This window comes from Lampetra fluviatilis, chromosome 52 (assembly GCF_964198595.1).
Source record: "Lampetra fluviatilis chromosome 52, kcLamFluv1.1, whole genome shotgun sequence".
NCBI lineage: Eukaryota > Metazoa > Chordata > Hyperoartia > Petromyzontiformes > Petromyzontidae > Lampetra > Lampetra fluviatilis.
The window spans coordinates 5,334,757-5,406,845 of record NC_136326.1 but is presented as its reverse complement, the minus strand read 5'-3'; the positions used below and the strand labels follow the sequence as shown (position 1 = coordinate 5,406,845).

The following is a 72,089-nucleotide window of genomic DNA, read 5'->3' as shown; positions in this document are numbered from 1 at the left end:
ACGCCGCGCCAGGTACTCGTTCGAGGCTGAGTCGACCTAGGGGAGGCTCAGGACCGGTTTAAATAATCGCCACTGGTGGTGGCCGTGAGCGGGAATCGAACTCGTGTCGCCGGGAACACGGACACACGCACACATCCACGCCTGGCTCACACACTCACGCGTGCTTGCGGGCCATCATCATCATTCTAGATTTGAAGCTTTCGTGACTGCAAGGATTCATACTCTTAGTTCTTTCGGTAAAGTCACGTAGGTAAAAAATGAAAGAAAAATGTATAAAAATAAAATAATAATACAATTTTTATTAAAAAATGAAATTACAATTAATAAAAAATAAAATAATAATTGTATTATTTTTTTTAATGAAATTAAAATTAAGAAAAATAAAATAATAATTTTATTATTATTTTATTTTCATGAATTTTAATTTCATTTTTTACCTACGTGACTTTACCGAAAGAACTAAGAGTATACATCATCATCATCATTAGAGTTGGTCTATCCACTGCTGGACGAATGTCTCAATGCGATGCTCCATCTACCCGTCACGCATCTTCTTCTTTGTTTGTAAGCCGTGTCCCGGGGTGGCTCACGGATGCACCTCGCCGCATTTGCAGCTCGTTCAGTCCTTGGTCTTCTTAGATCTACGGAGGAGATATCCACACAACATTAATACCCAATCGATGAGCTCCCATCAGGGAGAGCCTCTCAGCCCTTCTGCCAGCAGTGGTTCGTGCAAGCCACTGCAGGGCTGCACTTTAACCCAATGCTATTATTATTATTCTGCTTCTTCTAATAATAAAATGACATTAATGAAAATTCCGTTTTGCAAGATCCTGGAAATGTCATTCCGCCCCCCCGCCCCCAATATAAACAAAATATCCCAATAGCCGCTACGTCGAGAAATTGTTCCATCGTGTGTGTCTGGAGCCAATGTTATAGTTGTCTCAGGGCTGGTGGGAGGGGGGGGGGTGCATCGGGGGAGGTTCAAGATTTGGCGGAGTAGACGTGGCCCCTTAATGGCACGACACGTTCTTGTCGGGGTTAGTCCGTGTCACGCCGCCTGGCGCGCATCCAAGCCAAGCAAAGCCCCCAACTCATTCTCCAACCCCCCCCTCCACCGGCCCCACCACCACGGTGGCTAGGAGATGTTAACTACCTCGCCTGGTGTACAGGAGGTTCGTGGGTTCGATCTCGACGCTGACGCCTGCTGTGTATTTGGAGTTTGCGTGTTTCTCTCTCTCTCTCCCTGTGGTGGTCGCCAAAAGCTGCTTCTGCTGCTGCTGCTGCTGCGAAGATGACCGGAGTTCACGTGGTGGTGCTGGTGATGGTGGTGCTGGTGGTGCTGGTGGTGGTGGTGGTGCTGGTGGTGGTGGTGCTGGTGGTGGTGCTGGTGGTGGTGGTGGTGCTGGTGGTGGTGGTGCTGGTGGTGGTGCTGGTGGTGGTGCTGGTGGTGGTAGTGGTGGTGCTGGTGGTGGTGGTGGTGGTGCTGGTGGTGGTGGTGGTGGTGCTGGTGGTGGTGCTGGTGGTGGTGGTGGTGCTGGTGGTGGTGGTGCTGGTGGTGGTGCTCGTGGTGGTGGTGCTGATGGTGGTGCTGGTGCTGGTGGTGCTGGTGCTGGTGGTGGTGGTGCTGGTGGTGGTGCTGCTGCTGCTGCTGCGAGGATGACCGGAGTTCACGTGGTGGTAGTGCTGGTGGTGCTGGTGGTGCTGGTGGTGGTGCTGGTGGTGGTGATACTGGTGGTGGTGGTTTATGCTCTTCGACACCTGAAGCCTGTAGCAGTAGTAGCTCCATTCAGCCGCAGCCGCCCACCTGCAACACTCGGTCCATGCGAGCAACGTGATACCGCGGTCAGACCAAAGCGCAAACAAAAAAATCCTTTCGCAGGGGGCTTTTCCAAAACAGGTCACATGCGTGCCATGGCTACGGCGATCAACTCGCCGCCGTCGTTCAGCCAAAAAAGGGTCGACAGGGTGCGGCCCGGCAAACCGATCTCCCCGCGCGCCACTGACCGGCGGAAGGGGCCTCCAGCGAGCGGCGACCCCGAGAGGGACGGGGTTCACGCCGGCTCCCTTCGGAGCACCGTCTGGGAAAAGAGACGGCTGGCGGTGACCCACGCTTTAGCCCGCCACGCGAGAGCCGCCGATCGAGAAAGCGACCGCGGTGGGAAACCATGTTCTATGCCGGGTGCATTGACGGAGGTGGTGGATGGCGGTGTGGAGAGAGGCGATTGTGGTGGGGGGAGTTTAATAAACTCGCACCGTTGTTTCAACTTCCGCGCCGCGAGATCAACACGAACCGGTGGCCTGACACCGCTAACCCTGACACCACTAACCCTGGCACCACTAACCCTGACACCGCTAACCCTGACACCGCTAACCCTGACACCGCTAACCCTGACACCGCTAACCCTGACACCACTAACCCTGACACCACTAACCCTGACACCACTAACCCTGACACCACTAACCCTGACACCGCTAACCCTGACACCACTAACCCTGACACCGCTAACCCTGACACCGCTAACCCTGACACCGCTAACCCTGACACCACTAACCCTGACACCACTAACCCTGACACCACTAACCCTGACACCGCTAACCCTGACACCGCTAACCCTGACACCGCTAACCCTGACACCACTAACCCTGACACCACTAACCCTGACACCACTAACCCTGACACCACTAACTCTGACACCGCTAACCCTGACACCGCTAAACCTGACACCACTAACCCTGACACCACTAACCCTGACACCGCTAACCCTGACACCGCTAACCCTGACACCGCTAACCCTGACACCACTAACCCTGACACCACTAACCCTGACACCACTAACCCTGACACCACTAACTCTGACACCGCTAACCCTGACACCGCTAAACCTGACACCACTAACCCTGACACCACTAACCCTGACACCACTAACTCTGACACCGCTAACCCTGACACCGCTAACCCTGACACCACTAACCCTGACACCACTAACCCTGACACCGCTAAACCTGACACCACTAACTCTGACACCACTAACCCTGACACCACTAACCCTGACACCACTAACCCTGACACCACTAACTCTGACACCGCTAACCCTGACACCGCTAACCCTGACACCACTAACCCTGACACCACTAACCCTGACACCGCTAAACCTGACACCACTAACTCTGACACCGCTAACCCTGACACCGCTAACCCTGACACCACTAACCCTGACACCACTAACTCTGACACCGCTAACCCTGACACCACTAACTCTGACACCACTAACCCTGACACCACTAACCCTGACACCGCTAAACCTGACACCACTAACCCTGACACCGCTAACCCTGACACCGCTAAACCTGACACCACTAACCCTGACACCACTAACTCTGACACCGCTAACCCTGACACCGCTAAACCTGACACCACTAACCCTGACACCACTAACCCTGACACCACTAACCCTGACACCACTAACTCTGACACCGCTAACCCTGACACCGCTAAACCTGACACCACTAACCCTGACACCGCTAACCCTGACACCACTAACTCTGACACCGCTAACCCTGACACCGCTAACCCTGACACCACTAACTCTGACACCACTAACTCTGACACCGCTAAACCTGACACCACTAACCCTGACACCGCTAAACCTGACACCACTAACCCTGACACCGCTAAACCTGACACCACTAACCCTGACACCGCTAACCCTGACACCGCTAAACCTGACACCACTAACCCTGACACCGCTAAACCTGACACCACTAACCCTGACACCACTAACCCTGACACCACTAACTCTGACACCGCTAACCCTGACACCGCTAAACCTGACACCACTAACCCTGACACCACTAACCCTGACACCACTAACCCTGACACCACTAACTCTGACACCGCTAACCCTGACACCGCTAAACCTGACACCACTAACCCTGACACCGCTAACCCTGACACCACTAACTCTGACACCGCTAACCCTGACACCGCTAACCCTGACACCACTAACCCTGACACCGCTAACCCTGACACCACTAACTCTGACACCGCTAACCCTGACACCGCTAACCCTGACACCACTAACTCTGACACCGCTAACCCTGACACCACTAACCCTGACACCGCTAACCCTGACACCGCTAACCCTGACACCACTAACCCTGACACCGCTAACCCTGACACCGCTAACCCTGACACCACTAACTCTGACACCGCTAACCCTGACACCGCTAACCCTGACACCACTAACCCTGACACCGCTAACCCTGACACCGCCAACCCTGACACCGCTAACCCTGACACCACAAAACCGTCGACCGTGACACCGCTAACCGCGACGTCTCTTTGACCGCAACCGCACTCCGTGTTCGTGAAACCGTCACGTGGCCGCAATGCGTTCGCGAATTTCCAGTGCGGGCAACTCCTGACGCCAGTACGTACACCTCCATGAACACAGTACGTACACCTCCATGACCACAGTATATACACCTCCATGACCACAGTACGTACACCTCCATGACCACAGTACGTACACCTCCATGACCACAGTACGTACACCTCCATGTCCACAGTGTGTACACCTCCATGACCACAGTACGTACACCTCCATGACCACAGTGTGTACACCTCCATGTCCACAGTGTGTACACCTCCATGTCCACAGTGTGTACACCTCCATGACCACAGTACGTACACCTCCATGACCACAGTACGTACACCTCCATGTCCACAGTGTGTACACCTCCATGTCCACAGTGTGTACACCTCCATGACCACAGTACGTACACCTCCATGACCACAGTGTGTACACCTCCATGTCCACAGTGTGTACACCTCCATGTCCACAGTACGTACACCTCCATGACCACAGTACGTACACCTCCATGTCCACAGTACGTACACCTCCATGACCACAGTGTGTACACCTCCATGTCCACAGTACGTACACCTCCATGACCACAGTGTGTACACCTCCATGTCCACAGTACGTACACCTCCATGTCCACAGTACGTACACCTCCATGACCACAGTACGTACACCTCCATGTCCACAGTACGTACACCTCCATGACCACAGTGTGTACACCTCCATGTCCACAGTGTGTACACCTCCATGTCCACAGTGTGTACACCTCCATGACCACAGTACGTACACCTCCATGTCCACAGTACGTACACCTCCATGACCACAGTGTGTACACCTCCATGTCCACAGTACGTACACCTCCATGACCACAGTACGTACACCTCCATGACCACAGTGTGTACACCTCCATGACCACAGTATGTACACCTCCATGTCCACAGTACGTACACCTCCATGACCACAGTGTGTACACCTCCATGTCCACAGTACGTACACCTCCATGACCACAGTACGTACACCTCCATGACCACAGTGTGTACACCTCCATGTCCACAGTGTGTACACCTCCATGTCCACAGTACGTACACCTCCATGACCACAGTACGTACACCTCCATGTCCACAGTGTGTACACCTCCATGTCCACAGTACGTACACCTCCATGACCACAGTACGTACACCTCCATGTCCACAGTGTGTACACCTCCATGTCCACAGTACGTACACCTCCATGTCCACAGTACGTACACCTCCATGACCACAGTGTGTACACCTCCATGTTCACAGTGTGTACACCTCCATGTCCACAGTGTGTACACCTCCATGACCACAGTACGTACACCTCCATGACCACAGTACGTACACCTCCATGACCACAGTACGTACACCTCCATGACCACAGTACGTACACCTCGGTAACGCCAGTACGTACACCTCCGCGAGCAATGAGTCACCCCATAGTCGGCGTCAGCGGTGACGACGCCAGCACACAACAACATGTTATTGCGATCATTTTCTCATCACGTCCCGGGGACATTTCAGGTCATTACCGCATCAATCATCTCTCCCGCAGGCGAGAGGAGGCGAGAGGAGCAGACACCGGCAATTGACGTCCCCCCCCCCACGTCTCCACCCCCTCCTGCTACTTTTCAACTGACAGTCAAAATTGAGCAGAACTCACCGGGATAGTTCACATCCACTGCATTCCTCCGTCAACCCCGATGTGTCTGGGTTTTTTTTTCGTGCGTACACGTCGGTCGGGTTTTTTTCCTTTCTCTCTCTCTCTCTTCCCTTTTCTTTCTGGCGGTTGTGTGTGTGTGGGAGGTTTTTTTTTTTGCCAAACGGAGCTAGCGGACGGTATTAAATACCTTCTCGCTAAACTGTCTGGCGCGATCGGTTTCTTTTTTTCTCTTCTTGTGTCGCTCCCCGAGGCTACGAACGCCGTACTGGCAAATTCAAATTTCCACAGTAGACGTGAGTGACGGGGTTATAATGGAAAAAAAAAACATACTTTGATAAGTCCATCTTTTATTTTTTAAGAGAGATAACTCATGCTCGCTTCATTGGACGCCTTTAAAGTCGTTTTTTGCTTTTTTTATCGCATCAATATATCACTCGCTGTTGATGTTTGCCGTGGCCAGGAATAGAACTCAGATTGTTGCCAGGCTCTGAGGGCAGCGTACTAACATTTGGGGCCACTGTGCATTCATCCAACAAACGCGTAAGCCAACATGAATCAATTGTGGTGTATTATTATTATTATTATCTGTTTTCTTTTTCTACCCACGTGACTTTACCGAAAGAACCAAAGACTATGGATTCCTGCAGTCACGAAAGCTTCAAATCGAGAATGAATCAATGGGTGAATGAATTCATCACGTGCATAAGTCGCACGCGTATTTGCGCTTTCTCTGCCCATTCTTGCGCGTGTATTAGTAGAACACAACGTCGATATGGGTGACTAAATCATTACAATTCTCGTGTGTTCGAAATCTCTTTCAACAGGGACGCACTTGCACTGGTTTCGACTTGACTGAGTTTCACTCATTGTCACATTTCGACTGCTGCCGGAGGGTGCTGCTCTACGGCAGGATCTCGGCAAGGGGCCGTCCATAAATGACGTCACAAAAAGTCAGATCCCCCCTCAAATATGACGTCACAAAGCTCTGCCCCCCCCGCCCCCCAAAACCATATTTACATTTTGAAAATAAAACATGCTTCAAATCGCTTTAAACTATTGTCATTGTTGTGCGTATTTAATGTGGCGCTGCACTCTGATGTTGTAGGAGTGTTGTTATAACAATTAGTGTGGTTATGACAATTCTATATTTATTCAAAGTTGCGCATTTTGATGTGACGTCACATTTCTCAAACAACCCCCTCCCCTCGTCACACATCGTCACAAATGTCTGACCCCCCCCCACCCCCCAGGTGCGTGACGTCATTTATGGACGGCCCCCAACCAGAATGACAACAAAGGAGAAGATCAAATTTTTTTCGAATTTGGTCACTAAAAAAAACCTCTTAGATCAATTTAACTCGTAGTAACGCTTTCGCGACCAATAGCATCCGTAATACAGGTTTTTTTTGGCATTAGATTGCGTAAATATATAAATGTGTCGTTAAACCCGGCACCACCCGACACAGCCAATTAGTAAGGTTTGTCCCGTAAACAGAACGTGCCAATTCGTTACGAGTACAGCAACACCGTTGTGTTGGCGAGTAAATCCACATTTACAATTTGAGCACGACGTTTCGCCAGATTTGGCTGTCGCCTGATGATGCTAGTTGTAATTGTAGTGGCTTTGCTCTCCAACACACCGATGTTGCTGTACTAAGTCACCAAAATTACCGTTGTGCTTTTCGATTTTCAAGAGCCGCAGGTTCCCGACCCAGCTGGCTCTACGGCAAGAGCCGCGAGCTTGCCACTCCACGCGATAAATGTGTTTGGTAACAACCGCACAGCAGAAGCGAGTGGGTGTCTGCTGCCTCGGCAAAAAATTATCGCGGTGAAAATAAATAACAAAACCATTAACCTACCTTGGGTTTTTTTTTTTACGCCGAAGAATTTAGCTGAAGCAGTAAAATAAAAGCAACAAAAAAAAAATAACCGCACGGCACACAAAAACCGGGGGTAAATGTTCGGCACTTAAAGTGGTTCCCCCTTGGCCGAAAGATTTGCGGAACGTTTCGTTAATTTACGTGCAGCAGTCACAGCCCCCCAGTGTTAAAGTGCAGCAGTGACAGCACCCCAAGTGTTGATGTGCAGCAGTAACAGCCCCCCAGTGTTATAGTGCAGCAGTAACAGCCCCCCAGTCCCAGTGTCTATATGCAGCAGTAACAGCCCCCCAGTGTTGATGTGCAGCAGTAACAGCCCCCCAGTGTTGATGTGCAGCAGTGACAGCCCCCCAGTGTTGATGTGCAGCAGTCACAGCCTCCAGTGTTGATGTGCAGCAGTGACAGCCCCCCAGTGTTGATGTGCAGCAGTCACAGCCCCCAGTGTTGATGTGCAGCAGTCACAGCCCCCCAGTGTTGATGTGCAGCAGTCACAGCCCCCAGTGTTGCTGTGCAGCAGTCACAGCCCCCCAGTGTTGTTGTGCAGCAGTAACAGCCCCCCAGTGTTGATGTGCAGCAGTCACAGCTCCCCAGTGTTGATGTGCAGCAGTCACAGCCCCCAGTGTTGTTGTGCAGCAGTGACAGCCCCCCAGTGTTGATGTGCAGCAGTCACAGCCCCCAATGTTGATGTGCAGCAGTCACAGCCCCCCAGTGTTTATGTGCAGCAGTCACAGCCCCCAGTGTTGATGTGCAGCAGTGACAGCCCCCCAGTGTTGATGTGCAGCAGTCACAGCCCCCCAGTGTTGATGTGCAGCAGTCACAGCCCCCCAGTGTTGATGTGCAGCAGTCACAGCCCAGCTAGGGCAGTGGAGGTCCTTCTGGCAGCAGTAGCGTGAGCAGAGCAACTGCAGGGCTGCACCTTTCACCTTCCAGCGTGATGCAACCATCTCACATTCTACGGTAAAACACGCGAAAATGCAGTCACGGGCCCGTGTACGTGCGCACACACACACAGAAACACGCTGTGTTAATCACAAAAACACGGCTTAGAGATCCGTTTACAGTTTCCAGCGAATTTGCCTCGAGGTGGCCGTTTGAGTTCCTTTGTGCACGGAATCCCAGGCCATGCCCTCCGACTGAGAATGGGATCCTTCACACGTTTCACGTTCCTGACGCATCTCTCGCACTTTTATTTATATTCTATTTGTGAGAGCGTTCAAAGCTGCATCTCCTGGACATCTGTGAAAAGAGCTTCATAGATCATCGGATTGGGGCGCTATGGTGGCGAGGTGTTAACTACCTCGCCTGGTATGCAGGAGGTCGTGCGTTCGATCCCGACCCTGACGATGCCTGCTGTATATTTGGAATCTGCGTCTTTCTCTCATCATCATCACAGTGGCTAGGAGACGTTAACTACCTCGCCTGGTATGCAGGAGGTCGTGCGTTCGATCCCGACCCTGACGATACCTGCTGTATATTTGGAGTCTGCGTCTCTCTCTCTCATCATCATCATCACAGTGGCTAGGAGATGTTAACTACCTCGCCTGGTATGCAGGAGGTCGTGCGTTCGATCCCGACCCTGACGATGCCTGCTGTATATTTGGAGTCTGCGTCTCTCTCTCATCATCATCATCATCACAGTGGCTAGGAGATGTTAACTTCCTCGCCTGGTATGGAGGAGGTCGTGCGTTCGATCCCGACCCTGACACCTGCTGTATATTTGGAGTCTGCGTCTCTCTCTCTCATCATAATCACAGTGGCTAGGAGATGTTAACTTCCTCGCCTGGTATGGAGGAGGCCATGCTTTCGATCCCGACCCTGACACCTGTTGTATATTTGGGGTTTGCGTGTCTCTCTCCTCGTGGTCGCGTGGATATTTCCCCTGGTCCTCCGGGTTTTCCCTTCACATTTAGAATCAACATCACGCGTTTAAGAGTATGTGACTGCTATCAATTCCCACGTGATGATAAGCCGCTTCGCTGGGCTATCATTTGTGATAAGCAGGTTTCTTCTGAAAACGAGCTATACAGTATATCTCAGTGTGCCTTACCTGGTAAAATGAAAAATAGTTGAAAGTTTCGTTTAAGATTCCTCCAGTATAAAATATTCCGATTCTGATATATCGTGCCAGACGATCGCCAAATATGAATCTTCCCTGGATTCGAAGCTTTCGTGACCGCAGGAATTACTCTTTGGTTCTTTCGGTAAAGTCACGTGGAAAATAAAATCAAACAATAATAGAATACGACGTTTCGGTTGCAACACAAGAAACCATCATCAGGTAAGAATGAATGATATAACACAGACAGGGAAACAGCACAGGCAGACACACATGCAGAGAGAGACACACGCAAAGACACACCGAGCGAGACACACACCAAGATAAAACACAGACACGGAAACAACACAGGCAGACACACATGCAGAGTGTGTGTCTTTGTGTGTGTCTCTCTCTGCATGTTGTCTGCCTGTGTTGTTTCCGTGTCTGTGTTTTATCTTGGTGTGTGTCTCGCTCGGTGTGTCTTTGCGTGTGTCTCTCCCTTCTTACCTGATGATGGTTGCTTGTGTTGCAACCGAAACGTCGTATTCTATTATTGTTTGATTTTATTTTCCACGTGACATTACCGAAAGAACAAAAGAGATGAATTTTCCCTCTTTTAATAAATATACGATCAACAACAAACACAACACACTGGCGTGTACAATAAGTGTTTTTTTTTTAAACATATATACGAATAATTTGAATAAATACCATTGGACGAAAACACAAGGGTAAACAAGGTGTAGCAATAACAAGAAATGGTCATCATCATCACTATTACTATCACGATCCATGGGCAGAAAGCCTGGAGGTGTTCACCGCACATATCGTCATTTGCTTCCACTTACCTCTGCTACTGTTGCCAATACGCCCAAAGTAGTGGCCACATTGGTATTCTTTGTGAGTCTGTGAAGCCTCCCTCTCTTTCCCGTTCCTTCCATTTTTCCGAACAACATCGACAACAACACACTTTTAATTTCAAGAAACATTACTCAGATTTATTAATTTGTTGCTAAACACGTGTTTCTTTTTATTAGGGGGGGTGGGAGACAGCCTCAGAAAATAATCAGAATATTGGGGATTATTTCGCAGTGCCGCTGCTGTTACATTGCCAGTGGTGTACAAGCACAGTTCAGAAACTAAATCAGCATCTTTTATCTTCTTGGTTCTTTCGGTAAAGTCACGTAGAATGGAAATAATAAAATAATAATAATAAAACATATTATTTCCCTTCTACGTGACTTCACCGAAAGAACCAAGAAGATGAATCCCTGCAGTCACGAAAGCTTTACATCGAAATTCAGCATCTTTTCATTTATCCTGGAGGAATCCGATGACCTATAAAACTTTTTTTTCACAGGCCTCCAGTAGTGGGCACGGGTTAAGAACTTTACAACAACAAACACAGCACAACAACATGATAGGAGTGTAAAGTACAAGACAGGTAAACAAATCACCCACACACACACAAACAAATACAACAACTAAACCATCCCAACCCTACCAGGCAAAGCCCACTGACGTATTAATTTATTGTTCAGAAGCGACATGACGACAAATGATAGCTCAACACACTGAAGCGGTTGTGCTTTCACTAGGTGGCCGCACCTGAAGAAGGTGGCTTGTGTTGCGCCCGAAACGTCGTGATTTAATTTAGTTGTTTTTTTCATTTATTTTATTTTACCTACGTGACTTTACCGAAAAAACCAAAGAGGATGAATCCTTGCAGTCACGAAAACTTCAAATCTAGAATTACTCAACAAAGTAGGCCATCATTTGGACATTCATAGCAGCCAAATTGTGTAAATTGTCGAAATGCATGGGAATAGGTTTTCCCCTTTTTTCTGGCAACAAAACAGTTGCGTTAGGATGTTAAAACACCAAACTGAAACCTTTTACAAGGAATCATGTCTGCATTAACCACAATGCTTGTGGTCCGAATGCAAACAAAACACATCCTCTGATCATGCATTGTCTTTGAAACTGATTGATCCACACCAGTTTAAGTTTGGTGTTCTAACATCTTAACACTTGTTTTGTTGCCAGAAAAAAGTGGAAAACCTATTTTCATATTTTGGTACTGGCAAAGGAGGTCCCATGATGTCTAAACGCATGTTTCTAAATGTGGAGGGGAAAACAGGAGGCCCCGGAAAAAAAATCCACAACAATAACAAGTCAACACATTTGTGAATAATTTATCTGAGTTTGTTTTGCTTTGTTACACAGTTGGTCTCGTGTTATTGTTGTTGTTGCCAGCTGGCCGTGGCTGCTTTAAAAGCGAGATTAAGTGATGCTGGATGGCTGAAATGGCGAGGGGTGACTGGCATGGTGTGCGATAAGAGGGTGCCAGTTTGGTTGAAGAAAAAATTATATAGTGTAGTGTATAGTGTAGTGTATAGTGTAGTGTATAGTGTAGTGTATAGTGTAGTGTATAGTGTAGTGTATAGTGCAAGACGGTGGTGAGGCCGGTGCTGTTGTATGGGGCCGAGTGCTGGGTCACAAGAAAGAGGGGGGACCAAGCTACATTATGTCAGTCACAGAGATGAGGACGTTGCAGTGGATGTTGGGTTCAACAAGTAAGGATAATCTTCTTGGTTCTTTCGGTAAAGTCACGTAGAAGGGAAATAATAAAATAATAAAAATAAAACATAATAAAATAATTCTCACGACGTTTCGGCCACAACGCAAGCAGCCGTCCTCAGGTGAAGAACAGGTCTGTCGGAAAGACAGCGTCTGAATGAACACCACCAGGCTTGGCAGCGTATATTTAAGCTGAGTTGGAGGGGGAAGAGCGCCTTGACAAAGGAATTTGCATATCAAGAGGAATTTAGCATATTTATGGAAAATTCTGATATGGGATTAGTAAAAAAAAGAAGTAAGGATAACGTGATAAATGAAGAACTGAGAAGAAGAATCAAGGTTGTAGAAATCACAAAGAAGATGAGAGAGAGAAAAGGCTCTGGGGTGGTTCGGTCACGTGGTGAAACAGCAGGAGCATGATGTGGGTCAGACGGTGCAAGTGATGCAATTGAAAAGAAAGAGATCAAGAGGAAGGCAGAAGAAGAGGTGGGGGGGGGGCGATGTGGTGCGATCGGTGACCCGAGGAGCAGAAAGAGAGATGGCGCAGGACAGGGCAGGGTGGAGAAGAAGGTTGGCAAGGACAACGAAACAGCCCCACGTGAGTGGGACAAACGCGTGGAAGAAGAAGACGATTAAGTGACGCTGCATTATCACAGCAGCAGCAGCAGCTGCAGCGACAACAAAACAAAGACTAAACGTGAAAAAAATCGTCAATATTTGCAGAGAGAACGAGCAGAGCCACGGTCCTTGCGAGTAATTTGACTGCTTGTGGAAATGTCCACGTGATGATAAAAGCCACTTCGTCACCGCTGTCAATTGTGGCGCGGTCGCTTCTGAGAAATAGCTACGGTATAAAGCTCAGTGGGCCTTGCCTGGCAATATTAACATATTCCTCCTGCGGAGGGAGCTGGTAGGAACGTTGGGTTGCTCGGTCAATGGCCAGGGTCAACGGCGGCGTGGTGTATTCCGCAAATATGCCCGACTGTGAGGGTGGGCACAAGCCGGCGTGAGTAGGTTATAAGGGCACCACGGGGTGACCGGCCCCTCCCCACCCAGCCCCACCACTCCCACCCCCCACCCAGCCCCACCCTCCCCACCCAACCCCTCCCCGCCCTCCCCACCCAGCCACTCCCCACCCTCCCCACCCAGCCCCTGGAACCAGTGGGTTCCAACCAGTAAAACACTTCATAGTTTTAGTTCCTTCACGGGGATAGGTTTTGACGCGTGTCTCACACTTTCGTGGGAATGCACGTGTGTTGAACTTCTTTCACACCGTATGTAACCAACCGTGCTAATCGGAGGTGCGGGCGAAGGACAATGAACAAAACACAAAAAGCGGTTCTAAAGGAATGAATTTTCAATCTCGATGATTGCCAAGTGCATAGCTCCAGTAGATTGCTAAGATCGAAACGGAGAGCGTTCCAGACGGCCGCAGAAGTGCATTTGTGACCGGGTCGCTTCTGAAAAAAGAGCCGTATAGCTCAGTGGGCAATTAGCCGGTAAAATAAAACGGAGTCAAGTAGTTAGTTAGTAAGTTAGTTAAGGAACATTGCACCACTAACAAACGAGGCGTTCAACGGCCTTTGGCAAAGCACTCGCGAATCAATGGGGAGAAAATGCAACAATGCGACATTTTTGGCCGTGTCCCTTGTTCATAGCAGATACATAAATAAAAGCGGACACATTTCGATTTAAAGCTTTCGTGACTGCAGGGATTCATCTTCTTGGTTCTTTCGGTAAAGTCACGTAGAAGGGAAATAATAAAATAATAAAAATAAGACGCTGTCTCCCCGACACACCTGGTCTTCGCCTGAGGACGGCTGCTTGCGTTGTGGCCGAAACGTCGTGAGAATTATTTTATTAAGTTTTATTTTTATTATTTCATTATTTCCCTTCTACGTGACTTTACCGAATGAACCAAGAAGAAAAAAATTAACCCGTAAAAACTAAGTTTTTCACTATAAATCCTTTATATGCGTGGCAGCTAGAGTCCTCTAGTCCTCTGGCTTGAGATGGCTGCCACCTATGGGTCAGATGATTGCCTGGCACCATTAAGCAATTGGTAATTAAATCTATTTTTTTTTTCCTAAAAAGTGTAAAATTTTGGGAAAAAATTTTCACGAAAATTAATTGTCACGCACAACGAGTCTGTGTAGAAAATGTCAGCTCGATTGGATCACGGGAAGTTGGTTAAAAAACGACCGAAAGATTTGCACGGTCGTAAGCTCGCAAGCAAGCAAGCAAGTGAACTTAATATAAAAGATTTAAAAAGCGGACAAGTTGGAGGATTTGGGATAAATGTGGACCACAATTTCAGACAGTCTGACGTCTGACCCCTTATTTTAGAGCTAAGGATGTGTTCTGGTGCTGAGAGGCAACGGAGCAGTGTTTGTCTGGCCCCCTCTCTCAGATACGAGAGAAGGAGCTTACGAGCGTGGCAAGTGAGAAGTGATAGGCACACTTGAATCTCATAATACGCACATCTCATTTTCATAACACGCACACTTCATTCTGATAATACGCACTTTTCGTTCTCTTTAAAAAAAAAACACACTTAATTCTAATAATACGCACACTTAATTCTCATGATACGCATGCTTAAATCTCATAATAGGCACTCTTCATTCTATGAATACGCACACTTCATTATAATAATAAAAAACTTCATTATAATAAAAAAAAACACTTCTTTCACATAATATACACACTTCATTCTCACGGGGGAACAAAAACAAATCTCTCCGACTTTCTATTTTTCACCCTTCCCATTCACGGATGAAACTTGAGGAACTTAAAACGTGAAAATGGTAAAAGAAAAACACGCACTTTGTGGAAATAAAATAAATATATTTTTTAAAGACGATCTTTTTTGCTGACTGACATATTTTTTTTTGCCCGGTTGCAGAGTTGTCCCGTTGTGAATTCATGGAAATATAACCCAACAAAGAACAAAAGATTCCGCTGGGAAAGAGTAAAAAAAGAGAGACATTGCCCTTAATGCTGACTTATTATACGTTTTAAACTCAAGGAGAGCGTGTTGCAATGACGATACCTGAAAAATAAATATTAGCAAACCTAAAACTGTACTCAATGCATTTGCCTCCACAGCCATGTGAAGAAGATTCAGACGCTGTCTTTCCGACAGACCTGTTCTTCACCTGAGGACGGCTGCTTGCGTTGTGGCCGAAACGTCGTGAGAATTATTTAATTATGTTTTATTTGTATTATTTTATTTATAGATTATTTATTAGTTATTAATGATGCATTATTTCTTTCGTTCGTTTCTCAATCTGCGTGTCCTGGTGAGGGTCGTGGCAGCAGTGTGTTGAGTAGTGCCGGTCCAGCCCTCCCTTTCCCTGGTGACAGACTCCAGCTCTTCCTGGAGAATTCCCAGGCATTCCCAGGCCAGCCGAGTGACATCGTTCCACAAACAGCAGCGTGACCTGGGCCGGCCCCGAGGTCTTCCGCCCAGTGGGACGTTGCTGCTGCTGCCCGGAAGAGTTCCGAGGGGAGTCTACCGGGGGGGCATCCTTACTGGGTGCCCGAACCATCTTAACTTGACTCCTCTCAATCCGGAGGAGCAGCGGCTCGACTTTGAGGCTCTCCCTGATTACTGAGCTCTTCACCCGATCATGGAGAGTGAGACCAGAAACCATACGGATTAACGTCATTTCGGCACCCTTGTACCCGCGATCGCATCCTTACGTTCATGACCCAAAGCTCATGACCATAGGTAAGGATGGCAACGTAGATCGATCTGTAAACCGAGGGCTTTGTTGGAGAAATGCGATCCCGCTTCACTACCACGGAACGGTACAGCGCCCAATTCACTACAGACACCGCAACCGATCCGCCGGCCAATCTCCCGCTCCCACTTTCCATCGCTCGCAAACGGGACCCCCAGGTACTTAAACTCCTCCACTAAGGGAAGCTGTTCCCCTCCAGCCCTCACCTGGACAGAACACTCCACCGTCCGCCGGGGGTGAACCCATGACCTCAGACTCGGAGGTGCATGTCCTCATCCCAGCCGCTCTACACTCGCCATCAAACCGTTCCAGTGCACGCTGGAGATCACGGACTGACGCGGACAAAGAAGACAACGCCATCGACAAAAGCAGCGACGCCACCTCCATGCCCCTGTACTGGATACTCTCCATACCTCGGCTGCACCTTGATATCCTGTCCATGAACATCACAAACAGGAGTGGAGACGAGACGCACCCTTGGCGGAGTCCAACACCCACGGTGGACGACTTTGGTTTAACACCAAGAATGTGGACGGGTATTCTTAGGTTTTTTCGGTAAAGTCAAGTAGGTAAAAAAAATTTAAAATTAATAAAAGTAAAATAAAAATTAAATAAAAATCACGACGTTTCGGAGGCAACAGGTTCAATCTGAAGACGGAAGCTTGTGTTGCCTCCGAAACGTCGTGATTTTTATTTAATTTTTATTTTACTTTGATTAATTTAAATTTGTTTACCTACGTGACTTTACCGAAAAAAAGCTTCAAATCTAGAATGTGGACGGGGTAGCACACAAAAGTGGCACGGGTACATCGTACTCCCACAGCACCTCCCACAAGACATTGCGGGGAACACGGCCATATGTCCTCTCCAAGTCGACAACGCAGAGGTAGACTGGAGAAGCATACTCCCATGACCTCTCAAATATCTGTGAAAAGGATAAGAGCCGGTCCATTGTTCCACGACCCTGACGGAATCCGCATTGTTCCTCCTGAATCCCAGGATCGACCACCAGGTGCAGTCTCCTCTCCAACACTCTGGCTTCGGCTTTACCTGGGACGCTGAGGAGTTTGATTCATATTCTTAGGTTTTTTCGGTAAAGTCACGTAGGTAAAAAATAAAAATTAAAATTAAAATTAATAAAAGTAAAATAAAAATAAAAATAAAATAAAAATAAAAATCACGACGTTTCGGAGGCAATACAAGCTTCCGTCTTCAGTTGGAACCGTCACAGCACGATAGCTGTATCCACCTGAAGACGGAAGCATGTGTTGCCTCCGAAACGTCGTGATTTTTATTTTTATTTTACTTTTATTAATTTTATTTTTTTTACCTACGTGACTTTACCGAAAAAACCTAAGAATATGAATCCTTGCAGTCACGACAGCTTCAAATCTAGAAAAAAAAAGTTTGATTCCTCTTTAGTTGGAGCACACCTTCTGGTCCCCCTTTCTTAAAAATGGGGACCACAACCCCAGTTTGCCAATCCAGAGGTATTGTACCCGCCTTCCATGCAACATTGAAGAGGCGCGTTTTACCACGACACTCCTACGCTGTCCAGCGCTTCCAACAACTCTGAGCGAATCTCGTCCACCCCAGCAGCTTTGCCGCTACGCCGCAGAAGAGACTTCGGCAGCCGTGATGGATCTGACCTCCCCCCGCCACCCCCCCCCTCCAGCTGTTTCCAGGGCTGCTTCCTGAGATGACGGCATCTCCACCGGGTTGAGGGGCTCCTCAAAGTGTCCCTGCCACCTCTCGACGATCTCCTGAGTTGAGTTCAATGTTTACGCCACCCTCTACTGACAGCAGCCTGGGCCACGTCCTGTCGACGCCTCCTAAGGCGTTTGCCGGTCTCAAATATCTTATTGGTTCTATCGGTAAAGTCACGTAGAAGGGAAATAATAAAATAATAAAAATAAAACATAATAAAATAATTCTCACGACGTTTCGGCCACAACGCAACCAGCCGTCCTCAGGTGAAAACCAGGTCTGTCGAGGCGACAGCGTCTGAAGACGCTGCTTGCGTTGTGGCCGAAACGTCGTGAGAATTATTTTATAATGTTTTTATTTTTATTATTTTATTACTTCTCTTCTACGTCACTTTACCGAAAGAACCAAGAAGATTTGGGCATTCGTTTGACCGATGCGGCCAGTTCCCGATAGGATAATGTAGCCGAATATCGACGCGACTTCACACCGACACCATCATTTATATTGCATCACCTCCACGACAGTTGTACGTATGCACCTACGGTATGTTGAACTTCTTTCATACCGTACCTAGCCAACCGTGCCCATCGGAGGTGGTTGCACTGGCGCGGCCACTGGCGACGCACGCCCGGTGGGTTTTCTTCGCAACCGCATTCGCAGATCGGCGGAGGAGTTCACCATCGTTCCATCCGTGGAAGAATTCTCTCCCCACGCCTTCTGCCCTCCGCGTGCTGTCGCTGGGACGCCGTCGAGAGCGCTTGCCACGGCGGTCGGCGGGTTCGGCGGCAGAGAGAGAAAACCCTCGCTCATTTTCAGCGGCGGAATAATAATGATCGTCGGAGAGAGAATTAATTTTGGAAGGTATTTTTTTTAAACCTCCTTCGCCGATAACCCATTTCCATTTTGCTTCAAAGCGACGTATTTCTTCTTAGCTCTTCACGCACCGCTTTGGTAATCGCGCGCTCGTGCACGGCACGAGGAAGTTGCACGGCATTTATCAAACGTGACATCGCAGGAAACAAACGTGCATTCTCAACGTAGCCCAGCATTTAGGAAAAATAAAACGGATTGCTTCAATTAGTGACCATAAATCATTCTTTTTTTTTTGGGGGGGGGGGGGTAACAATGTTTAAAAATGCACGCGACCTCACCGCGCCTCCCAACTCCGCGCCCCCCCCCCCCCTCCGGGACTCCCCTCCCCCCCCCCCCCCACATTTTTTAACGGCGTACCAAGTCGTATCTCACCGGGGGGGATTGACATTAATTTGGTAAATTTCTGCTGCTGGGCAAACTGGACGAATTGGAGGCCATTCCTTTTGGGAAATCACCAAATCTACTGGGACGCCGCATTCTGTGAGCCACGCAAAGCGAACAAGTCACCCCACGTGTTTCATAGCGTGAACGCTGAGCGAAAATTATTCAAAACGTTTTGCCAACGTAGTGAGAGAGATATACATATTTATTTAGGCTCAAAAGTTTGTGTGAGTGGGGGGGCGGTGGGATCAGATCAAAATTTTTTTCATCCTGAACTATTTCTTGTCCCTGCTTGGTGAAATGTCATGCACAAAATCATCATAGGCCGAGTTTCACTGCGATATTGGTAGGGGGGAGGCAGGGGTTCGCTTTGTCCCTCACATGAGGAATCGCGGGTGCATATAATCGATTGATTTATTGTTATCTTTATTGTAAACTACTGAAAATAATTTCGTAAAGTTGTCCACTTTGGGAGGAGCGTTACCCCCCGTGCCCTCCCCCCCTTTGCCCCCCCCCGTGTCCCTCCCCCCCCCCCCTTTGCCCCCCCCCCCCCGTGCCCCCGTAAACTCCAAAACATGCACACAATGCATTTTTTAAAGGTATTGACATTGTTTGCAGTGGTTATTATTAATTAATTAAATTTACATTTTTATTATTCAACTGGCTTGTTTGCCCGTCCTCGGATGGAAGCTGTATTATTCATGAAAAAATTGAGCAGAGTATTACTGTATATCTTGTGTTAATTTAATGGCAGTGAATCTTGCACGAAAGTACGTCATAAAAACTTCACTGCAGTTCAATGTAGCACTGATAACTGACCTTCAAGTCACTTGATACAGCAATCGTGACGGAAGCTTGTGTTGCCTCCGAAACGTCGTGATTTTTATTTTATTTTTTATTTTACTTTTATTAATTTTAATTGTAATTTTTTTTACCTACGTGACTTTACCGACAAAACCTAAGAATATACTGCATTATCCACGCACATTACTCGTGGTGAACATGCAAACAAACATGCTCTCACTCTGTGCTTCTTTCGACGCAACTTTACCGAAAGAACCAAAGTTGTAATTACTGCAGTCACAAAAGCTTCAAATCAAACATGCTCTGATAATATCATACATGCGTTGTCTTTGAAACTGATTGTCCTACACCAGAGGCAGCTTTCTTTATGGCCTTGTCTCACCAGTGTCAGAACAGAGAACGCCATAAAGGTCCCATGATCAAAATAGATGTTCCATAACGTAAGTTAGCCTGTAAAAATAATTATTTAAAATCCTGCCCGCGGCTAACATTATTCGTGAGTGATATTTATCCAATCCTGGGTCCCTCATTCACCAGCCCGCATTGAACCAGCGTGGTGAAGTATGGTCAAACAATCTCTACGGCCTACGCGACATGAGGAGGGCCTTGATCCAGCAGTGGATTGACGAAGAGCTGAAAATAGATCATATATTTTTTCTCCAAATGCAATCATCTTTATTCGTGGTTATAATCCACCCGTACACATGCGAATCATTGAAAGTGATCCAGGCTCATTAATTATCACGCAACACCAATGGCAGGTTCAATTTCAAGAAATTGTATGTCAATGCAGTACAACCACTGCTGTATTGACCCTTCATCCATACAACCTGGAGGTTGTCTAGTAAAGGCCATCACACAAAAGTGTACTCCTGGCCACAGATCTCAAGGTGAGATGTTAAATACCTCGCCTGGTATAGAGGAGGTCGTGGGCTTGATCCCGACCCCGACGCCTGTTGTATTTTTGGCGTTTCTCTCTCTCCGAGGTCGCGTGGGTTTTGCTCCGGCTCCTCCGGTTTTCCGCTCCACGTTTAAAAACAACATCACGCGTTGCAGAACATTTGGCTGCTTTAAATGTCCACGTGATGATATCAACCATTTCGTCGAGCTATCATTTGTGAAAAAGAGCTACATCGCAGCTCAGTGGAGCCTTACCTGGTAAAATAAAAAATAAAATACGATCTTATATTTACTTGCAAATTCCATCTCTAGCGCCGCCCACTTACCCTTGGTTGTACCCACCTCAAACCTTTATAACCTTTGGCTGCAGTAGCTATCACACTACATTTCTCCCTGCCTCAGCAGTCCGCCTGCTGTATTTTTTCACCTGAAGACGATTGCTTGTGTTGCAATCGAAACTTCGTGATCTTTTATTATTTCATTATTTTTCCTATCTACGCGACTTTACCGAAAGACCCAAAGAGTATGAATTCCTGCAGTCACGAAAGCTTTAAGTCAAGATAAAAAAATAAAATGTTTTAATAATTTAGATCCACGTGTTTAAGTATCCGTTAAGCCAAATATGCGCTCTCGGCTCATTGCCTCGAGCGAGTAAACATTTGGCAAAGCATGCGCGGCGAATGTGTCGCGTTTCAACAAAGTTTATGCGGGGGGGCGGGGGAGGGGTTTGGACGTCTGCTCTTGCACAAAAAATAATTTTCCACCTCTTCATTAAATAAAATTTCGTCTCTCCCCAAGGCCTTGCCATGAAGTACAAACTTTCTGCTTTGCAATCAGAAAACTTGCAAAAAATGAAATATTTGGCCGTGAGTAAATTTGAGTTGTTATTCAATTTGAAGCTAATTAATGCTAGCCATCACTAGTTACATATAATGTTTAACACGCACTGTAGGTGTGCGTGTATGTCGGACTTCTTTCACACCGTACCTTGCCAACCGTGCTAATCGGAGGTGCGGGGGGAAGGACACCAACACGAAACACAACTGCACGTTATTTGACAACACAATTCCGATTGTAATTTTTTGGAAATATGACGAAGCATTTGGATTTGTACGGCCCCTAAAGGGGGCAATGGTGTTGGCAGTCGTTCGAGAAGAGCACTGCGCTCCGAACACAGCTACGAACCGAGGTTGATTGCTGGCCGTGGCTAACGAGAGCGGTGGTGAAATCTGCAACGATTCGGTACCACCTGCCTCCCCGTCCCCATGCCACCACCCCGATACAGACCGGCACGATGACGTTGTGGCCAAGCAACGGACGCAACGAGTGGAGGAGGGCCTTCACCCAGTGCCGGATTATACTCGTAGCAACAGTAGCTACATATGTAGTAGCTACGGGCCCCGCACTTTCAAGGGCCCCCGCGCTAAATGCTTTCAAGCTATGAATTCTGGTTCAGTGATTCTGCACTTGCTCTATTACTATAGAACTATACCGCCTTCAATTTTTACGAACGACTGGACGTTTAAGGCTAGCGAGTTGTCGTATTATCTGTCTGTATAGCAAATGAAAAAATTCAATTACTTTACTATGCAAGTTAAAAATGTATGTGTTTTAATATTTCCGTGTTTTTTTTTATTTAGGCCCCCTTTATAACATATGCTACAGGCCCCGCACCATCTTAATCCGGCACTGCCTTCACCTAGCGGTCGACTGACAGAGGGCTGCAAAGTAAATACAAAAAATAGATACGGGGTCTCTGTACTCCTATAACGCGGTGGTAGTTGCGTTAACGAAGTAACAAATAATACAATACATGCTTTATAATGTGGAATAAAGCACGGTCCGCGATAACGCGTGAGATGCGCACGCAGGCTAAACAAAGATTGAGGTGGGGTAAAGTATGGGCACTCCCGCTTCTTCCAAGACGTCTGGAAGAGCGTGGAAGTGTGGGCCAAAATGCCCTCTGGAGGGTGCTCCCCACTGGCCGAGGTCCTTCTGCCAGCAGTGCCGTGAGCGAAGCAATTGCAGGGCTGCTCCTTTGCCTTTTACCCGAATCCTTGGCTGGTCAAGCGGCACTATGGGTACAGCGCTCGCATCGCCGCGGGAAGGTGAAAAGTTTGAATTCGAAGTCGGGCGTCAACAGCCCATTATCAGCATCCTTCTGGGGCAAATAAAACGAATACCATTTTGTAGAGACGCGGGGCCCCTCCCCATGGAAATGTGGAATTTCCACCACTCGTTTATGAGGCCTCCAATGCAGATGCCTGGCGCCGTGATGCTCAATTTAGCAGAAACACATTTTCCATTTTTTATTTAAACGCAATAACATAACACATCGTGACATTTGTGAGAAAAAGGATAGTCTGATTTAATATTTTAAGGAAATGTCAAAAAAATTATAAATAGGAATTTACGAAATGTTCCCAACAGGGCCCAGCTGGATTGTGAGGACTTGGGGGAGGGCCTTCATCCAGCAGTGGATTGACCAAGACCGCCAGTGCTGATGAGGGCCCTCCTGATAACATTTTTAAATACTATTCATGGTACAGCCCTTTTGTAAATCCACTGCTGGATGAGGGCCTCCCGAGATACTGTGGGTCTGTGAAGGAGGGGAGCATAAACATGGGAGCATAGAAGTACAGTATAACAATTGATTTTGCTGTATGGTAGCGCACTCTGCTCCCTACCACAACGTAATGCAGCCTATACGAACCTGTTTGTGCATGGCGATTGCCCATCCAAGTATTATCCAAGCTCACTCCTGCTTAGCTTCCGAGAACTGACCAAGCTAAAAGCCATTTCAAAGGAACAAAATCAATATACGCTCCAAGCTTGGTGGTGTTTCATTCTTCGCCTGAGGACGGCTGCTTGCGTTGTGGCCGAAACGTCGTGAGAATTGTTTTATTATGTTTTATTTTTATTATTTTATTACTTCCCTTCTACGTGACTTTACCGAAAGAACCAAGAAGATGAATCCCTGCAGTCACGAAAGCTTTAAATCGAAATTTAACCGCCTCTACGGGGAGGGTTTCCACATAACTTTGAGATCCTTCAACAAGCTCCGTGATAAGAAGGCTCAGCTAATCGAGTCTCTCACCTTTCTGAAGAGATGCCGCGACTCTAAGGTAATACCAAACGCATTTACACTAACATCTGCTGCTGTAACTTCTTGTAATGCGAAACGAATTCTGTCTAGAACTAGCTAAGCTCTTATCTCAGAGAAAATCAGACTTACGCGCACCGAACTAGATCAGTTAGACAAGACACTCTACAAATCACACTTATCTTTGAGTGCAACAATGTCCACATCGGATTGGGAACATGTGGAGAAAAAATGACTGCCTCTTCAGCTGCCGCTATGTCGACTAAATGTAAGGACAACTTGATTTCCAAATTCAACCGCCTCTCAAACAAGAAACCGGACCCACACATTGAAAAGCTAGATGTTCACAAAGTCGTAATTAATCGCAGTAACAGTCCTATTTCTGAAGGTCTGAAATCCGTTTTAGCTAAAGGACTAAACTTTGCAGTCACACCTAGACACATACCAGTTAATGATATAATTGCTCGAGTAGATGTAGCTCTTAAGGGCTTGAGTCACATCGCTGCAGACGTAGCAAGATCTGAAATCTCTGCAACCCTCAAAAACGCTAAGATGCCAGCTAGCAACATCAGCAAAGATGAGCGTTTTGAATTAGCTCAATTAAAAAAGAGGGATGACATTGTCATCCTCTCAGCCGACAAAGGCAATGCCACTGTCATCATGGACAAAATAGAATACAACAACAAAATTCAAGAACTACTCAACGATGGCAGCTATACAAAAATAAAAAGAGACCCCACCAACAGCCTCGTCTCCAAAACCAACAACATCATTTCTGCTTCAACCGCATTAATTGATCAGACCAAACAGTTCTCGTTGAAACCTTTTGCAGCCAGGCCACCAAGATTGTACGGCTTGCCAAAGATACATAAAGAAGATACACCTCTTCGTCCCATTGTCTCTACTATCAACTCCCCCACTTACAAACTGGCTCGTTTTTTGTCCGAAGTCCTACGGCCTTTCACTGGAAAAACCACCTCTGCAGTACTAAACTCTACTGACCTGGTAGCGACAATCAAGGGGATTGCCCTGTCCCCAGACGACCTGCTTGTCAGTTTTGATGTGGTTTCCTTGTTCACCAAGGTGCCTGTGCCTGACACCATCGCAATCATTGAAGACTTGGTTCATCAAGGACTGAATGATGGGATACCCCCCCTGGTGAGACACTGCTTAACCAATACATACTTCACCTGGAATGGAACCTTCTACAAGCAAATTGAGGGCACCCCAATGGGCTCCCCCCTATCTCCGGTTGTAGCCAACATCTTCATGGAGAAATTTGAGACGGACGCCATCCAGACTGCCACTCTACGCCCGACCTTATGGAAGAGGTACGTAGACGACACTTTTGTCATCTGGCCACATGGCCGGCCTGCTCTAGACCAATTTCTCGACCACATCAATTCCATCCACCCAGCCATCAGATTCACCATGGAAGTCGAAAATGATGGCAAGCTACCCTTTTTGGATGTCCTAATCAAAAGGAGACATGATGGTTCAATGAGCCACTCTGTCTACAGGAAAACCACCCATACGGATGCTTATCTAAAACCGGATTTTCACCACCATCCATCCCAGAAGAATTCCCTCATCAAGACTCTATATCATAAAGCCCAATGCATCTCCTACCATGAACACATTTCCAGTGAACTCAAACACGTACGCCAAGCTCTCAAGGCTAATGGTTACTCCGACTACACAATCCGCAAAGCCATCACTCCAACCATCAAGAAGGATCCTGTTGAGGAGCCTTTCAAGACCATCACCTTACCCTACATTGCTGGGGTCACAAAAAATATCTCCAAAATCCTGATTAAACACAAGATCCAGGTCCAATTCAACACAGTACATAAAATCCGTGATCTGGTACCGTCTGTAAAAGATGTGGTTCCAGACATACAGTACCCTGGTGTCTACAAACTAAGTTGCCTCTGTGGTAGCAGTTACATTGGGGAAACCAAACGACATGTCTCGGACCGCATCCGTGAACATAAAGCTGACCTGAAACACGGTAGGACAAACACCTCAGCCGTGGCAGATCACTGTTACAACTCAGTGGGCTCACATGACATTGACTTCTCCAAGACAGAGGTTCTCTGCAAGCCATCTGGCTATCATGAGAGATTCGTTCATGAGGCGATCCACATATACAAACACAGAGACAATTTTAACCGAGAAGATGGATTCTGGCTTAGCAATCACTGGAAGGACGTAATAAACCATTTCGATACACATTAGGGTGGGTAGAATAATACATAGTGTTATATTAAAATGTATAAGGTATAGGGTGGTTTATAGCAATACAGTATGTAATTTAATGTTGGGTTTGTCTATGGCAGTATATAGTACGGTATAGACGCGTGTGATGTAAGAGAATAAAGTTTAGATGGAAGCATATTATATAATTTTTTACAACGTAGAATTTTGTATGTATTACTTACTGTTAGTAACTCAGCTTATTGTAGAATATAGTAAGTATACTGATGATGCTATGTAGTTTATACTTTAGTTTGTTATGCAGTTTATACTTTAGTTTTTTACGTGGTTGTTTAGTAACTGCAGCTACATACTATTAACATTCCTTTCCTTTGTTAATGCTACCCCCCTCCCCCCCCCCTTTGATGCTGCTAATCCTGCATAATGCACGGGCATAGTATTGATTTGGAACCCCCCCAGCCCACCTCCTACGCATTTTCCATATGCTGAATTCCTCTTGATATGCAAATTATTTTGTCTAGGCGCTCTTCTTCCCACCTCCCCCCCTCTAACCCAGCTTAAATATACGCTCCAAGCTTGGTGGTGTTTCATTCTTCGCCTGAGGACGGCTGCTTGCGTTGTGGCCGAAACGTCGTGAGAATTGTTTTATTATGTTTTATTTTTATTATTTTATTACTTCCCTTCTACGTGACTTTACCGAAAGAACCAAGAAGAAAAATCAATGCCCTTTGTTAATTCAGGAAAGCCTCAGTGAGTCACAGTACTATTTTGCAGGAGAGAGCCCAGCATTTTGGACGTTGAGTCAAGCCGATTTACGATCGTCTTGAGACTCAGCGAGGCTTTACTGGATTTAATAAAGGCCTTGTGTAAAGTTTTTTTTAAATGCGTCTTTTTTTTTTTAATGCGGGGCAATTGCTTGCACAGGCAGTCCTGATTCCAGTGGCAGAAAATAAATTCATAACAGTCACCAGTGTCTCCGTGGGACAGCCACTGTGTGAACCCCCCATATATAAACACACGTATCTCCTCCTGCAAAGCCCTACAGGCTGGTTTGGAAAGTGCTGTCCGCGAGCGCCTATTAAAGCCTGCCCAATTCTCAAGTTGGGGTTATGACCAGTACCGAAGCACAGCCACCTTTGTCTCCCCGCAGTGCTGACGCTTACATACCTAACAAGTGCTCATTTAACACCGAGTCGATCTAGGGTAGACCCAGCAGGGCCGGATTAAGGTTTTAGGGGCCGTCCGTAAATGACGTCACGCGATTTTGGACGATTTTTTATCCCCCGCCCCTCGTCACACGGCGTCACAAAAAGTCAGACCCCCCTCAAATATGACGTCACAAAGCTCTGCCCCCCCCCCCCCCCAGAAAAAAAAACATGCTTCAAATCGCTTTAAACTATTGTCATTGTAGTGCGTATTTAATGTGGCGCTGCGCTCTGATGCTGTAGGAGAAAACATTTATTAAAAAGTCTATTTAATTAAGTAGAACGTGTTGTCTATATTTATTTAAAGTTGAGTGGTGTTAGGTGTTTGGGTGACTCGGAGGTCAGAGTGCCCTGCTGGGGTTAACATCTGGCTGTTCTTACAACTCATCATTAAATCGGATGCTGAAATTGTGGTCTCAGCCCCGTCACCGATGGATGAACGAACGAAAACAACCATCGCATTCGGTTCGCTTTTGCACTTCATCTTGATCAAAGTCCAGCTGCGTGGAAGGGGTGTCACTCGGAGTTAGCTCTTTTATATCAACTTCCGAGGGGCCGTTCTCCCAACATTAAGAGATCCGTCACGATTCTTCGTGGCTTGTGACGACGCGACGCCGGAAAGGACAATCGGCAGAATAACAACAACATCAGCATCAGCAGCAAGGATTAGAGAACGCGCTTTCGCGTGAGACACATCTCTCGCGCGCAGTGTAGCTGCCGGGGTAGCAAGCGAGTTTGCGGGTCTTGTTTGCATGTTGAGACCTCTGAGACGCATTTGTCCTTCAAATTGCTTGGGCAAGTGAGCGAGTTCCGGGCGATGAATCCAGCCGCCGAGAGCACGGTGTCTAGGAGATGTTAATACTCTTAGGGTTTTTCGGTAAAGTCACGTAGGTAAAAATAAATAATAAAATAAAAATAATAGAAATAAAATTATAAATCACGACGTTTCGGAGGCAACACAAGTCTCCGTCATCAGGTTGGGACCGTCACAGATACATTTACTGTATCAAGTGAGTAAATCTAGCTGTGACGGTCCCACCTGATGACGGAGACTTGTGTTGCCTCCGAAACGTCGTGATTTATCATTTTATTTCTATTCTTTCTATTAATTTATTATTTACTTTTACCTACGTGACTTTACCGAAACAAACTAAGAGTATGAATCCTTGCAGTCACGAAAGCTTCAAATCTAGAAGGAGATGTTAACTACCTCGCCTGGTATACAGGAGGTCGTGGGTTCGATCCCGACCCTGGCACCTGCTGAATATTTGTAAGGCCCGCTCAGCGACCTGGCCACACACGAAAGCTCGCCGTAGTGGCTTATCACGTGGATATGTATAGCAGCCAAATATTCCGAGCGAATGTTTCTAAATGTGGAACGATGCATCGGAGGGCCCGGAGAAAGATCCACGCGACCACAGGGAGAGAGACACGCAAACTCCAAATACACAGCAGGCGTCCGGGTCGGGATCGAACCCACGACTTCCTGTATGCCAGGCGAGGTAGTTAACATCTCGTCACCGCGGCACCCGCTGGTGTTGATGGCCGTGAGTGAGAAGAAACTCGGGTCGTCAGGTTCGTAGCACAGTGTGCTAAACCACTACGCCACCACTCCCCTCCTCCTCCCCCCCACACAGACAAGATAACCCGCATAGCCTTAACAGACACACACATACACATGTACACACACACATGAAGTGTAGTCACAGTAACCACACAACACTCACGGTCGCGAGCGCAAGTGGAGATGACAACGCACACGTCGGTCGGTACACAGACATGATCCCCTTTGATGGGGGGGTGGTGGTGCTGGTGATGCTGGTGGTGGTGCGAGATGGAAGATACAGCCTTAGGTGGGAGGGGGGGGACACACTGAAGCAAGATCATGTCAACCGCCAGGACAGCTTTAGAGGACCAACTTGTTCCGCTCCATTGAGCAAAACGTCTGTTCGCGCGACGGAGCGTGGCGATGCGCAGAGTGCATTCCTTTGAAGAGGGGGGGGAGCGTTTAGGGGTTTTCAACAACAGAGAGATGTTCCACGAGCCCAATCGCTCCAGCAGGCCGCGTGGCAATCTGTATCCTCGTTCAGCGAGATGTCAACCAAGGACCGTCCGTGCGTTTAGATTTTTTTTATTTATTATTTTTGCCGCTCTAAATTTCCACCTGATAAGCCACTTTTGTTGAGCTATCACTTGTGGACAGGTCGAATCTGAAAAATAAGTTAGCTCAGTGGGCTTTAGCTAATAACATACTTTGGAGCGCTGTCTTTCCGACAGCTCTGTTCTTAACCTGAGGACGGCTGATTGTGTTGTGGCCGAAACGTCGTGAGAATTTGTTATTTTTTTAATTTCATTATTTCCCTTCTACGTGACTTTACCGAAAGAACCAAGAAGATAAACATTTTTTTACTTTATTTGTATACTTTTTTAAAGGTGATTTGTTGACCTTTCCAAAACGTTGCGCTCCTATCGTGCTCATTGCATCATTGGTTGTTGCAAAGTTCTGATCCCGTCCCACCTATTGGACGTACGTGAAAAAGAGCTTTACAGCTCATCGGATTCCTCCCGCAGTGTAAGTCGTTTGCGCGCGTCACGGCTGCGTCTCTCTTCGACTTATGTTCCCACGCACGCGCAAATACTTTCGGTATCTCTCTGCAGGCGCGCTCCCGGCTCTCTCACGCGCGCGTAAGAACGAACGCTTCACGCAACTCGTAAACACTCGCTGCGAAGACTCTCTCACCTGGGTTCAACCGCTCTACAAATGAGTTCACGTCAGCAGTGTGAGCGTCTGAGTGTCTGCTGCTGTGGTTGTGAGACAATTACTTATTTATACATATACTCGCTTAATTATTGAATCGGTATGAAAAAACACATCTCTAACTTATTCCTAATGTTTTTTTAGTTTTCGTAGCATGACAACTCTCGTTCACGGGGAAAAGAGCCCCCTCCCTAGCACCACACCCGGTTCCTGAACGCGTCCACTATTTCCAAAGAAAACGCAATGCATTGCAAAAGCTTTCAATTTTAAATGCGTGCATTCCACGTTTAGTACCGTAGCAGCCTTTTTGACTTGTAGTTCATGGGTGGCACCAATCAACAACGCTCAGCGTTTTCCAATTACACGACTGTGGCTTTCGTGAAATTTTTTTATTTAACAATAGGCAACGTTTTGGGCAACGGTCCTTCCTCATAGTGCATCAAGAACTAGGTCAATTTCCCGCAAATGTCGCCCTTTTTTCCTCTCATTTTAAGATCACGGTGTTGTTACTGACGAGCGCGTTGAGGTCCTTGAATTGTTATGAGTATTATTATTTCTGGACGTATGTGAAACGACTGTACATTTGAAACTGGACAATTTCATTCCTTTTAAAACAGCAGCAGACCATGCTTTCCCACCTGATGACGGACGCTTGTGTTGCGCCCGAAACGTCGTGATTTATTTTATACCTACGTGACTTTACCGAAAGGACCAAAGAGTATGGATTCCTGCAGTCACGAAAGCTTCAAATCAAGATTGACTGGACATCTGTGAAAAATAACTTTCTAGCTCATCGGATTCTTCCAGTATGAAACACATTCCTGCGGAGGGAGCTGGTAGGAACGTTGGGTTGCTCGGTCAATGGCCAGGGTCAAAGGCGGCGTGGTGTATTCCGCAAATATGCCCGACTGTGAGGGCGGGCACAAGCCGGCGTGAGTAGGTTAAACGTTGAGTTTTATATGGGCACCACGGGGTGACCAGCCCCTCCCCACCCAGCCCCACCCCTCCCACCCCCCACCCAGCCCCACCCTCCCCACCCAGCCCCTCCCCACCCTCCCCACCCAGCCCCTCCCCACCCTCCCCTCTCCACGCAGCCCCACCCCTCCCATTTTTGGATGCACGACGGACGGACACAATAATCCCCTGTGGCTGGTGGAACCAGGTGGTTCCTACCAGTATGAATATTCCGATTCTGATTCACGTGAGCAATGGTGCTGCTGCGCTCTTCTCTTCTTGTCATTGTTCCTGAGCCGGTGATGGAAATTCCACGTTCGCATGGTGGGGGAAGGTCCATCCACAGCAGATGACTACTTAACACGTAGCCTTTCGCGACCGACATTACTCATACACAGATTACTACTGTTGACTTCCTGCAAATAGATGCTTATTTTATCAGCCCCAGAGAGAAATTATGATGATGATGAGTCGACGCCCGATTGTGATTTGAACTTGCAACCCTGAGACTGTGTTTTTATTAGGGTTTAGCTTTTATTATTTTGGCACACGTAAAATCCATTGGGAAATAAATGTTTATTTTAGATGGGCGGCCTGTTTACAGAAACGTGGTTACAGCAACACAACATTAAAGAAAACATAATAAATTAGTGCCATCCAGACACGCAATTACAACTGTACAACAACAACAAATCTCCGCTAAAATCCTTATCGCAGCGGTGAGTAGTAGCGTCGTGGTCCGTGCGCTGTGCGATGAACCCAGCCACCTGAGTTTGATTCCCGGCCATGGATCACATCAACAGGCGGGCGACATCTCGAGCGGTTGTTGGCCCGACACGACAATGGCAGGCCTTCATGCAACAGTCGATTGACAAAGGACCCAGCAATAATTATGAATGATAAATTTTTCACTGGATCCAGCGTTCGTATCACAAGAATTACGGACCTCCTTATCATGGAAAACACGTCCACGTCAATGGAATGGAAAACGAGAAACTCAACATTTGTCAATAACACTGTGGACCTTTATCTGTTAAATCAAAAAAAAGATTGGGTTGGGACATTGCCCATAGCACATGGGACTTCTTCATCATAATAACACACGATGTGCTTTGATGAAGATAGATTTTATTTTATTTTCATAGGTGTTATTGATGAATGTGTTGAGTGTTGTTGTTGTTTACGCTTGTCACTGCCAACGCAGCAGCAGCAGCATCACCGAAACACATTCCTGCGGAGGGAGCTGGTAGGAACGTTGGGTTGCTCGGTCAATGGCCAGGGTCAACGGCGGCGTGGTGTATTCCTCAAATATGCCCGACTGAGGGCGGGCACAAGCCGGCGTGAGTAGGTTAAACGTTGAGTTTTATAAGGGCACCACGGGGTGACCAGCCCCTCCACACCCAGCCCCACCCCTCCCACCCCCCACCCAGCCCCACCCTCCCCACCCAGCCCCTCCCCATCCTCTCAACCCAGCCCCTCCCCACCCAGCCCCTCCACACCCTCCCCTCCCCACCCAGCCCCTCCCCACCTCCCCTCCCCACCCAGCCCCTCCCTCCCTCCCCACCCAGCCCCTCCCTGCACGACGGACAGACGGACACAATAATCCCCTGTGGGCTGGTAAAACCAGTGGGTTCCGCCCAGTATAATACGTGTAAGTGAAAACACACAAGTCAATGATGCATTCAACAGGGCATATTTCTCAACGCTTGCCCTGCATTCCAACGCACAGGTGCTTGCGCGTGTCTGGCTAACAATGTTACCATATGCATTCGCCCTCTGCAGGTTACTCGTTAAACTATGGACGCATTGCATCGCGAGCCCGAACAGCGTCTCCCAGTTCATACTCACGTGGATCACACACGGATGTTGTGAAACTTTCTTCCCGCGAGCGTCCATTCCCTGGCTCACGGGACAGCAGGCGGACTAATCTCCATCCGTTTACATCTGTACGGGGATCGAGTGTTGCGCCCTCGTGGGCGTGGTTTCCGTTCACGTGTACAATATCGTCTCGCCTCCGAATCGCGCGGTTGGCTACGTACGGTACAAACAAAATTTAACAAACATACATCAATAATTGGCTGAAAACATCTTAAAATAAAAACAACTCAATGCAGCGGGAGGACCCTCCTGAAAGAGAGAGAGATACGACTCAGTGTGGCTGTCCTGGATAAATAAGTGCATTATTAATAAATTATATTATAGAACCAGAGATGAAAACTTCTTATCACGTACAACAAGGGCTTAAGTTTCACTCGATATTTTCCGGAACGCTGCTCGGCTAGCTTGGAGTACGGACTATCGGCGTAAAGCACTACCACTAGAATACAAGGTCCACCTACCCTTAATAATCCTACAGTATTTGTGTCATACACTCCTATTAAGCTTTGAAACCAAAATAATAATTTGCAGAACAGCGTTCCGAACTCTTCCAATTACTTTGGATGAAATCGATCTGAATGTAAGCAAAGTTGAGCCTGCTTGATACAGTCCTCGCATGGAACACTGCTTGGGAATCCTGGCTGTTGTAAACGCTTGGGCTGCAAGATGGCCAGCAGAAGGCAGTAGAGCAATGGATTCTTGAATCCATCTGTGTTCAGCTTTCAATGATATCTTCTCTTACGTTGTGGATTTCATCTGGTTTCTCTAGCTTCCTCCCACGAGCCAAACCCTCCTCGTTCACGGAACTGGCCCAACATTCCAATGCGGTAGGACCCTCTTGAAAACGAGTTTTGAGACTCATTCCGGCTTCTCCTGGGTAAAATGAAGGGCGTTAAGATGCTTTGGTGGTGTGGAACTGAGAGTCCTTGGCTCACAATCATAAAGTTCTGTGTTCAAATCCAGGTTCGGGAGTTGGCTCAGCTCATCGTCTCTCCTACCGTCAATGCGAAAAAATGAACAGCGGTCATCCTGTGAAGCGACTGGCCCCTGCTATGGGAATGTGGAATTTCCACAATGGGGAGGTACACTGGGTGACCATGGCAATGTGGTCACCAAAGTGCACCTCCTGGGAAACGTTTCAGAATTGTATTCTGAAACAGACTACAGCGCTCTCTGCAACTCTGAGACCCTGCTGTAAGCTACTCCCAATAATAAACTTTTATCTATTTTTATTTTCACCTACGTGACTTTACCGAAAGAACCAAAGAGTATGGATCCTTGCAGTCACGAAAACTTCAAATCAAGAATACTCCCAATTATCCACAAGAAACTGCTTCGTCTCCTGATATTTGCTCATGTTTTTTCCCTTTTATTTTAACCTATTGTCCCTTGTGTCTTTTTTGACAAATAACAACAGTAGGTTAGGAATGGCGGCAAATCCGTCTTATTATCTGCGAATAAAGCCACCCAGGGGTGCCGTTTCCCAGAAAAACGAAAGTCAACACTGAATTGCGAAACTGGCCCACAGTCGACTTGTTTTATACCAATGCTTATGATCATGATGTATGTTGAACTTCTTTCGTACCGTACGTAGCCAACGGTGCTAATCGGAGGTGCGTGGTGAAGGACAACAACACTGAACAAAAAGAGCAGTTAGAAACAAATTAGTTTCAAATTTTCTTTCTGTGGATTTCACACCTGATGACGATTGCTTGTGTTGCAGTCGAAACGTCGTGAGAATGTTTATTGTTTTATATTTATATTATTTTATTATTTCCCTTCTACGTGACTTGACCAAATTAGCTTTAATCTAGATTTAAAAGTGCATACAGCTCCAGCGGCTGTTCAGTCGATGGATTTGTAATGGTTCGACAGAGACGCACACACTCGTGTGGAGGAAACTCTATTTATTTAACACAGCTGCAACACACCCTACACATGAGGTGGTGACCACCGTCCGACTCTCACTAACACTCGGGAACTACCATTGGTACCTCATTTGCCAGTAAAAAATATGATAATTGTTTTTTTACCCTTTAATCTGGCAACAAAAACATCTGGTCCAACCCATGTGAGACTAGGCTCTAAGGAAAGCTGTCTCGGGTGTGGACCAATCAACTTCAAGGACAGTGCATACATTATCAGAGTTATGTTTTTTGTTTGCATTATGACTGCAGGTATTGTGATCTATGCAAACATGATTCCTCGTAAAAAAGGTGTCAGTTTTGTTGCCAGATTAAAGGGTAAAAAACTATTATCATATCTTTTACTGGCAAATGAGGTACCAATGGTGTAAATTCTTACCCCGAGCTCTCATATACTCTGATGGTGCATTGTCTTTGAGTTGTGCGCCTTTTGGCGTCATCTGGTCCAACCCATGTGAGACTAGGCTCTAAGGAAAGCTATCTCGGGTGTGGACCAATCAACTTCAAGGACAGTGCATACATTATCAGAGTTATGTTTTTTGTTTGCATTATGACTGCAGGTATTGTGGTCTATGCAAACATGACTCCTCGTAAAAAAGGTGTCAGTTTTGTTGCCAGATAAAAGGGTAAAGAAACAATAATCACTCGGGTACTACTTGGCGTGGCCAAGCCAGGAGGGCTTCTGCTTGGCCACGATGACTGAAGGCTTCTCTCTTCAGTCTTCATACGACGGCTTCATCCCAGGCGCCACAACGCTGTGGGCTATCATGATATTGTCTCTTCCCAGACCAAGGTGCTCTGCAAACCTTCTGGCTACCATCGAAGGTTTGTGCACGAAACCATCCAGATATACAAACATAGACATAACTTCAACCGTGATAATGGGTACAAATTGAACAATCATTGGAAAGATGTTATTAACCATGTAAAAAAGATTTAACTACGCATATTTGTACCATCTTATTTGACAGGTACTAGTCTATTTTACCGAGTTGTTGACATCCCCAGCGTTTAACAGTGCTGCTATTTTTTGGTTTTGGAAGCCAACATCGGCCGTAATTCTTGCGGAGGTGCTTAACCTGAACCTTCCCTTCTAGCCCCGCCCACCTCCCATTGTAGCCCCGCCCATCTCCCAGTCCCTGACTGCCACATTTAGATAAGCTCCTCCCCCCTCCCCTGAACCAGTACATAAGATCTTGTCTCTTGGATTTCTCTTCACTTGATACAGTAAATTTGGCTGTAACGGTCCCACCTGAAGACGGAGACTTGTGTTGTCTCCAAAAGTCGTGATTTAATTTAGTTATTTTCATTTCTTATTATTTTTATTATTATTATTATTTTTTACCTACGTGACTTTACCGAGAAAAAAAAACCTAAGAGTATGACCACGCCCCCCTTCTCGAACCCTCGAGAAGGCTCCACTCCCTGACCACGTGATCCCCAGGGTCCCTCAGGGCCCCCGGCCCCCTCTTGGATCCGGTCACGTGTCCAGCCGGGGTCACTCAGAGTGCCATGGCCTGACACAACCCCCCGTGGCACCCATCAACAGCCTCCATACCGAACAGGCAGTGACGTCACGCATGCAGACCCAACATGATAGTGACGTCATGTGTATACAGACCCGACATCGTCGTGACGTAATGTGTATACAGACCCGACATAGTAGTGACGTCATATGTCACTACAGATTAATTGAGCACTTCTGTGTGGCTTATTCTCGGATAATAAGATGAATTTCCCTCCTCTCTCTGGTGACTCCTCCTATGTGCAAAAATATGTAGATAATAGGAAAATGCACGTGTGTGTGTGGTGTGTGTGCAAGCATATACGTTGTACATATAAACATAAACTCTGGGCCGCTTTCGACATTCAGTGTTCCATCACGCTTGCTTAAACCCATGACGGTGAGCTGCCCAATGGTGAAAGACATGGGCTCATCAAGTTCGGTGACAAACTATATCACACGTAACGCACTCCTTGTACACAACTAGTACCCACAGCTAATAAGAGGCAGACACAGCCTCCTCCTTCCCACCATGCAACATTTGTCTCTCCGCATAAACAAACGAAAACATTCTTCTGACATCCCATCAGCCGCGCAGCCTACTAGGGCACTTCTTGGTTCTTTCGGTAAAGTCACGTAGAAGGGAAATAATAAAATAATAAAAATAAAACATCATAAAATAATTCTCACGACGTTTCGGCCACAACGCAAGCAGCCGTCCTCAGGTGAAGAACAGGTCTGTCGGGGAGACAGCGTCATTCAGACAGCGTCCTTCAGACGCTGTCTCCCCGACAGACCTGGTCTTCACCTGACGACGACTTTACCGAAAGAACCAAGAAGATGAACCCCTGCAGTCACGAAAGCTTTAAATCGAAAATGTTTTTATTTTTATTATTTTATTATTTCCATTCTACGTCACTTTACCGAAAGAACCAAGAAGATGAATCCCTGCAGTCACGAAAGCTTTAAATCGAAAATTATTTTATTGTTTTATTTTTATTATTTTATTATTTCCATTCTACGTGACTTTACCGAAAGAACCAAGCAGATGAATCCCTGCAGTCACGAAAGCTTTAAATCGAAAATTATTTTATTGTTTTATTTATATTATTTTATTATTTCCATTCTACGTGACTTTACCGAAAGAACCAAGAAGATGAATCCCTGCAGTCACGAAAGCTTTAAATCGAAATTTACTAGGGCACTTGTTTACGTGAGCGCGGCCTCTGCTGATGAGACACCCGAGTGTCGAAACCGGTCCCGGGGCAGATCAACCTGCCACCGCCACCGCTGCCGCTGGATCCACCAGCTTAGCACACAAAGCCTCCCCGTTATCCATCTGGGCCCTCCATCCCTTACAGACCCTGGCCTCTTCACTCAGCCCAAGCCACGTGGAACAACGGAGACACCCATTGGCAGCGGCGGCACGCTGCACCCACTCGCGCACCGGGCGTGCGCGCAATTGTGCGAGCGTTGCGCGCGAATAACTGGAGGATTTTTCAGTTTATTTTGTACTGGTAGGAAACCTCCTGGTTACACCAGCCCACAGGGGATTATTGTGTCCGTCCGTCCGTCGTGCATCCAAAAATGGGAGAGGTGGGGCTGGGTGGAGGGGAGGGTGGGAAGGGGGTGGTCGGGGAGGGAGGGGCTGGGTGGGGAGGGTGTGACTGGGTGGGGAGGGGCTGGGTGGGGAGGGTGGGGCTGGGTGGGGGGGTGGGGAGGGGCTGGGTGGGGAGGGGAGGGTGGGGAGGGGCAAGGTGGGAAGGGGAGGGTGGGGAGGGGCTGGGTGGGGAGGGGCTTGGTGGGGAGGGTGGAGAGGGGCTGGGTGGGGAGGGGCTGGGTGGGGCTGGGTGGGGGGTGGGAGGGATGGGGCTGGGTGGGGAGGGGTGGGGCTGGGTGGGGAGGGGCTGGTCACCCCGTAGTGCCCTTATAAAACTCAACGTTTAACCTACTCACACCGTCTTGTGCCCGCCCTCACAGTCGGGCATATTTGTGGAATACACCACGCCGCCGTTGACCCTGGCCATTGACCGAGCAACCCAACGTTCCTACCAGCTCCCTTCGCAGGAATGTGTTTTAACCAGGTAACAACTGCAGAGACCGGCAGAATGGCATTGACAAGAGTGACCTGGGGCATTAGTCGGCCAGTAGCGGGCGATGATTTCTGCTGCATGTATGCTGAACTTCTTTCGCACCGTGCGTAGCCAACCGTGCAAATCGGAGTTGCGGGGAAGGACAACAAACCGCGGTGTAATTTTCAAAGTTTTTGTTGTCGTTGCAAAAAAATCGTACGCCAGATGCCGGCACACAATGGCCTCCTCTTGCGAATAACGTCAGGACATCTTGAACATTCACTGTGAAGCAGACTGCGCGCGACTTCGTGATGGCTAATACATAGCCGCAGTATTAATCAGGGCGGCCACTGGATTTGAGCTGTGAACCTCTGTAACAACAAGCGGCGAACGCGTGACGGTGAGGTCATGATCACGGCACCAAAGTTTCGGATTTAAGCATTTTGGCTTTTTTTTTTATAAATTGTTGCGTCCATTGAGATAATTAAAATTGTTTTCGTCATATTTGTCTGCCTGCTAACAAAAGTGACGTCACCCGACGCAATGCGACACAACAAATGTTGGCAGGAAAAGAGTGGAGGTGACAATGTTTTAGTGACATAATTTCCCTATTCGGAATAATCCGAAACAGGCGTGTATGTATATTTACAAACGTCTCAAATTTCATATCTCGACCTAAATTTGCAGATTATTCAGATCAATTCAAATGATCGAATGAGTGCCATTCCATATTCTTCAGATCATAAGACGCTCCTAAAATAACACACACACAGAATCTTGCTTTCAAATACGGGGGGGGGAATGCAATATTATAATCCGAGAATGACATATAAACACACACACACATAGAATTCGTTCACAATTGAGGGATGTTCGGGAATATTTAGATATTGTTGAATGTATTTGCAGTTTGACTCCATACATCTCTTAAGCAATGTGCCGAAATGTCCATGCTATGTCCAGGCAGTGAAACCAGGCTGTGATGTGACCCGTAAGCCACACGCCCACCGCCAAGACCAATGTTTTAATTGCACTGCATGCGGTGAAGTATGGTCAACCAAGCCCCATTTCAGTGTGTGGAGACCTTAATCCAACAGTGGATTGACAAATAGGCTGCAATTGTATTATTGTAATACGAGAAATGCATATTGCACACTGATGTGGGGGAAGTGGTGCAGACGGAGGTACTGCCGAGTTGAGAAGTGGGACGAGAGCTCAGGGTCGGTGGGGTCGTGACATGGCCGAGCGGCAGGATGTTTGCCGCCTACCGCAGAGGATTGTGGTTCACACCACCGGAATCCCTGGTTAATACTGTGGATGGCAACCACACAATGGGCATTGTCTGCTTCAAGGTGGGCGTTAAAAAACCTGTAACGTGATCGCAATGAGCAGGCCATGCATGCAATACCACCTCGTAAACTACTTAAATCGGAATAACCAATGGCAAGCTACGAGCCTAGCAAATGCCCCCACTTGCCACCCGATGTTGCGATCCTCTTGCGCCACAAATACAAGTTGCCGTTACACTGTCGGCCAGTTCTTAGTATTGCCAAGAGCAGAGAGCATGTCGCTCTGAAACCAGGAAGCGATAGCTGCGATTTTCTTATTCTTACAATCTCGTAGCAGGAGAACCAATTCATCTTTTATTGACGAGATAAAATGGCAAGACAATTTATTTTTTGTTTTTATACTCGCAAGGATTTAAAGAAAATTCTGGGCGAAAAAATTACATCCTTCGTCGCGTCTCATGTTTAACCTGCACGGGTCTTTCCCCAATATTCTGCCAAGGCCACCGCTTCTGGTGTTGACATTGCCAAATCTTGAGAAGCGCATTGCGGTGCTGCAGGGCATCTCAGAATGACATTAAAATGAGCGCACGTTGAAAAGTTGGAGCGGGATTTTAAATGACGGTTACGGTGTGAAAGAAGTTCTACATACGAACCGTCAGTCTTCTGTACTCGTTACACTCGCCACTCTGGTGTCGTTATTGTCTCACGAACTTCTTCCACCGAATAAAGTTAGTTCAATGTGTATTTTTTTTAATACACGGATAATCCCGCGTAGCCAGTTACCCAGTTAGTATCAGTGGTACTGGCTCACAGCAGCCACGAACAGAGTTATCGTTGGGGGTGGAGCAGAGGTCGCAAACGGGTTGATTCCTTACCCGTACCTGTACCCGGCCGCACCAGGGTCGCAAATGGGTACACGTACCCTACCCGATACCCGTACCCGGCTGGGTATCGGGCAGGGTACGGGTACAAGTATCCGATTGCGACCTCTGGGATGAAGCCATGTTGCAGGCGCGGGTGGGTTGATTCTAGGAACTTTAATTGTGAGAAGAGACAAGACTTTGGGAAATGAGTGACAAACGGTTACTCACCAGTGACTCACGGCCTACCTGTACCCGTACCCGGCTGCACCACGGTCGCAAACGGGTACCCGTACCCGGCCGGGTACGGGTAGCCAGGCATCGGGTAGGGTACGGGTATCGGGTACCTGATTGCGACCTCTGGGGTGGAGAGGTCAACCAGCAGCCAGCCAGGAAACTCGGGGGGGGGGGGGGGGGGGGGCAGATTGCTTTGAATACTGTCGTAATAAATGACAGCCCCAAGCCACTACACTATGCAGTGAAATCACAATTGAAGCATTTTCATTGCATTGCAGTGTATTGATATTTTATTTCAAAAAAAAAAGAGAGAGAGCAAGTTTTATGTACGTGGCTTAGAGATGACGAGAGAGCCATCATAATTTTCCCATCTTTACCGAATATTTCATTTCCCCGTCCCCACCCGTGTTGTGCGTATGAGCGGGTTTCCCCTATACACATGCCCATTCCGCAAAAAAAAGCACACTCGCCCTCTCATTGTAAAGACACAGACACAAAACTAGAACAAGATAGAGAATCAATCAAAGAGTGTTACAGCAATCACATAATACAAGCTTACTAGTCAAGTGGGGACTTTACACGGGGAAAACACGCGGGCGCGCACACACACACTCAAATTATAGAACAAAACCTCTGTAGATGACGTTCATACTTCTTAGCTTAAGTATAAAACTGCACGGAGTTTGTGAATTATATAAAAAATTCCGAGCCGTTATTGCAGGCTTAGATTTTGTTTTAACACCTTGTGTACAAGAAATACAATTAAACAAATGAGGTTAACCCATGGGTGCTATATTGACATAAAAATTTGAATTCTCTACAAAAAAGAACAATCCAAAACAAAAATAAACACTTTAAAGTAAGAGAATGTTACAGGCTTTATAATATGAACAAGTTTATCCACCATACACATTAGGCAGGGCGTTTGTCAAAAATACAGGGGGGGGTGACATTTGGAGAATAAGGTACAGCTCATTATTAATAATCATCGTTATGATGATCACCATCCAAGCCGGGTGGCACAGTGGCTCGAGAGCAAAAACTTGTAACGGGAAGGTCATCACTTCAAAAACTGGGCAGTGGGCCTCTGTAACTCACCCCCATCGTCCCTACGGAGATCATCAGTGTCCCCACTTCATGGCAAGTTCAACAGTGTACATAATTTCGATGTGCCCTGCCAAGGTAATGTGGCGTTTGCCCACCAACCCCACTGGACCAGAATCACCAGCATTGCTCATCTTGAGTAGGCAGACACCGACTTTGAATATTTGTTTTTATCACTGTCATTACGATTATCATCTTCTCTTCGACGTTGTTGGCTCACCGTGTGGGGCGCGTGCGTGCGTGCGTGCATGTGGGGGGGGGGGGGGCTAAATGAGGCCCCGTCGCTTCTTGTAGTCTTCCAGGTTGAGGGAACGGCGAGGGCCGCCGTCTTTCACGGGAGGTGGCTTGGAAACGCCGCTGTTCGACTTGGACTCTGCACAGTGAGGGGGAGAAGATGGGAGAGGCCGTCAGTGACTGCACGGGGGGAAATGGAGACGGAGCTTCAAGGAGCATGCTGCAGGAAATAAAAACTTGTCAGATTAGGTGGGGGTGGGGAGGGGTTTCATAACTTTTTAACAATTTCATCCTGTCTTCTTCTTGGTTCTTTCGGTAAAGTCACGTAGAAGGGAAGTAATAAAATAATAAAAAAAAACATAAGAAAATAATTCTCACGACGTTTCGGCCACAACGCAAGCAGCCGTCCTCAGGTGAAACCAGGTCTGTCGAGGCGACAGTGTCTGAATGAGAATTATTTTGTTATGTTTTATTTTTATTATTTTATTACTTCCCTTCTACGTGACTTTACCGAAAGAACCAAGAAGAAGACAGGATGAAATAATTCTCATTCAGACGCTGTCGCCTCGACAGACCTGGTTTCACCTGAGGACGGCTGCTTGCGTTGTGGCCGAAACGTCGTGAGAATTATTTTATTATGTTTTATTTTTATTATTTTATTACTTCCCTTCTACGTGACTTTACCGAAAGAACCAAGAAGATGAATCCCTGCAGTCACGAAAGCTTTAAATCGAAATTTCATCCTGATTGTGCTTTCAGTGTCTGCATGTATGTCGGACTTCTTTCGCACCGTACGTAGCCAACCGTGCCAATCGGAGGTGCGGTCACGTCATGAGGCGGAGGAATCCGCGTGGAAATCTCGCAAAGCGTTGCGACCCTTCGTGCGGAGGCAGATATCACAGAGCTAACTCTGAGATTTTCTAAGAACGACCTCTGGGCAATTCTTCACCATCCGTACCGCACACGTAAGTAATGTTAGTCGCACGACAGTCAAAATTTGATTTTAGTTATCAGAGCTGAAATTTAGCCCAATTAAATGCAGAACCAAAATTAAATTTTACGGGTTTTTTTTGTTGGGCGACTGAACTAAGACCATCAACTTACTACACTTCAGAACCCTGTTTACTCACAGGGAGATGCTTGGATTGGAACCCACGATCTATTTTTAACTGACAATTTTTTTGTCAATAGACAGTAGAAAGGTTATGCCAGGAGATGAAAGCCATTTTTTGTTTAGAATTTATACGGGCGAGTGGCGTGGCATCAACTTGCGAGGACACGGCTTCCAAAAAGGTGTTAGAGTAGAAAGGGGTGTGCTTTTTACACGCTTTTTATTAACTCACTGTCTGTTGTTATTGTCATATCCTCAAATCTTGTAACTCAATTTTATCCCACTTCCCAATGTGGTATCGACTGTCATACTGATGACAATACTAGATTCTATCATAAAAAATTGATATTTTAAAACATTCTTTTTTATATGTTATGTTTCGGCTTGGCTCTAATTGCCCACGATAAACTGACGTTGGCTGTAAATGACCACGGTCCCTTACGTCATGGCAAGCTTCGGGGCCACTTCCTGGAGTCGTGGAGTAATTTTATTACTGGTACGGTACATTTCATTAAAGCGTGTTTAAAAAAAGCTTTATGAAATATTACTTATTTCCAGATTCTCTTGCATCTCTACAGCTACACTGGGCTGCTTCATGTGGAAAATGTAGGTGCATCGGTAAAAAGGATAACTGTGCGCATAACAGGGCACCCGAAAAGAGAACTGGCCGGGGATGTCTCTTCAATGCTTTAAGACGGCATTTGTTTGCAAAGAAATGCGAAGCTCAAGTGCGATGAGAAAAAGAAACGAAAGAAAAGAAAACCTCCCAACGAATAAATTAGACCGACTCCAGCCTCCAACAACGGAATCCGTATGCTCGCTGGCAACTTGTTCCCCCGTAGCGTGCCCGATGCCAGGAAACGTGCCGCTTAGAAAAGTAGGTCAAGCAGATGTTGGGGGAGAGAAAAAAAACACTTCTGCAGCTGTGCAGTCGAGACACACACGTGCAAACACCCCCCCCCCCGCACACAACGGCTCGTTCAGTGACATCGCCAAACTAAACTTTGAAAAGGTTGCGATGCTAGGGATTGTTGCCCTCCGTTACATCCCCCCCCCCACCGAAAACTGTGCCATCAGAGTCGAGGGCACGAGGATAAGAGAGGGCATCCGTCTCAAGGAACTTCCCTGAAATACCGCTCAAAGTTGCGTGGGAACTACCGTGAAAGAAATGCCACAAAACTAACGGTGTCTCTTTTTGGGAGTGTCTTTGCTGCCGAGACCACCCCAAAGACCTTCCCCTCTTCTCTCCGCCTATGACCGACTCTACCAATTACTTAGCGAGACGTTGACTACCTCGCCTGGTACACAGGAGGTCGTGGGTTCAATTCCGATCCTGATGCCTGTATATTTGGAGTTTGCGTGTTCTTCCCGTGGTCGTGTGGATTTTTCTCCGGGACCTTCGATTTTTCTCTCCACATTTGGAATCAAAATCACAATTTTAGAGCGTTTGGCTGCGATCAATTTCCACGTGATGAGCCCACTTCATTGGTTGAGCTATCAATTGTGGCCAGGTCGCTTCTGAAAAAGAGTTAAAAAGCTCAGTCAGTGGGGCCTTACCTGGTAAAATAAAAAATAGTTTAATCATCGAGTAATTTCGTATTCATCTTTCTGTATATGTCTTTTCACCGTCAACCAGGCTGGCAAGAAATCCCCAAGACGTCGCTCCAAGCGATAGTGGCCGATGCTCAAGACAAACGATTGGGAGTGGCGCCTCCCACGGCGGACGATCCGCCGTGGAGAGATGGAGGAATGAAATCAGCATGTGCGCAACTGCTAGATGGACCGTCGGATCACGAGACCGCGAGAGATGCCGACGAGTTTTTGGGGAAGGGCTTCATCCAGCAATGAATTGATCGTGGCTGATAATGACAATGGGTGCCTGATATTTGAACCAAACACCCCTAAAACAGTGCTGGCTCAGAGTTCTGACACAGCTGACGAAGTGCCCTTCGAGTCACCTCATGCCAGGGTAGTTCAAACAGTTCCATGCAAGGCGTTCGCAGCTGTGGGTGCCGACAAAAACGCCAGACACGCAGCTCGCATAAACATTATGCAGGGGAGCCGCCATGAATCAACTGCATGCAAATGAATCCGATTTGAGGCTTTCATTTTATGTGCTGCCAAACATTTGAAGAACAATATTTCGTCAAGGCACTGTTCTTTGAAGTGAAGTTTTATTTTTTATTTTACTTTTAACAGGCTAAAGTACCCTCTTCCAAGACGTTTGGCCAGTGTGGAGGCAGCCAAATAACTTCTAGAGGAGGTCTCTGAAGCTCTCTCTGCTGCAGTATTTTTACATGCTAATTGTAATGTTTTTGCATCGCTCAGTCGCCCTGCCAGGTCTCCCTTGCGATAAATTTTAAACTACATCAGAGGTCTCGAATGTTCTTTGTGTAAAGAACGATATGAATGAGTGGTCAATGATCAGTCGCACCCATTGCACACAGAGCGCTTGCCACAAGTAAACCACCGATACCTTGCTGATCTCGCCATGGAGCATAAAACATCACGCAAACTCCGGTCATCCTCGCAGTGACTTTTGTCTAGCCAGCCAACAAAGACGGTCCCCGCATCGCGCGCTTTCAGATGCGCTTCTGCAGCCGTCTGGAACGCTCGTCCTTCCGATATGAGGAAGCCACTGGAGCCATGCACTTTTAAATCACCTGGGTTGAAAACCAATTTCTTTAGGACTGATTATTGTATTTATTCGTGCTTCCTCCGCATCTCCGACTAGCACGGTTGGCTACGTATGGTGCGAAAGAAGTGCAACATACGTACAATAATAAAGCAAGGCCCATCGAAAACGGAATTGTTCCGGTGTTATTTCGAGTCTGTTTGCACGATCAAGTATGGCTGTTGTCTGCATGGTGTTTTGAAGATGCAAGCCGAAGGAAGACAAAACCTGAAGCTTCATTCGCGAGGACCCCAATATAGTTCAGCACAATAGCAGCGGCAGCGCTAGGCACACAAGCAAATCAAGCAAAGGCTGTGGGTAGCTCAAGGGGCCCCTGGTTTATGAATCAATAAATATGAGCTCAAATTCGAGTCCTAATTAACATAACAAGCTAATTATCATAAACAAACCTATCAGTCTCTTTCATCTCTCATCTCTATTGTTCGTCTATATTTCCTTTACCTCACTCCATTTCCTATCTCTCTCTAGTCATCTCAATCGGATGTTGTAAAATGAACGGTGGGATTCATGCCTGCTACCAGAGCGCCCTCTCGTGGTGAATGATGAAGCTTGCCAATTTCAGTGTTCTCCACTAATTTTCAGAGGGCGGGGGGGGGCACTTTCGCCGATAAGACATCACCAATGTGAGCGCCGCACGTCAGGGGCTGCACGAAATGCCACTAGGGGCCGTCAGTGGTCCACAGACCTTGCAATGAAGAACGCTGTGCTCAAGTGCATCAGGACACGGTGGGAGCATGGTGGGAGCGTGGTGGGAGCGTGATGGGAACGTGGTGGAAGCGTGGTGAGAACATGGTGAGAGCGCGGTGGTGGTGGGAGCGTGGTGGGAGCGTGGTAGTGGAAGCGTGCTGGGAGCGTGGTGAGAACATGGTGGGAGCGTGGTGGGAGCGCGGTGGTGGTGGGAGCGTGGTGGGAGCGTGGTGGGAGCGTGGTGGGAGCGTGGTGGGAGCGTGGTGGGAGCATAATGGTGGTGGGAGCATGGTGGGAGTATGGTGGGAGCATGGTGGGATAGTGGTGGGAGCATGGTGGGAGCGTAGTAGGAGCATGGTGGGAGCATAGTGGGAGCATGGTGGTAGCGTGGTGGTAGCGTGGTGGTAGCGTGATGGGAGCGTGGTGGGAGCGTGGTGGGAGCGTGGTGGGAGCGTGGTGGGAGCGTGGTAGGAACATGGTGGGAGCATGGTGGGATAGTGGTGGGAGCATGGTGGGAGCGTAGTAGGAGCATGGTGGGAGCATAGTGGGAGCATGGTGGTAGCGTGGTGGTAGCGTGGTGGGAGCGTGATGGGAGCGTGGTGGGAGCGTGGTGGGAGCGTGGTGGGAGCGTGATGGGAGCGTGGTGGGAGCGTGATGGGAGCGTGATGGGAGCGTGGTAGGAACATGGTGGGAGCGTGGTGGGAGTAGGTGGCACCTCCCGTCAATTCAACGGAGCGCCTTCACTCCCGCTGGTGGCTGACCTGTCATTGGGACTTGGAGGTCAATCTTGATGTCAAAGTCATGGGCCCTGAAGAGGTCGTCAGATTCATCTCCATGAGCCCTGGCACCCGAGGAATCCTTGGCTCCGCCCCCCGACCCAGCCTCCCGTTGTAGGAGTAACTGAAAGAAAAACACGATTAACTTCACGTATCTTAGAGTGTAGTTCTTCCGCCGGGCGATCCACTCTTGATTTTTGGGTGAGGTTTAGTAAAGATCTAGCCACGCTTAATGCCGTAACATCCTCCACCACCCAACACAGCCAAACTAAATGAGAATGTGGATCCAATTGCTAAAGTTTGTTGTGAGAATCGTTCTTAAACTTCCCGGCGAGCTGAAACGATAATATTTAGCACCTTAAAACGCTTGTTTCAGGGACAAATTAATTTTGATTGGCTGTGTAGGATGAAGGAAGGTTTTGAAGGACATTAAATTAGGTCAGAACATTCGTTGGTGTAACCAAAAAAAATATTATGAACAATAAATATTTTACAAAACGGGATCGACCATGAGTTTTTGGTTCGCTACCGGGTGTTGTTCGGCACAATGTCCGACGTTTTGCTCAACGTGCTGGAAGCTTCCTCAAGAATTATTGCTCCCAGCACGTGGAACGACATGTGCGAGGAAACCGGAGTACCCGGAGAAAAGCCACGAGCGCGAGGGGGATAATACTCAATCACCGCACGGATGGAACGGTTGGAAATCGATCCACCTGCTCTCCTGTCATCATACCCTAGCAAGCCAGACTTGGACGCCCATGGCTAAGAGAGCTTCACCAATTTGTGTGAGCCACCGACCCCTGGCCTCCCCACAGTGCTGTATCGCAGGCGAGCAGCACAGCCGCCAGCGACATAATATTTCGTTGCAAATGCCCGGCTGTTATATATATAGGGGAATGGAAGGGACGTTGGAGAGCTGAGCAAGGGGAGAGGAGGAGGGTGCAGGAGGGTGGAGAAGCGTAGAGAAGGGTAGAGAAGGGCGACAGCAAGAGGGGAAAAATCTGAATGTTTATTTACGTCCAGTAGAGGAGGGTCATAAAGTTACGACAAGTTACGACAACAAACAAAACAACGATCGGAGTGCAAAGCATAGGAAAGGAAAGCAAAAGACGAGAGGGAAGATAAATGGGCATCTGTCAAAAACCGCAGAGTGCAGAAATGGAATCGGGTTACAAGCGATTTAATAAAAGGGGACCATATTTTAGTGTGCACTGCCACCGATCCCTGTGGCAAGAGGCCCCGCGCGCACGTCCTGCTTAAGGAGAGAGATCACGCATCGACTCACCGCTCGCCCAATCTCGATCGGATTGTCCGACTCCAGCTGTCCGTACTTGGCGTTGAGCTGAGCCCGGATCGCGGCCTGCACGGCTGGATCACGCGCCTGTGGGCAGAGCGTCGTGTCAACAGGGCAGCGCGGTGCACTGCGGTGAGCGTGGTATTATTTTTGACAATACCGTTCGACGCAACGTGTTTATGTGATTAATGTCGCGGTATATCAGTTTTCTGTATTTTGTTTCACACATTTATCGTGTTATTTTTCTGCTTTGATGTACTTCAAGTACTAATGTATTGTTTAAAAGTTAAGCAACTGCACTTCACTCAATATAAGCCTACGAACTCCAGTCATCCTGGCAGTGGCTTTTGGCTCGCCATCGAACAAAGATGGTCACTACATCACGCGCTTTCAGATGCACTTCTGCGGCCATCTGGAATGGCCTTCCTTCCGATATTATGAAGTCACTGGAGCTATGCAGTTTTAAATAATCTAGATTGAAAACGAATTTCTGTAGAACTGCTTTTGTGCGTCTTCTTGGTTCTTTCAGTAAAGTCACGTAGAAGGGAAGTAATAAAATAATAAAAATAAAACATAATAAAATAATTCTCACGACGTTTCGGCCACAATAAAGACCAGGTCTTCACCTGAGGACGGCTGCTTGCGTTGTGGCCGCAACGTCGTGAGAATTATTTTATTATGTTTTATTTGTATTATTTTATTACTTCCCTTCTACGTGACTTTACCGAAAGAACCAAGAAGATGAATCCCGGCAGTCACGAAAGCTTTAAATCGAAATTTGTTTTTGTGCGATAAGCACTGTTGGCTACGTACGGTCTGGCAAATTGTAATTCTGTCTTTGGCGCTTTAACTTCTGGTTTCCCTCCAGGTTCCATCCTGGAGGGCCCTACTAGTCTGCCACTACATGGCTCCACTCGGTCCAATTTTTTCTGCCGATTCGGTATCAACTACTGTGCCGATTAGCTTGGTGGTTCATGTACGGTGTGAAAGAAATTCAACATACTACTGGTTTGGCTGCTGCAGCTCCTTGCTATTAAAATTTCTTCCCTTTATTACTGCTAACCCTACTTCCTCCCTTTGTTGCTGCTAATCCTACATAATGCACGGGCATAATATGACTTTGAGACCCCTCCCACCTCCTACGCATTCCACAAGTAGTGACTAATCCCATATCTCATTTTCCATAAATATGTTAAATTCCTCTGTTGATATGCAAATTCCTTTGTCAAGGCGCCCTTCCTCCTCTAACCCAGCTTAAATATACGCTGCCAAGCTTGGTGGTGTTCATGTAGACGCTGTCTTTCCGACAGACCTGTTCTTCACCTGAGGATGGCTGCTTGCGTTGTAACCGAAACGTCGTGAGAATTGTATTTTATTATGTTTAATTTTTATTATTTTATTATTTCCCTTCTACGTGACTTTACCGAAAGAACCAAGAAGGTGAATCCCTGCAGTCACGAAAGCTTTAAATAAAAAAATACTACATACTGACACGTCCTCCTTATATATGAAAGTGTTATTGGCCAATTAACGAATGCTTGTATGCTGTCATAAAATGATTATGTTATATAATCACCCAGCCGTTAATTACTCTTGAATGTTTTTCAAGCACTAATGTAATGGGTAGTTTCTATGTTGTACACCATCCTACAGGTGTTTGGATCTTCTCGATTGCTTATTCACAAAAATATTTAAGATAACAGAATAATAATCTGAAAAAATCTGGATACAAATGAGAGAATGGAAACAAAAATGGAGAGAAAAATCCGCTCACTTGACGTGGCCTCCGAGTGATTTTAACATTTCCACAGTGAATGAATAACACGTGGAAAACACGTTTTGTTCGTGACAATGACACAAGAAGCAAGATCGTGTCTCTCAAGTGGAGATTAAAACGCCAGAAGACCGATGGAGCAAGAGTACTGAATTTAAAGGATGACCGAGAGTGCATAACGATAACATAGATTAATTAATTGAATCGCTTTAGTCATTGCCTGTTCATACACCTTCAATCACCTCCTGCCTGTGTTATCGGGGTTTCTCTGCACGGCTCTCCGATGTGTTATTGCGCTGTGCCGTGCGTCATTGGGCACGCCGTCTGACATTCCGCTCCACGTTCTGGGAGCTTCTCCTACGCCCAAGAAGCTCCCGGCGGTGTGGAGCGAAACGTCGGGACATCGTGCCGAAAAACTCACGGCACATTGTCCGAGACGCATCCCGAGAGGGCCGTCGATCGGCCTCTTCTGGTAAAATGAACCACGAAGCGGCGCCGAATGGAAAGCCAGGGAAAAAAAAACTCACGAGGCCGAGTCAATGATGCATGAGCGGAGGGCTGCTACGCACCACCAAAGCCCTGGGTGTTTGTCCCAAGGTCATTGCTCACTGCCTGGCCCTCGCTGTGTGTTTTTCTCAGCTTGGTGCAGTGCTTACATTGGACACCATGGTGGGCTTGCACTGCCTCCGAGTGAACGGGTCCATTTTCTGGTTCTTCATGTTTACAACCTCTGCCTGTTGAATTCGACGCACGCCATCATTATTGCGGGGATGGAAAGAAAAAAACACACAGTTGCTATGTTGTTGTCTCGACGTGGGCTTCCAAAACAGCTCCAAAAGATTTAGCTGCCCGAGTTCATCGGCCCAGATTTTCTTTACGTGTCAAAGGTATCTGCGTACTCGTGCGAGCAATCGCTCTCTCAGAACGAATCTCTATCGATGCCCCCCGCCGAGATGAGACGCTTTAATTGCATATCGTACGTTTTGAGACGTGTTTTCTTTATGACGTATTTATATTTTAACATTGCGAAGTATTTACACGTTACACAATACCATTCATATTTAATCACCGGTGGCCACCCAAATTGGAACCCACGACCTCAACAGCACCGGCTCAGTGCTCTGACCACTGCACCACCCAGCCACCTCGAAGGCACATTGCGGTAGATGTAGAAGCTCCAGTGGTTGCAGGTATCACGTGAACAAATTACACACAATGGCATAGCCAATTATATAAATGATATTCATTAATGCGTCATTACATGCCTACCGCCATACCTGCATGGCTTTTTCCGACTCCACAATGTTCCACTCTCGATTCCTTTGGTTGATATAGCTGCAGACAATCATGCATTGGTTACAATATTTTGTTAAGACAAATTTCACGTGTGTACCAAAAGGTCATAAAATGTGGTACGTGTATAATATGGTGGATAGCCGAGTGAGTGAATGAGTGAGCAAGTGAATGAAAGAATGAGCGAGTGAATGAATGAGTGAGCGAGAAAGAGAGTGAGCGGGTGAGTGAGCGGATGAGTGAGACAGTGAGAGAATGAGCGAGTGAATGAATGAGTGAGCGAGAAAGAGAGTGAGTGAGCGGGTGAGTGAGAGAGTGAGCGGGTGAGTGAGCGAGTGAGTGAGCGGGTGAGTGAGCAGGTGAGCGAGTAGACTGAGTGAGCAAGCGAGTGAGCTAGAGAGCGAGCGAGTGACTGAATGAGTGAGTGACTGAGCAAGTGAGTGAGTGACTGAGCAAGCGAGTGACTGAATGAGCGAGTGACTGAGCAGGTGAGTGAGCGGGTGAGTGGCAGGTGAGTCAGCGAGTGAGTAAGCAGGTGAGTGAGCGGGTGACTGAGACAGTGAGAGAATGAGCGAGTGAATGAATGAGTGAGCGAGAAAGAGAGTGAGTGGGTGAGTGAGCGGGTGAGTGAGTGAGCGGGTGAGTGAGCGGGTGAGTAAGCAGGTGAGTGAGCGGTTGAGTGAGACAGTGAGAGAGTGAGCGAGTGACTGAATGAGTGAGTGAGTGACTGAGCAAGTGAGTGACTGAGCAAGCGAGCAAGCGAGCGAGGGACTGAGCAGGTGAGTGAGCGGGTGAGTGAGTGAAAGCGCGAGCGAATGACCGAGTGAGTGGGTGCTCGAGCGAGCAGCAGTGAGCGAGCGAGCGGACCTGATGGCGGAGATGTTCTTTGTGCGAATGCGATCGAGGGCCTCCGCTCGCTCCTCCAGTTCGTTCATCTTGTCCTGGATCTCGCGAGCGCGGTCTTCGTTTCCACCCTCCTCCGCCATCGCCTAAACCGTCAAAGCGCACCACACGCCAGTCACCAAATCAAGGACCGCCGGCCACTTTAACAAACCATTTACAGACACAACAGTCCCCCAAGATCGTCACACGCCATTTCACCAGACCAGTAACGGTCACACCAAATTATTTGCCCCCTTGCAACATTGACGGTCACCCCATTCAGAAAATTGTGAACCGCCGCAACAATCACAAAAGTGTCAGGCTGTCACACAATTTTCCAAAGCTCGCTGGGCCCCATTCACGAAAACCGTTTAAACTGTAACAACGTTACCAAACTGATTACCAAACCGTTAACTGCTGCAACCTTAACAGCTCTCTGTTGCACGCTGCAATGCATTGTGGAGGAGGTTAATGTGCATTGTGTATAAATCATCGCACGCAACTTTCCAGGCTACGAAACATCGAATAGCAGGCAGCGAGCAAGTAGGTTAGATTACTGGCTTATGTGTAGGGGATTGGCCAGACATCTCAAACGATGACCCCCCCCGCACCCCCTCTGAAATAAAGTATTGACACGCGAGGAAGTGTCATTTGGTAAACAATATATATTGTAGACTATATATATTAAATTCAAGAAAAGTATGAACCCTTATCCATTTTACTTTCAGTAATGCTGTTTGCTTTTGGCCACTTGGTAATTTGAGCCTTAGGTCCTGCACTCAACAACTTATGATGATGATGAAAAACTTAAATATATAGTGTGCCAGCACCATGGTCAACATTTTCCAAATTTGAAAAAAAATAACTCGGCAATGACTTAATTTATAGACACGAAGCAATCGTCACCCCCCTGATGCGAAAACTTGGCAGGACTCTTCATAAAAACGAGACTTGCCGAGTCTTTCCCGGGTGACCGGCCGTGATGACAATAACAAATGACGTAAATACCTTATCCTTCATCAGCTCAGTTTTCTTCATGGCGTAGTTGGCAGGGTTTTTCCTGAACTTATCCTTTTCTTGGACGATCTGCGATGCGTCAAACACGCGGGAAAACACAACACAACTGGCAAATCACAATGCTCTCACTGCAACAATCTGTATTAAAAGCGTGCAAACTTTTAACTGGCTGCGCAACTGGTTAAATTTACAAGATCAGCAAGGAAATATTTTATTTTTATGACACATGCCTTAAATATGCTCTCAATAGCATCCCTACGATAATGTACACTGAGGAGGCCCTCTCCATGCCATGCCGGTCTTGGTGGTTGTTTGACCATACTTCACCACTCTGGTCAGTGCGGGTTGGTGAAATCCACTGTAATGCTATACAAAGAAAAGCAATGTCCTCCAATTGGATTGGAGCACAGGATAGTCTTCATGTCTATTGGCAGTTCCAACCTAGTGGTTGAAACATCTGCATGACAACCAATGTCTCTGTATCCCAGAAACCAAAACACGCCGCTACAATGCTCCACTGACGGCCAATGCAGCACCCGCTACGTCCCCATGCCCCCTCCCTCACTTCAATAATCTTAGCCACACTAATCAGGTACGAGGGGAAGTTTTCCCCCTGGGAATTGTCAATGCTACGTTTCTACTTCAAGCGTGCCCAGTCGCCTGTTGTCTTTGAGTAGTTCTGAGCGTGCACAGTCAACGCATGAAGTCCTAGCGTTATCAAAGTTTAGCGTAAATTGACCCTTTCCCGTACCGAGACGTCTGCAAGTTGCAGGGTGGGTCCCGTTCACCGCCGAATCTCGTAACGAGCAAGCAGTTAGCATTAATTTTATTTAGAGGCACAGCGCTCACCGCTGAGAACCTTGGCGCCACGACCGCACTCTACGATAGGGGGCGCCAAACTGTTTACTTCCGTACACGTACGTCATAGTACATCAGAAAGGAATCGGAAGAAAGAAAAACTGATGACGTACACGTACGTCATCGGAATGGGTAAGGATTAAAGTGCGGTCTGCCAAACGCATTTGAGACTCCTAATGGGCCACTGTGTAGGGAAACGGTTCCCAGTCGCCGTTGTGCGCACGGAGAGGGGGGGGGGGGTGGGGGGATACGTGAACACGAGGGCTATGCACTCACGTGCTCCACGTCCTGGTCGTTGAACTTGTAGTCGTGGGCGACCTTGATGTCCTGACGCTTCTTATTGATTTCGTCCAGGGTCGGCAGCTGAAGCCCTCCCAGCATCATCTGAGTGAAACCGGGCGGAGCAATGCATTTTCAGACGATGCATCGTAGTTCGGGCCGTAAATACGCTCCGTACTAGACAACGCCTTTCGCTTTGAGGGGGATAATGCTGCCATGGTATAATGGTGGGAAGCATACTGGACTTGCGATCCAGAGTTTAGTTTAACACGTAGGCTTTCGCGACCAATATTATCCATAATAAAGGTTTTTTTGGGTTAGATGGCGTAAATACAAATGTGTTGTTATCCCACCACCACCCAACACAGCCAATTACACAAATGAGTACCTGGTGCGGTGTGTAAACATCACACCAGGTACTCATTTGAGGCTGAGTCGACCAAGGGGAAGCCCAGGACCGGATCAGATAATCGCCACTGGTGTTGGCCGTGAGCGAGAATCGAACTCGGGTCGCCGGGTACATAGCGAACTGCGCTAACCGCTGCACTACCGCTCCCTAAACTCTCTATCATTACACACACACACACAAGTGTGCGCGTGCACGGGCACCGGCCGGCGAAGGGCCTCACACATCAAGAGTCTCCTATAGCCGAGTGGCACCGGCCGGCGAAGGGGCTCACACATCAAGAGTCTCCTACAGCCGAGTGGCGCACACAGCGCCGCCACCGCCGCCGTCGCCTTACCGCTTCCTTCCACTTCTGGAACTCGTTGTCGGTGATGTCCTGATTGGAGACGAACTCGAGCCGGAATACGCGCTCCTGGTTGCCGTGGCTGGGAGGAGACAACCGGCACAGCGCACACGCAAGGCCTCTGGGTGTTGGTGTGCTCCGATACACGTGTACACACGAACAGCGTCCTTCACTGTGTCCAATCACTGCTGGATGAGGGCCCCTCCCCATGTCGGCCGTACTCCACCAAGCCGGTCAGTGCGGTTTGGTGACGATACGGAGCGTATGGGAGAAGCGCAGTACAGGAATGGATTGTTCTGCATTGCCCTCCGCTGGCAACGCAAGTTTCATACACGATGGTCACCCATTCATGCGCTATCCAGGCTCAACCCGGCTTAGCTTCCGAGATCTGACGAGATCGGGAGGGACATTCAATTCAATGCACCTCATGCCAGGTGGCCTCCATTTTACATGTCCTGCAAAGAATATCCTTCACATGACAATCAAAGCCAAGTTTTTAATTATTTTGAGCTGGAATGTCTCGAATTAAGCGGCTATTTTTTTTTTAAACACGACGCTTTATTGATGCAGTCGTCGGGGTAACCGGGCTGAGGCCATCAACTCGCTACACCTGAAAACCTGGAGTTTAATTGGGGGGCGAGCCGTTTAATCTAACGCTGTGAGAGACACAAACACGGCAAGCCTCACCGTAACCGGAGGCCCTTGTTGGTGCGTGTCGTCCCCAGCTGGTAAATCTTCCCCGTCTCCATCATGCCCGTCACCTCCGCCACCTGCTCGCAACCGGCACCCACCCAAGGGAAACGAGACCATGTCACTTCGCTGATAATGTGGTAAAATAACAAAATGTAAATGTCGATTTAAAGCTTTCGTGACTGCAGGGATTCATCTTCTTGGTTCTTTCAGTAAAGTCACATAGAAGGGAAATAATAAAATGATAAAAATAAAACATAATAAAATACAATTCTCACGACGTTTCGGCCACAACGCAAGCAGCCGTCCTCAGGTGAAGACCAGGTCTGTCGGGGAGACAGCGTCTGAATGAAACACCACCACGCTTGGAGCGTATATTTAAGCTGGGTTGGAGGTGGAAGAGCGCCTTGACAAAATAATTTGCCGAGTGTGCCGCTGGACGGGAGGTGATTGGCCAGGCATTGTGACGTAATTGTCACCGTCAGCTGCGTCACGCTGGGCGCGGCTTGGAAGGGGTTGCCAGCTTTTGGGAGGCAGGATTTGGGGTGGCCACCATTTTTAAAGGAGGCCCAAGTAATCGACCACCAAAAAAGGAGTTCATTATAATAAAAAATAAAACATAATAAAATAAAAAAGTAATATTTTATTATTGTATTATATTACTTTATTATGTTTTATTTTTATTTAATTTTAATTTTTATTCTTTTATTATTTCCATTCTACGTGACTTTACCGAAAGAACCAAGAAGATGAATCCCTGCAGTCACGAAAGCTTTAAATCGAAATTTGAGTTCATTATAATTTTACAAGCGTGTTTTTTCTGGGTTAGGACGTATGTTTGAACATTTCCTTTCTCAAGCTTTCACCATTCACGACTGCTCGCATCTCCACCTTAACTCCTGAAGGGTTGGAAGATGCCCACTTGAGAAAGGCCCACTTGACGGAAGAAATTCTCAACACTCAGCCTAACCCGCAAGACGACACTTGGGATTATAGTGACTGCAATAACCGGCGTGTTGGATTACAATTCAGAGTCGAATAATCGACCGAGCTGCGTAACCGTACAAGCTCTAGATCAGTGGTTCTCAACGGGGGGCACGCGCGAGATGATTCATGAATGTGTGAAAGTCATTGGTGACTAATAATGTATGAATATGCACAAAAAAAATAACCACAATAAAATTTGAATCCATATGGTAACCTAGAACGATGTAAAATACCTTTTTAAACTCATTGATCATAAACAATTTACGTCATGCATGCAGAGCATCCGTTTATTTTGTATTTGCTTGCAGTTACTAGCTTGTTAGGGATACCTCAGAAAATGGACAATTATTTAAAATATTGACGTTCGTTTTTTTATTCACTTGCAGTTACTAGCTAAATTTCGATTTAAAAGCTTTCATGACTGCAGGGATTCATCTTCTTGGTTCTTACAGTAAAGTCACGTAGAAGGGAAATAATAAAATAATAAAAATAAAACATCATAAAATACTATTCTCACGACGTTTCGGCCACAACGCAAGCAGCCGTCCTCAGGTGAAGAACAGGTCTGTCAGAAAGACAGCGTCTGAATGAACACCACCAAGCTTGGCAGCGTATATTTAAGCTGGGTTTGAGGAGGAAGGGCGCCTTGACAAAGGCATTTGCATATCAACAGAGGAATTTAGCATATTTATGGAAAATGCAGATACTAGCTAGTTAGGATACCTCACAAAATGGACAACTGGTTAAAATACTGACGTTCATTATACAAAATTCAACAAGGGGTCAACACAGTAGCCAAAAAAAAAAGGTTGAGAACCACAGCTCTCGATGGATGCGAGCGAGCGAGCGGTGGCAAGTGACTGTGCGACGCACCCGGTACACGGGCTTGGCGTTGTTGTTGCCGATGCCAATGCGGACGAAGCAGCCGATGGCCGTGCGCTCGAAGAACGGCATGTGGCACCAGCGCTCCATCTTGTGCCGCGACAGCCGGATCTGGTTGAGCTCGTCCTTGGATGACACCAGCGTCGTCTTGGGCGCCGACTCCTCCTTCCTGCGGCAAGGATTGTCGTTGTCACCGCTGTCGTCATCATCGTCATAATCATCATCAGCAGTGATCTATCCACTGTCGGATGAAGGCATTCCCACGACTAACGACCCTGGCTTGGAGGTGGATGGGTAGCCTGAGGGGCATTTCAAGACCCGTGTCAGAACACCGAGCCAGCACCGATCGGGGTCTTGGATTCGAATGTCACGCTCCCATCATCGCCATCGTCATCAGCTGTGACCAATCCACTGCTGGATGTACGGTATAGATTTCAGCATACATGGCTGGCTCCTTAATAAGGGGGGGGGGGGAAGCTTTTGATTGGTTCTTATTAATAGGCTTCTAGTGATGTTAACGTACTGCCTCAAATATGCGGTAGCAAAATTCCATTCGAGGGCGGAACCAAAGACGTGTGGAGTCGTTAGGAGTTGGCGCTCGTTCAGGGAGGGCACGCGCACGCAGAAGGAACCCAACGACTCACTCTTCCTCCTCATCGGAGGAGGACGACGAGCAGGAGCTCTGGTCGCTCTTCTCGCTCGCCTTGTCATCCTCCTCTTCCTCCTCCTCCTCCTCGTCGTCGTCAGAGTACACGTCGCTCGCGTTCAGACGCTGCTTCCGTGCCAGAAGCTCTGCTGAAATTGGTCAAAATAAAACAATGACGGACGACAGTCCTTCGGTATCAAACAAAGATGAGGAGACAATATGTCACCTTCACATATTTGTCTCTCCACACGCAAGGCCTTCTGGGAGTGGAATATTTCAGCAGCATTGATTCAGTACAAGCAAACACTGGACCTTTTTCGGCACAATGTGTCTCATCAGCAAAGTCAAGCTTGCTTGAATCAATGCTGGTGAACTGCCAGTTGTTATCGAGAAGGATTCCCTCTCTTTAAGATTTAGGTCCTGGTTTGACACTAAATTATAATCAATCGGGTCATTGTGGAGAATATAAATAACAAGTAAAAAAGTTCCTTCTGACGATGAGTTTGCACAAGTGAATGTATGCAGAATCTCCAAATATAAGAGAACAGATAAGACTCCCTCATCCCAAAGGGATACTGATGAGTTAACATGACCCTCGACTGGTACTTGAACTCACGCACTTTCCACTCTGAGTTAAGCACCGGATGGTGCAGATAGATGTAGAGCTGGGGATATCCAATTATTTGAGTAATTTATTATATCAGCTCGGAGTCTGTAATATGAACTGTACTCGGTCATTGTGGAATACCGTAGTTTCATTCATGGAGGTGAGAAGTCACGCATGCAACAACGGAGCAATGGTGAAAGAAAGGGTGGTGAGCGATGCCAATTGAGAGTGTGGGCTCAGACAATGCATTGAAGTGACATCATAAAAAGTGATATAATGCTAGATTTTAAGTTTTCGTGACTGCAGGGATCCATACTCTTTGGTTCTTTCGGTAAAGTCACGTAGGTAGAAAATAAAATAAATCACGCCGTTTCTGATGATGATTGCTTGTGTTGCAATCGAAACGTCGAGATTTAATTTATTTTATACCTACGTGACTTTACCGAAAGAACCAAAGAGTATGATATCATGCTACTCTTGAACAACTGCCATGCCTCCTGTGCAGCTTAAAGTTACAAGCCATCACGATCACTGTCAGCCAGTCAATCCACTGCTGAAGGCAAACCATTACTGACCCTAAATTTCGATTTATAGCTTGCGTGACTGCAGGTATTCATATTCTTGGTTTTTTCGGTAAAGTCACGTAGAAGGGAAATAATAAAATTGTAAAAATAAACCAATTAAATTCTCACGACGTTTCGATTGCAACACATGCAATCATCATCAGGTGTGAAAACCACAGCAAGGAAATAAAAAAACGTCGTGAGAATTGTATTTTTATTATATTATTATTTCCCTTCTACGTGACCCTTTAAAACTGCAAAGGGGCGCAGAGCAACGCACACTCTCGTGCGGCTGTGCATGGCTGCATCTACTAACAACTGGCAGGCTTTGGCCTGGTCGGCATCGAGTCTGGCTCAGGGGTTGCCCTGGCAAGATCCAAAGTGTCCACACGGGCAGTGGGGTTGTGGTGAGATGGGGGCAGAGAGGGGGAGGGGTTGGAGAGGAAGGTGTGTGGTCACCCACCCGTCTTGTTTTTCTTCTTTTCGCGCTCGGCTTTGAGCTCCTCCATGGCCTGAGACTTCTTGTCGAGTTTCTCGTCCCGCTTTGAGCGCCGCTCCTTGCTGTGCGACATCACCTGCCCAAGGCAACGCCGATGCCAAATCCTCAGTCACCGTCAGTCACGGGGGACGCGCTCGCACGTTCGTTCCGTTTCACCACCGGCTCACGTGGCACCGGCGGTAGTCGCGCGTTCACCGCTTGTTGCAGAGGTTCACGGTTCAACTAGAGAGGCCGCCCCGATTATTACTGCGGCTGCAATAACCATACATGGTGAGCGCCGTATACTTCACATCGTGCGTTAAAGCCCCCCTGACTTCATTCGCAAAGAGTAGACCATCGTGTGTGCCGGCATCACGGTCAAAATTTTCTTCGTTCGAAAATTACACTGCAATTTTCAATTGGAATTAGACACAGCAGCAATCATTGCACCAGGTCAATGTTGCAAATGACGCCTATTCTGGTCTCTTGGCAATTCTCACCGACAAAAAATAAACTTGAAAAACAACTACAATAAAAACATTTGTTAAAAATAAAATTCCTGGCACTGTCCGTGCATTTGTGCAGGATCCACAGCAAGGGTGTGGGGTGGGTCGGGAGGTGTGGGATGCAGGTGACGTCATCATGCAGATGTACGCGGTAATGTCACCACCGCGTGCCAGCCAGCCAGCAAAACTTTTTTGCAATCTCGTAAGATAGATAATTTTCCGCCGTCTCACCTTTACGGGCGTCTCCTGCACCTTGCTCTGCTTCTCCCTGTGCTCCCGGTCATGCTCGTGCTTCTTTCGTTTCTCCTTCTTCTTTCTCGCTTTCAGTTTCTTCTCGATTTCGAATCTGCGGCATTAATCGTTTACGAGTCGTGCATCCGAAATTGATTTTTTAAAACACGGCGCAAAGGCGCCTGTGTTGAACCGAATTTCAGGATCGAAACGGCTCGGACCGGCTAGTGGGCTTCGAGCAACGTGCCCAACAGATGCTGATCAATGACCCCACCACCACATTGCTTGGTTTCACCAACACACAAGCTCATCAGCAACGACACCACCCGCCTGGCCATCTTCAATTTTCCATGGAAACAGTGGCCAAAGCTTGGCTGGATCTGCGCACAAGCCATGGAAGATACCTGATGCACAAGTGAATAATCAAACTCACTCCTGCGCGTGATTGCCGCGATGAACACCAAACCACGGACGCATAAATGCGCACTATGCCCAATAAATATTTGAAGGCGGTGGGTGAATGAATGGGTAGCTATATCTGCAATTCACTAACTCTCATACAAAGCAATTGAAGGGCTAAATCACTTAGAACTGAATCGCTAATAGTTGGCATTTCTTTTCCATACAAAATCACCATCATCAGCCACACATGAAGCAAATTAGAGGAAACAATGTTACAATGTCTCCCTGCTGACATGAGCCTGGGGCGGTGCCAGTGGTGTAAATTTCATATTATCATGATGAGGGCCAGTATCTCCGTTAAAGAAAGCAATTTTAAATGTAGGCTTTCGCGATCAATATTGTCCATAAGAGGTTTTTGTGTTAGATCGTTTCAATATAAGCGTCGTTAAACCAGCCACCACCTGCCACAGCCAATTAGTAAGGTTTATCTTCTTGGTTCTTTCGGTAAAGTCACGTAGAAGGGAAGTAATAAAATAATAAAAATAAAACATAATAAAACAATTCTCACGACGTTTCGGCCACAACGCAAGCAGCCGTCCTCAGGCGAAGAATGAAACACCACCAAGCTCTTCGCCTGAGGACGGCTGCTTGCGTTGTGGCCGAAACGTCGTGAGAATTGTTTTATTATGTTTTATTTTTATTATTTTATTACTTCCCTTCTACGTGACTTTACCGAAAGAACCAAGAAGATGAATCCCTGCAGTCACGAAAGCTTTAAATCGAAATTTAGTAAGGTTTGTCACGAAACAAAACATGCCAATTCGTTATTAGTACAGCACATCGGTGTGTTGGAGAGTAAATCCACAGCATTCACAATTTGAGCATGACATTTAGCTGGTAACGACATCCAGCATCATTTTCCAGAATTCTCCAACATCAGTGTGCTGTACAAGTAAAGAATTGGCATGTTTTGTTCACGTGACAAACCTTACTAATTGGCTGTTGGGTGGTGGCGGGTTTAACGGCACATTTATATTAACGCGATCTAACCCAAAAAAAAAATAAAATCTATTTTGGAAGAAACCAATGTTGAAGTCCCATGGTGGTAACAATTTTATCGGGCCTTAAAGGATGTTGGTCTAATTCAATCCCTAATAATGCTGCTTTGAAAATCACAGCCTTATAATTGTGAGTCGAGTCATTTAAACAGTGCCAACATGTCAGATACAAACAAAACCCCAAACTAAAGGATTACCAAAACGAGTCGGTAAAATATAGTAAATTAGCGAGTAATCACAAGCCAATCGCTCCATTAAATGTGAGGTCATGCTATTTCAAACAACAATTCTGCATTTTGATAGTTTTTGCATTGCTCTTCTCTGCACCACTTTTGGTTCTTGAGTCATAAGCGGAATGACAAACAACTTTCATTATGAGTACAATGGATGTAGTGGCATAGTTGTCTCGTGTGCAGGCGGTGTAACTGAGGACAAGGCACCAGCTACGTATATACAGAAACTATCGTGTTTTTGTATTGTTTGTTGTTGTAACATTCTGACCCGCCCCGACTGGATATCTGTGAAAAAGCTTTATAGCTCATCGGCTTCTGACTATGACTTATGTTTAACTTCTTTCGCACCGTACGTAGCCAACTGTTCTAAATGGAGGTGTGGGAGGCGGGGCAAAATTACACATGGGGTTTGGAGGGGGGGGGGTCACCCATTTCACGACCTTGTTGCAAACAGGCTATGCCACCACTGAATGTGCTTGGGGGGGGGGGGAGCTTTTGCATGCCGACCTCGTCTTGAGAACCTCGCGCTTCTCGATGCGGTTGTAAAGCTCCTGCTCGCGCTCCTTCTCCGTCATCTTGGAGAGGCGCGCGCGGTCCTCTGCGTCGCCCATCAGGTCGTCATCGTAGCCATCGTGGAACTGGTCCTTCCCTTCCGACGATGAGGACGATGAGGACGAGCTCGCCGAACCCGAGCCCGAGTCGCTGCTGCTGTCTGAGTCCGACACCTCCCCTGGGGACAGAGAGGGCGGGCGGGGGGGGGTGGCGTAGTGGCCACGAAGAAGGTTCGGTACGGCAGTTCTTCCAAATGCGCTTCCTGGCGAGCCACGTAACAAAATTAGTGCGCGCAGGTGGGCCACATGACGTGGGGTCGCGTGTAAATACGTTGCGACGTGTTTCCGCACCTCCGATTAGCACGGTTGCCTAATTACGGTGCGAAAAAGGTTCGACATACACACATACATGACGTCTGTGCACCGGGAACAGGATGTAATAACATCTGTACATATGAATAATAGTTGGTACCTGTTGTGTATAGCTTTCTCATCTCTACGTATTTTTTATTTCTCTTTCATCTGAATCGATGTCAAGCATCAAACGTTGGATTGGGATGGAAGCTATCTCAGTCAAGAGAGGCAGCGATGGATGAGGGAAACGGTCAGGACCCAACAGCCCAAGAGGCTTAGCGACTCCAGTGTCTCCTTCCACGGTTAAAGCCTCCTGCCGCTCTGCTCCGTTCGAGCTCTTGCTCCGACCGAAGCGTTGGACTGTACTGCGTTGGGGCCGCACCTTCCTCCGGCTCGGACGCCTCCGCCGCACTCTCCTCCTCGGAAGACCCCGACGCTGTCTTGGCCACGGCCGACGTCTTCTTACTCGACTTCTTTCCGCTCTTCCCCTTGCCCTTCTTCTTGGCGTTGTTGCCTCCGACCGTCCACTGTGGAAAATGCAGGCACACACCTCTCGTAAGACCGTCAAGACGCCTCTCGTATGTATTAGGCAAGTAACGACGCATTGATTTTATGGAAATCGGCCCCAGTTTTCCTGTGTTGAACCGATGCAGCGAATAATATGCACTCCCAAGAAGCAATAGCTTAATACAATTAAACTCTGCACTGGTTTAACACGTTCACTGTCTCATCAGCAGTTAGGCTTGCGTGAAGGCAATGCCGAGAAGGCCGTGCAGCTGACATAATGTGTAAAATAACCACTTATATTTTTTTTACGTCAAGCCGCAAATATGGGAATGAGGCTTTATTTATCTTGCCTAAACATTCTTCACACCGACTCTTAATGAGTTTTGAATGTTGTAGATGATTAATGGGATAGAATTGCAAAATACATTTAAGGCACAAATTTTAATTGTGGGAGCAATCGTTGATTATTTTGATTCGTACATGTTGCACGAAAGGTTTTCACGTGGTTCCTGAAATGCTGCACATTCTGCAAATTTTAACGGATAGAATCCAATCTTGCCATCTCAGAGAAAAAAGTGGCAATAGATTTTATAGCGAGGGGGGCGACTTGCAACAACATAGCTAGAATATATCTTTATAATTTTTTGTTCCTATTTATGCAGTGTTATTGACAAATGTGGAGTTTATTGTGTTGTTATTTGCGCTTGACCACCACTGCCAAAGCAGCAGCAGCATCACCAAATAAAAAGTTCAATATACAGAATATGTGGTGTATATAAAATGCATGGTGCTATATATAACCATATTTTCAGTGGGATAGAGCCAAGAGGATTTCCTTTGGCTACATAGTTCCAAAACATTTCCAACCGTGATAATTTAATTTAATCAGAGTTTAAAAGGAGGGGCCACTCGATGATAACTTCCTTTATTTCCTAGTTTAACCAAACTGCCAATGGCCTAGAATTACCAGATTTTTAATTCAATGCTTTGGGGTGACTGTATTCACAACGCTATTCCCAAAACATAGTATGCTGGTTAAAGGCCAACCCCAAATTCCATATTAACAGAAGGGCTGTGAATGGATAGATTAAGGGGAGATACCCATTATGAAGAAATAACCAGCACACATCATTCTGGTGTTTTCCCATAGTGTCGGTAATAGAGATGTGAGAAAAAAAAAGCTGAGAAAAAGACCGTCAGAACGAAAATCTGACCCCAAATATGAAATCACTCCACAATTAACGATATAGCATTGCCATCAAGAACCTGGATTTGAATCCAGATACAGCCGCCCATGATTAAACCGAGATTTAAAGTGTAAAGCAATGAGTGTGCTGTACTTGGCCCTTCCCCCCTCTCCAACCATTATATAAACGGAGTGGTAGCTCCTGCAATCTCTCATTTACTTGATACAGCTGTCGTGGCTGTGACGGTTCCACCTGAAGATGGAAGCTTGTGGTGCCTCTGAAACGTCGTGATTTTTATTTTATTTTACTTTTATTAATTTTAATGTTTTTACCTACGTGACTTTACCGAAAAAACCTAAGAATATGAATCCTTGCAGTCACGAAAGCTTCAAATCTAGAAGCAATGAATGAAGCGTCAGAGCGAGTGTGTCGCGATCTCACCTCCAAGTCGCTGTCGGACGTCTCCGAGTCGGAGGAGTCTGACCGTTTTGCCGCAGTCGCCGCCGCTGCCGACGCTGCCGCCGGTTGTGGCGTGGAGGCCGGAGGCACGGGAGAGGGGCTGCTCTGCTGCTCGGGCTCACTGCGCTTGCGCTTGGCCAGCGAGAGCCACTCCTGCACGGGAGGCAAAATGACGGCGGCAACAACAATCGCCATTCGCCACTAAGTGGCGATAACGTCACCACGGCGCTTGTGTCAGGCAATGTGCACCTTAAGGCTCGTGGACGGAGGGGGGGGCCCTCTGCACATGCACGCGGTGCGACTCAATGACTGAGCAGGCACGCCGCGTTATTCAGAACCGTGCATACCAGTCAAACGAGATCAACTACACCTCTGATGCAAAGGGTATATTCGTTATTTTTTTTTAAGATAAAGCTTACTACGTAGCCTCTCACTTTTGTGCTGTATACCTCTCGGATGTGCTTTCGGGTTGTATCGAGTGTTGTTCGGCACAATGTCCGACGTTTCTCTCCACGTGCTGGGAACTGAATTAAGTTCCAAAAGAAGATCGCAGCAAGTGGAGTTTCGAGTGAATGGTCCCAGGTCGTGAAACGACACTCCACGTACTAGGAACTTCTTCAGGAACTGAATTCTGTACCTCAAGCAGCTCCTAGTATGTGTCGTTCATCATGTTGTGTGACATCATGCTGAACCACATGCAGAACACCCGAAAACACATTGGAGAGCTAAAGCTGGTAGTTATTAAGAACGAGGTGAGTATAAGAGGTGACTGGGTGGCTGAGGTCAGAGCTGCCAATGCCAGGTAGCCGTCCATGATTAAATTGGGGTTGCAAGTGTAGAGAGATGATGATTTTCCACCTGATAGCCAATGCTGCACGTGAAAAAAATCATTACATTGCACCTTACTATGTCATTTATGTCGCTAAATTCCAGCTCTGAGAATTTTCAATATAAATGTTACTTTCATGTGACAAACATAACTCTCTGTAGCATGGTACGTGGGAAAGTTCTAGCCCCTATTGTGTGGATCAGAGATCACTTAGAGGGATCAGAGGTGGCTCCGTGATCGTAGTACACGATATCGCTTCTACAGGGCTGTTCTCTAACGCAAGGGAGTCGTACTGCTCTGCAAGATATAATAATAGGGTTTTTCCCGTTTTTTCTGGCAACAAAACTGAAACCTTTTTACAAGAATTCATGTCTGCATTAACCACAATACTTGCAGTCAACATGCAAACAAAAAACATACTATGATAATATATGCATTGTCCTTGAAACTGATTGGTCCACACCAAGTTTTTTGTTTGCATTTTGACTGCAAGTATTGTGGTTAATGCTGACATGAATCCTCGTAAAAAGGTTTCAGTTTTGTTGCCAGAAAAAAGGGGAAATAACCCTATTATTATATTTTGGTACTGGCAAAGGAGGTCTAATGATGATGATGCTCTGCAAGAGTTCGGAAGGACTTCTTCGTCTCATGCCATGACTTCGATTGCTCATATGGTGTATATATGGAAAATTGAAGACAAGCGACTGTGCTATTGTGGCCATGAAACACAAACTATAGTAAACCAATGTAGCCTGCGATCCTTCAACGGAGAAATAGCAAAGCTACCAAGAACTCCCTGCTGAAGCACTCTCGTGCCAAGCAGTCCCTCAACATTGCCATTTATCTCCTGAACATATTGCCATAGGCAAGAACAGAATTGGGGGGGAGGGGGGGAAACAGCTAAAAAAACACCAGGTTAGGGACTGTTGGGATGTAACTATTTCAGCTGTTGTCGTTATTGCTGTATGCTTTTCTCCATCCAAACTCTGAAACTGAACAGCGTATCCACTCATGAATAACTAGGCGATTGCCCACGATTACATGTACACATTACGTAGGGGCTTAAAGAGATCGACCTTGAGGAAGAATTCTACTCATAGGTAGATTGTCATTCAATACCAGCAGGCTTCAAACTAAAATAACAATTCAAACGTATATATCGTCGACAACTCAAAATACAAAAACAGAAAGACGTTTAAATTCGGCCCCAAAGTTTGCACAAGAAGACAGAAGGAATTAACTCAGGAATATGACGTCTGCAGGCGGTGGACGCGGCGACCCACGTTGCGCATATCAAACTAAAAATAACAAAACAAAAACACGAGCGGGGCACATCCGAGCACGAACACCGCTGCAACCCCCCCCCCCTACATCCGACGGCCGAGGAACATAACGCATCTATTACATTGTGCATTTTCCCACCGACTGTCAAAACAATACGAGCCGTCCATTCCACACCCACCCAGCGTGATGGGTTCCGTAGCCTAGCTTGCGCACATCACAAGAGTGAATACATTTGAGATGCATGATGACTACGTTCCCCGGCTAGAGGTTAAAATGTCTCACTTTCAAAGCAAAAGTTTCATGTATTCTACAATGCATTTACATTTTGATTTAAAGCTTTCGTGACTGCAGGGATTCATATTCTTGGTTCTTCATCACACCTGATGACGATTGCTTGTGTTGCAGTCGAAACGTCGTGAGAATTTTTATTGTTTTATATTTATATTCTTGTATTATTTCGCTTCAACGTGACTTTACCGAAAGAACCAAGAATATGAATGCATTTACAGTAATTCCAAAAGCATTTAATTCGTGAAAAAAGCAAAACTTAAATGAAGCAAGTTTATTTTGAAATTATTCAACTGCTTTAATCCACCTACAACACAGAATATGGCAACATACCGAGTAATCATTATCATCACCCATGCTCTATTTGCTGCTGGATGAAGGGCTCACCACCCTGCTACAATCCCTCACGGTCCTGCATTGCAAGTCGCAGCAATCCCCACCGATCAGCTGCTGTACAGGGAGATGCTTTTACGGCTCCATCTTCACTGCGATTGTCTCCTCTAGGACGCGTATCCCTCCTGTCTGGTATGTTTTAAAGCATTCGCTCACTGGTCTCAGTGTCGCTAGGGCAGTGTTTGTTTACAAAGCTTCTGCTGAAGAGACCCAAAATGCCAAAACAAGTCAGTGTTCTCTGTAAAAAAAAAATGCTGACTAGCGCGGTGGGCTACGTAGGGTGCGAAAAAAGTTCAACATACGTGCATCTAGTTTAACACGTAGGCTTTCGCGACCAATATTATTCACGATCAATGTTTTTGGGTTTAGATCGCGTTATTTATAAATGTGTCGTAACCCTCCACCACCCGACACGGCCAATCAGCAAAAAAGTGTCACGTTTACAAAGGACAAATAGTTCACTGCTTTAGCCCACCGGTGTGTTGAAGCGTGAAACCACAACATTTACAACACACCGGTGGGCTAAAGCAGTGAACTATTTGTCTTTTGTCAACGTGACACTTTTTTTGCTGATTGGCCGTGTCGGGTGGTGGAGGGTTACGACACATTTATAAATAACGCGATCTAAACCCAAAAACGTTGATTATGAATACGTGCATCTAGGCCAAAAGAATGACTGCCATAAACATATGCCGTGAAGTTACAGGGGCCAAACAATCACTTCTGACATGCGGGTAAAGATATCGGGCACTATTTATTTGGCGTTTCTCTGTTTGAGGTTCTCAGATGCTCCCTAGGAAGACGTCCACAACTCCGCTGGAAGACAGCGTGCACACACATTTCATTGTACAGTACACTACTGTACTGCATCACTCCTCCCCTTTCTTTGGGTTCTTACCCGGGAACTATCTATACTTAGGATTAATATGCGACCCTTTGAGCCAACGCTGGTACCTTATATGCCGTGTTTAATACTCGTGGGGTTAGCATGAGCCATGGTCATACCACTGCTGGATGATGATGAATGGCTCCCGAAAGCGGTCGCGAGATAAAAACGCACTACACATGTTCATCACGGCCAAACACAGCACGATCAAAGTTGTACCGCAGTTTAGCCAAGCCTTAATGCAGTTTATTGAATTGTGCGAGGTCATACAAACTTGTGCGGGGTGGACAAGACGACATGCGTGTAATTGCAGGCACAGTAATGCAATGTCGAACACATGTCGACGTATAGAGGCTGGACCGGGTTTTAGCTTTAAGCCTCGAGGGTGAGAGACGCGAGTTCAACTCCTGGCTTGCGGCATTGACTCAGCTCATCATCATCCATCCGCAGTCAATGTTGTTTTGGTACAGCCCCACTTTGGGGTTTAGGGTTATGGGGTTAGGGTTTAGGGGTTAGGGTTCAGGAACGTGGGATTCTAACCGCCGGCTGTGGGTTTGCCAACAGGAGGCGAGCATTGCCTCAACGCTCGTTTGAGACACGAACAACCCACTTAAGGCTGCGTTAAAACACACACACACTACGCTCGGAAGGGAGTGGGGGGTATAGAGAGACAAAGACGGCCGGCGGTGGGCCCAACAATCACTAACCGCGTCCATGCTCTCGTCGCTGCGGCTGTCGTCGCTATCCGAGTCGATCACGACCCTTCCTTTTCTCTTTTTCACCATCTTTACGCCGTTCGTTGTTTTCGTCGACGTCGCCGTCGTCGCCGCCGCCGCTGCTGCTGTTTAACCTCGCTGGCTTCCTATCGGCGTGCGGTTAATTAGCGGCGGCCGCGGGAGGAGGAGGAGGGGATTAATGAAGCGTCAGACAGCGACGAGCGACGCGATCCGATGCCCTCACTCTCTCTCCCCGGCCCCTTCGCGCCCAAGCTTTGCCGTTCTTCCCTGATGACGTCACTGCCGTTTGGAATTCGCAGCCCGCATTGGCGATGCGCGCGCGCGCCGATTGGCCCCGGGGGGTGGGGGGTGGGGTTGGTGGGGGGGGCGTGGGCCAATCGCGTGCGCGAATAAGCGGGAGGTGGGGGGGAGGGAGGTTGTTGGGACGGGTTCCTATGCGCGCTAGGAAATTAAATCGAATGCACGCGGCTCGTTGGTCACGTGACCGTTCCTATTCCGTATCAATACTGGACCTGGTCTACGGAAAGCGCGGTGGGGTGGTGGTGGGGGGCAGGGACGGCCCGCGGTCACGTGCGCGTTTGGTAAATCGACCCGCGTAAACACGCGAACTCACATTCCGTTCGTCATTGACATTCGTAGAAGGGCCACGGCGCGAAACGTTGATTACGTCACGGTACAAGAGTGAAAATTCGAGTTAATTGTGTCATCGAAAATGCCTGCATTGTACTTTCATTTTACACAGTTGTTGAATGCAAACCCAAGGGCCAAAAACATCCAAGCGGCCACCAAATACAGTAAGAATAACTGTTTAAATACCGTAGATAGAAGTTTACACGTTTCTTGAATTTCGCAATGTTATTATAACAGCTTCAGGAAAAAAAGAGATGATGGGAGGGAATTCTTAACCGGATCAGAGCAAGGGAAGAAGCATAAATTAGAATCATTATTGCGACTGGAGGAATCCGATGAGCTATGAAGCTCTTTCACATGTTCACTATGGCGGGGTCAACAATGCAGCATGGGCGGGTCAGCAGAAAGAGATGTGTTGTGTGACCTGCAGTGGACTTAGTGGGCCAGTGACTTGAGTGAGTGACTGAGTGGGTGAGTGACTTAGTGAGTGAGTGACTTAGTGGGTGAGTGAGTGACTGAGTGGGTCACTCAGTGGGTGAGTGAGTGAGTGACTGAGTGGGTGAGTCACTTAGTGGGTAAGTGACTGAGTGGGTGAGTCAGTGAGTGAGTGACTTAGTGGGTGAGTGAGTGATTGAACAGGTGAGTGACTTGAGTGGGTGAGTGACAGTGGGTGACTTAAGTGATTGAGTGGGTGAGTGACTGGGTGGATGAATGATTGAGTGGGTGAGTGACTGAGTGGGTGAGTGAGTGACTGAGTGGGTGAGTGACTTAGTGACTGAGTGGGTGAGTGACTTAGTGGGTGAGTGAGTGACTTAGTGGGTGAGTGAGTGATTGAATGGGTGAGTGACTTGAGTGGGTGACTTGAATGATTGAGTGGGTGACTGGGTGGATGAATGATTGAGTGGGTGAGTGAGTGACTAAGTGGGTGAGTGACTAAGTGGTAGAGTTATTGAGTGGGTGAGTGACTGAGTGGGTAAGTGACTGAGTGAGTGA

General features: G+C 47.2%; 1 protein-coding gene across 2 annotated transcripts; it reads right to left on the bottom strand.

Moving 5' to 3' along the window:
• Window positions 1-41,202: 41,202 nt before the first annotated feature.
• Window positions 41,203-70,737, bottom strand: RTF1 (RTF1 homolog, Paf1/RNA polymerase II complex component). 2 transcript variants are annotated; one of them, XM_078878961.1, is made up of 18 exons: window positions 70,437-70,737; window positions 66,032-66,202; window positions 64,279-64,423; window positions 63,499-63,721; window positions 61,299-61,413; window positions 60,547-60,658; window positions 58,912-59,062; window positions 58,259-58,436; window positions 56,396-56,478; window positions 55,703-55,790; window positions 54,957-55,064; window positions 53,814-53,891; window positions 52,791-52,912; window positions 51,908-51,965; window positions 51,287-51,364; window positions 48,848-48,943; window positions 47,548-47,686; window positions 41,203-42,432 (listed from the first exon to the last, which is right to left on the bottom strand). In XM_078878961.1, exons 1-18 carry the CDS (start codon window positions 70,512-70,514, stop codon window positions 42,326-42,328), a joined length of 2,130 nt encoding a protein of 709 aa, XP_078735087.1. In that variant the 5' UTR covers window positions 70,515-70,737; the 3' UTR covers window positions 41,203-42,325. The 2 variants fall into 2 exon arrangements, with proteins under 2 accessions (XP_078735087.1, XP_078735088.1); XM_078878962.1 differs by having other exon boundaries at window positions 58,912-59,059.
• Window positions 70,738-72,089: the final 1,352 nt, after the last annotated feature.

What these genes read in the sequence shown, in the direction of transcription:
- RTF1 (XM_078878961.1), bottom strand. Translation starts at nt 70,514, where the DNA reads ATGGTGAAAAAGAGAAAAGGAAGGGTCGTGATCGACTCGGATAGCGAC. An exon ending in TCCTCCGATGAGGAGGAAGA is followed by an intron (nt 58,437 to 58,911) that starts GTGAGTCGTTGG and finishes TCCTTGCCGCAG; the next exon opens with GAAGGAGGAGTCGGCGCCCA. An exon ending in TCCAGAAGTGGAAGGAAGCG is followed by an intron (nt 55,065 to 55,702) that starts GTAAGGCGACGG and finishes GGTTTCACTCAG; the next exon opens with ATGATGCTGGGAGGGCTTCA.